The following is a 72,089-nucleotide window of genomic DNA, read 5'->3' as shown; positions in this document are numbered from 1 at the left end:
TATGTTCAATGTGGGTATACGTACAAACATGAATGAGGTTTGTACAGAAAGTAAATAATAAATAGTAAATAGTTATTGCACGTAGTTTTTAAAGGAGTGTCGGTGTTGTATTATAGCTGGTGTTTTCTCTCAGAGTTCAGAGCGCTGATGGGTCTTGGGAAGAAACTGTTTTTCAGTCTTGTAGTCCTTGTTCGAATGCCTTTGTAGCGCCTCCCAGAAGGAAGCAGTTCAAACAGCTGGGAGGCGAAATGCGTGTTGTCTTTGATGATGTTGTGAGCTCTGCTGACGCACCGGGTGTTGTATATGTCCGTCAGGGAGGAGAGAGGGCAGGCGAGGAGCCTTTGCACTGCTTTGACTGTCCTTTGTAGCCTCCCTCACCAACTGATTCCCGAGCGCGGCACCGCTGCTGCTCACTGCTCCCCTCTCCCCCAGGGGATGGATTAAAATCACACGGGGATGGGTTAAATGCAGAAGACAAATTTCACCACACCCAGATGTGTGTGTGACGATCATTGGGACTATAACTTTTTAACTTTTTAACTTTAACTCTATCTGCAGCAGTGCAGCTCCCGTACCAGATGGTGAGGCAGTACGTCAGCAAGCTCTCAATGGAGGAATGGTAGAAGGCGAGCAGAAGCTTCTGATCCATTCTGATCTTCCTGAGGACTCTCAGGAAGTCTAGACGCTGCTGAGCCTTCTTGATGACAGCTGAGGTGTTGCGTATCCAGGAGAGGTCATCAGAGATCTGGACTCCCAGGAATCTGATGTTATGGACCCTCTCCACAATCTCACTGTTGATGCATGGGGGGGGGGGGATCTCTTTTTTTCCTTCTGAAGTCCACGATGATCTTCTTTGTTATCTTGGTGTTCAGAGCCAGGTTATTTGCAGAGCACCAGTTCATGAGCTTCTGGACCTCCTCCCTATAGGCTATCTCATCACCATTCAAGATCAGCCCTACCACTGTGGTGTTATCAGCAAATTTTACAATCATTTTGTTGCCCTGGGCCGGACTGCAGTCATGGGTATAAAGACAGTAGAGGAGAGGACTCGTGTAGAGGAAAGGTGGGGGCCAAGTCTCACCGTCTGGGGCCTGTTGGTCAAGAAGTCTTTGATCTAGGTGCAAGTGAGAGGGGGCAGGCCCAGAGTGTCCAGCTTCGTGACCAGAACGTTTGGGATGATTGTATTGAAAGCCGAGCTGTAGTCCACAAAGAGCATTCTCGCATAGCTCTGCTGCTGTTCCAGGTGTCTCAACACAGCATGCAGAGCTATGGTGAAGGTGTCCTCCATGGATCTGTTCACCCGGTATGCGAACTGATGGGGGTCGAGTATGGGGGGGAGGCAGTCCTTGATGTGTTTGAGAACCAGTCTCTCGAAGCACTTCATTATTACCGGGGTGAGGGCAACAGGGCGGTAGTCGTTGAGGCTGGTTGGGGGTGAATTTTCTGGTAAGGGGATTATTGTGGCTGACTTCAGGCAGGTAGGAATGACTGCTTGTGCCAGCGAGAAGTTAAAGATCCTGCAGAAAATCAGGGACAGCTGGTGGGCGCAGGCTCTGAGCACTTTGCCAGGTAATCCATCTGGAGCAGGAGCCTTCCTGGAGTTTACTGCCTGGAGCACACGCCTCACCTCCTGTTCCTTTACAGTGAGTGGAGAGGTGCCGGGATCTGGTGTGGATGGGGGTGAGGGGAGGGCTACAGCAGGTGAGTGAGGCTGTGGTGATTCAAAGCGGGCAAAGAAGCAGTTGAGCTCCTCTGCCAGCGACTCACTTGGGTCTGACGTCACCTCACAGCCCCTGAAGTTGGTGATGGTCTGGATGCCCTGCCACACCTCTCGTGGTCTGTTGCTGGTGAGGTGGGACTCCATCTTCCTCATGTACTCCGCGATAGCTTTTTTAATCCCTTTCTTCAGTTCAGCCAGAGTTGAGCTGTAAAGGGCTCTGTCGCCTGACCTGAAGGCAGAGTCACGGGCCTTGAGGAATGAGCGGACCTGGCTGGTCATCCAGGGTTTCTGGTTGGGGAAGACCCGAATGGTTTTGTCCACACATAAGGTTCCCATGCACAATTTGATGTAGTCCACGACTGACTCTGTCTTGGTGGTGAAATAGGTCCCAGTCCGTGTTTTGAAGGCAGTCCTGGAGTTGACAGAGTGCATTTCCAGGCCAAGTTGTTACAGTCCTTATGGTGGGCCTGGATCTGCGTCTGAGAGAAGTGTATGCGGGGATGAGTACCAAGGAGAGATAGTCTGACTGTCTGAGGTAGGAGAGGGGCATGGCTCTGTACCCATGCTTGATGTTGGAGTACACATGGTCCAAAGTCCTTTCCCCTCTTGTTGGGCACTTAACGTGCTGGTGAAACTGTGGGAGTACAGTCTTCAGATTGTTCTTATTAAAGTCTCCTGCTATTATGTGAACACCATCAGGGTGGGCCCGCTGCTGTTCATTGATGGTGTTCAGCAGGAGAGAGAGCACCGCGCTAGCGTTACCATTCGGCGAGATGTAAACAGCGGTGATGATCACCACTGTTACCTTTCTCGGTAGAAAAAAAGGGCCAACATCTAACAGACATGTACTCAATATCGGTGGAGTAGTGGCTCGCTATGATGCTGCTGTTGTTGCACCAGTCCTCATGCACATAGATACAGAGCCCCCCCACCTCTTTTTTTGCGGGACACCGCAGTCCGATTCCAGCAGTGTAGCGAACGACCTGCTAGCTGCACGGTAGCATCAGGGATCTTCAGATTCAGCCAGGTCTCTGTGATAATGAGGGCACAGCAGTCATGAAGATAGTGATTTCCCGCAAGCTGTAGTTCCAGATCTTCCATCTTGCGGGTGAGAGATCTGGCGTTGGTGAGATACAGGCTTGAGAGGGGTGGCTTGGGCGGTTGGTTCTTTAGCGTTAGTAGGAGGCCGGACCTGCGGCCTCGCTTCTGCTTCCTCTCCCTCCTCCGCCTGCGGCACTTTCCAGTCCCGACAACAATCCACGGAGAGTCCAGCGGTCTTGCTAGTTCGTCCGGGATGTTTTGGCTGTATTGAAATCCCCTCGAGACTGCGGTCTTATGTCGATAGCCAATGTCTACGAGGTCCTGTCGGCTGTAGTGGTGTGCCGCCGAAGCAAAAACACAAAAAGTCCACAAATAGACACATAGAAAACGCAAAAACAAACACTGAAGGGAAGAGCCGTGAGCCGCAGCGTCTGAGCGTGCCGCCATCTTGGTTCCAATATGAGTTTATTCTGAGTTGATCAGCTGTTTTGAAGATGTAAAGGGAATGCTTCTGCTGCTGATGGCCTATTTTGATGGCTGATGGTGTATTTTGAAGAAAGAGAAGAGGGTGTGTATTGTCTATTGTGGAGGACACCTGTCTGGCTGACAGTGGAAGTCCATGTGTTCGAGCTCCCCATAACTCCTACCATCATTGTCCGCGGTAAGTTAAATTTTGTTGGACTGTTTTTTTTATTTATGTTGAATTAATTTATGGTGCTTATTTTTGTTGTGAAATTAATCCTGTGTTTCCCTTAATTTCTTTAGGGCAATCCTTCTTCAGTTCCACCCAATTCATGCTGAGAGTTGACAGGAACATTGTTCAATGCATGATGTTCGGCAGCTGCTACAACTTCAACATTCACTACTAGCCTTTCAGTTCAGTTCAGGGTGTACCCCGCCTACTGCCCGATGATGGCTGAGATAGGCTCCAGTACGCACGCGACCCCGTGTTGACAAGCGCTATAGATAGATAAATATTATTGACAGGGCTACTATCATACCGGAGTAAGGAGAACCTCATCTCGCGAGGTTCGACAACCGAATTTCGTCCGACATCCGAAGCAAATAAATCTCGAATTTTTTGTTCGAATACCGATTTGTTCGAAAACCGGGACGTTCGAAAAGCGAGTCTCCACTGTATAAGTAAATCATAAATCTACATTCTGGCTTACATAGTTCACGCCAGGAGACCCAACATATTCACTGACTGATCCGTTGATGCACAGAAAGGCAGTTCACTCATTGACTCGTTCGCGAAGGGGAAAGCCAGGATTCGTTCTCTCACTGATCCGTTCTCTTGGTAAACTGGAAATGCGAATCACTCAGTGAGTGGTTCACTCAGTGAGCTATTTGTTCACTCAAAGATTCGTTCGTTGGTGAACGGGAAATGCAATTCACGACTCGTTCGTGAACGGAAAGTTACGTCATTTTCTTCTTCGTTTTGTTTAACGGCAAGGTGGCACCAGCTTCAATGGGCATTACCGACACCTACTGGTTGAAGTTTTATGAACGGAAAAAAAGAACAAATCACTTTAGGAAGTGATTCGTTCACTCTCGTTCACTGTAAAGATTCGTTCCTTTTGAACGAATTGTTCACTGACGAGCCAACACTACTCGGAGGAGCCAACTTCCTGTCAAGCCTCCTCTGAGGATTGCGTAATTACACGGCCGCCTATGTTGACAGGCTATGCAGTTAGAACTGCTCTCTGTCTATGTCCCTGTTTGAGTGTTCAAACATTGTGGCTATACTAACTAATTTCCGTAGTTAAGCTGACGTGTGTAATATATTGTGTTTTTTGTCATCTGTGTAACGTCGTGGTTCTTTCGATGAACAAAACGGCTTTGAAAAGATACCTTAGGGAGGCTACGAAAAAAGGTTCTCCAGTCTTATGGCAGGGGGTGCTAGTGATCCCGGGATGCTTCATGCGCCTACCTGTAGAAAGAGTTAAAAGTTTTGATTCAGACAACGGATGCTTCATGCACCTACCTATAGATCTCCAGTTCAAATTCACAGTGAACTGAGGAGCAGTCGTCCATTTATTTCGTTTTACTTTTTTTTTTTTTTTCGTTTTTACATTTTGTTTTACAATGGAGGATTACATATCCAAACGATTTTCAACTATGGATTTTCGGTCGAAGCAGGAGGTCATCAGTAAAGGAAGAGCAACTCCGGAGTTAAAAGGTTTGATTCGGACAACGGTACTTCGGAACGGAGTGGTACGCACGATCGAAAACAAGTTTTTGATTCCATGTGCTTTGTTGAGTGTTTGTATGCGTTAAGACTGCTGATTCGAGATTTTAATTAAAATAGTTCAAATTAAATAATAAAAAAGCCACACTAGAGCAGTGTTCCTCAACCTTTTTTGTGACACGGTTAGGTGCCGGACAAATTTTACCGGGGGTGACGTGGTGCCTCTCCAGTCATGAACCTCACCGCACGTCACTGCTCTCAACCACTAAACATCCATCTATCCGTTTTCAACACCGCGGGGGGCACTTTTTTCATAATACTTATTGAGGACCATCAACGTTCCTTTTCTATTTTTTCAGGGCAACAAAGAATTCAAGCCATTGATTCATGTGGCTGAGGTTGACATACTGACAGATTCTGAAGAAGACTGTGCTGCTGATGATACTGTCTTAAAGAGGGTTCGTGTTTGATACATCCGTCAGAGCTCCCACGAAGAGTTCCTTCAGACACTATTCACCGTGCTCTCAAAGCACCTTAAAGTCAAAAGTCAAGTCAAAGTCTGCTTTATTGTCAACATCTTCACATGCCGAGACACACAAAGAGATCAAAATTACGTTTTCCCTATCCCACGGTGACAAAACATATTACACGATAGACATACAAGTAAACAACGCAATATAAAAAACAAGAAGGCACAAACAATAAATAAGAGTAACAATAAATAATAAATAAATAGATATCACAACGAATAAAAGCCAGTGTGCATACAGACAGTAAAAGTACAGGACGCTACGCAGAACGGGGAAGCGAGTTCAGGATCCTGACAGCCTGGAGTATGAAGCTGTTTGAGAGTCTGGTGGTGCGGGAGCGCAGGCTTCTGTACCTCTTCCCAGAGGGCAGAAGCTCGAACAAAGAGTGAGCGGGGTGACTCACATCACTCACAATCGTGGTCGCCTTGCGGGTGAGATGGGAGGTGTAAATGTCCTTCAAGGAGGGGAGCGAAGCACCAATAATCTTACCAGCCGTGTTCACTATGCACTGCAGGGCCTTCAAGTTGTAGTCAGTGCAGCCGCCACCCCAAACAGCAATACAGCTGGAGAGGACGCTCTCAATGGTGCCGCGGTAAAATGTAGTCATGACGGCCGGAGGGGCGCTCGCTCGCCTGAGTTTCCGCAGGAAGTACAGGCGGCGCTGGGCTTTCTTAGTCAGGAGTTGGACAGAGCTTGGATGAATTTATATAGCCCTATGGTTGATGAGAGCACTGATGTGGCTTTTAAGGCTACGTTACTAATTTACATTCAGATTGCAAATGAAGCAGGATTGATCAAATCTATCTTGCTGACCGTGGTTTAAAAGGCAGTGATTCAGAATCTATATACTGTTACCTCGTTTTTTGCGGGAGATGTGATATTGATGAGATATTTATATCACGTGCCGTGCCAAAGGACGTCCTGCCAGCAACTTCCCTCCGCCACACCCCTTTCATCACTGTAATGACTGTCACCCGCTCCCTTTTGTTACCTCATGTATTGAAATTCTGCCCGTGTGTTTCTCCCTGTCGGTGTCTACTGTTGCTTCCCGTCTGTGTCTGCGACTGTTGTTCATGTCCTGCTCATCCATTCCCCTCTGGTCTTATGTGGAGCCTCACGGTCATTGATTGATTGATTGATTGATTGCTTGATTGCTTGATTGATTGAAACTTTATCGATCCCGGGGGTGGGGAAATTCAGGCCCCAGCAGTAGTGATGGGTCCATGATGCGTCGTGTGTTGTCCTGACACATCGGCAAACTGTATTGACACTGTGGTGATACTGTGTCGCTGACTGCTGACACCCGCTGGACCTTAAAAATACTACAGGCAACCAAGTTGACAGACACGACTGACACTGATTTGATGACCTAGTATATAGATTAATGAATTTAAGAAATTATATTTTATATTGTAGTGTTTCACATATTCATTTAAATTGAAAATAGCATATTTATTCTAATTATCGCCCAGGGCGATAATTAGAGAAGGTTTATGTCCAACAGGGGGGGTGGGTAATTAATAGAGAACACTTTTTGTCCGGTCGCCAAGGGGCACTGAAATGGGCGATAATATGTATATTTTCCTTATGTAGTATGCAATACCTGCATCTCACTGTGTTAGGGTGGTGCTCACTCTAACTTATTTTGCAAGAACCACACAGGAGTCAAGCAAGTCATTTTAGACACCTGCAGGCGGGGAGTTCACTCGTCGCTGTGCTTACAGCGATGGTCGAATGAAGTCTGACTCAGGCCTCGTCAGGTGCTTATTTATTGAGAGAAACAGAGTGGGGTTGAAAGTGGGGGTGTGGGAACACACAGGATAAGGTAAAGACGGTCCCCTGCTGATCAAAGCATAGCAGGGGACCTTTTACGACATTCTGTAAACAAAGCAACCTTGATTGCTTCCTCTGCAGCTAGTCAATAAGTTGAAAAGATCTTAGCAGTTTGGTCAACTACTTTTGTCTAGACAGGACAAGCTAGTTAAATTATTACAGGTTATATTCCAACATAATCATACGATGAAGATATTCTGCAAACCCTAACATATCCCTTCTGTTTTATCATATGATTATGTCAACCTCGATCAATCAAACATAAGTAAGAAAATACAATGAAAGCAATAACTTCCAGTGAAGATGAGGTTTTTCCTCAATACTCCAGTCCAAATTGTGTGTGTAATTTAAAAACCTGCGGCCAGATTAAATGCAGGAAAAGAGTTACACGGTCCCTCTGCCTTAGGCGACCAGAATGTTATCAATCAAGATAAAAATTGCTCGCGATTGTTCAGTCGTTGGGGGCTTGGCACGCCCACTGGTGGAGGGTGAGCACGATTCTCACCCCCTTCGCGGATCTGCTCCGTCCGGGGAGAACTTGCAAATATCTGCTGTGTGGTCGTTGTCTTCAGTGGCTCAGGGTGGACTACCTGGCCACCAAGGGGGAAGAGGATTATTCTGCCTCTGTATGAACTGGGGCGGGGACTGTCGATGGCTGATCTGGTTCCTTGCAGGAACCCTCCACTGGGGCGCACTGGGACAGATGATACCACGATCCTCCTTTGCCGGCCAGCCGGACGGCATGTGAGATGCGCTCCACCAATTTATAGGGTCCAGTCGACGCAGGCTCCGTCCCCCTCCTTCTTGGGACCTTCAGCCAGAATGTTGGGGTGATCTGGACCTCGGTCTTTGCTTCCGTATCCGCAGTAGTTTGCTGACCAAATCCCGATCTGGATCCGCCACCGAAAGAACAGCAGCACGTCCGGAAAACAGCAAAAAACAGCACCTTTTCTGCAACCTTTGCATTAGTCATTCGAGATGTTTCTTCTGCTCCTTTTATCACTGTTTTGGTTGCCCTGGTTACAGAGGCGTTTCTACACTAAAGGGAGGGAAGATTGTGTCTGTAGCAACGTTGATTAGCTAAGGAATGTAGTGTGGTGTGAACTAGCACTTCATTGCCGGCCCGTGACCCCCGCAGTTTTTGTAAATCTGTTCTTCTCCAGTTGTTGGCCGAGTCGTCCGCGAGTGAGATCAGATAACTTCAATTGCCGCTTTCCTGTGGAACAATGCAACTAGACCTTTGCTAGACTTTATCTACTTAGTAAATTAACACTCAATAACAATAAGTAACTTGTCCTAAACACTAAAACAAATGTTCTGTAAATGTAAGGTAACTGGTATGCAGTTCCTTAAACAAACATTGAGTAAATATAGGATAACTTGTACGCAACTACTTCAAACTGTGTTTAACACTTAACAAAGAAAAACAGTTCTGATCAACAACAATCTATGAACCAAACCTACAGTTAACTAAAAGGAATGAATTTTCTTTCAACCAAATAAGAACATTTCGCCTATGCAAATAAGCTCTGCTCATTGTTAGTGAAGGCCTCTTACAGGAACAAAAACGCACAGATAACATAAGGACAGGAAGGATACATATGGCTGACAGGGATCAAAAGACATCCCTGTCACTAAAGAGAAAGAACCTAGATCAAAAGAAAGCCATAAACTTGTAAATGACAAGGCTTTACTTAAATTATTCCAACATTTCCCTCCTGTTTATCACATATTTGCTCAATTTTTACATCACCAAAAACAACCACTTCTCTCGATTTTCAGTTGTCAGATCACAAGTATGCGCACAAATATTTCCGCCAAAAAGGATAAATGTTGCAACATCATCATTCTGAAACACAGATCTGGGAAAAACCCTGTAAACTCAAGTGCAAAAATTGCATCATCATCATCGTTATCATCAACATGCTGCCGTTCAGACATTAGGCATACCCGGACCATCTCGTCTTCCATGGGCGATATTGCTGTAGTGATGAGACGGTTAAACAGAGCACGGAGACACGGAATACAACAACATCCACACAAGATGAGTATAGCAGTAATTGAGGACACAAGGGCTTTATACTTCCCAAAAGCAGTCATCCACTTGTTGTGCTCTTTCATCCTCGTGTTGAGGGATTGCAAGCTTGCAATCACCTTCGTCAGGCTCCCATCAGGGGCGGTGTCATTTTGGATGAAGGTGCAGCATTGTTCCCTGAACATTGCGCAGACCCTTCCTTTCCCAGACAACAACATAACAAGAGCATTGCGGTTCTGGATTGACATTAGGGAAGGCGTGGCTAGCTGTTCGTGCACTGCCTCAAGTCCCGCTTGTGTTAGTTTGCCCAATTTCTGCATGTTGCAATGGATGTAATTTATCCTGTCAACGTTCTTGTTCATTGTCCACCAGCAGCAAATGGAGGACTCCCATCCCGCTTCAATTTGGTCAATTAATTCTCATTAATCAGGAACTCCTCTGGGGACTTTAATTGCATCAATTTCAGTCAGATCATCGCCGCCTCTCAAATTTAAAGATATTATGTTTTTGTTTTTTCCAGCTTTTTCCCACATCTTGGCATGTCGGTACATATACAATTTTGGTTGACGACATTCTCTAAAAGCAATGGTTTCTTTTCTTTTTCTTCCATTCAACGGATATTATATAGAACACTCTGTCGCACATTTCACAATCAGTAAACAAACTATCCACATTCATTTTCGAGATATTGATTCCATTCTTTAACATCTACAGCAGTTGTTGACAAACTATTATTTCTTTACATAACGTTTTTGCCACTGTCAAGGCATTCAGTGTTTATTTTGAAGCCAATTCAATCCATTTTTAGAATGCATCTATTATGACCAGGCATTATAACCCTGTGGATTGTGTTTAGCACATGTTAAACAAGCTCTACAAATTTTTTTTTATAAACGTTTTGAATATGAATCAAATTCATATGTTGTATAAAGCTGACTGAACTGCCCTTCCATCCCCCCTGTTGAGACAGGTGTCAACGGCACGTGACAACACCATGGCTCAATAGAGCTGCCCATTTGTATCGTTTCCTTTCCTTTCTCAACGTGACAACCCAATCCACCAATCGAAGAAATAAATAAATAAATAAATCAACAAAATAACTGCTGGTAAAGTAATATAATAGTTAACTGTTGTAGTTTCTTAACTTTAACTAACTCAATCGCTCTCGTATTCTCAAATTTTAAATTTAGCTTTGAAATGTTGTTATTTCATAATTGTTCATCATCCAATTCCAGAAAGCAAGTTCCTTCCTTCTCTCAATTTTGTTTAACCAAGGCTAGGCATTAAAGGAGCGTGGACCAGTTTCTGCCCATAAACAAATTGCTTGCTTTTTTATTTTCCCTTCCTATCTTTACAAAATCGTTTTTGTTTTGCGGTGCAAATCAGATAGACTACAAATAAATACGTTCTTTAATGCACCTATATTAGCCATTTTTATCCTTTTAACACATAACACAACACACAGACAACACAAAAACAGCAGAGACACAGCTCACAAACAATACCAACAAACAACGCTGCGCAAACGCCATCATCTTCTTTTGACGTTTTGGTTGTACTTTTTCTTTTTTTTCTTTCCTCAGTGCCTTTTATCCTACGTGCAACTGTCACACCTTCCCTAGGCATCACCCTGCTTCAATATCACTTGCCACCACGCACTCAGCACACCCCCGGAGTGGGTACGACCCCACTCCGCGCGCAGCCACAGCAAGGGAAGCAAGGGGGGGGGGGGGGGGGGCGGCATTTTCATACTGATTTATCCCAGCCTGGCCAGTACTGGGACAATCAATGCCGTCGTCCCCCACCTGCGCCAACCCAGCAAACAGCTACCCGCAGAGTCCAGAGCCCCACACCTACATCAGTCTCCCCCACAATCAAATTACAATATCAATCACCACAGGAGCCGGCTCCTACACCCTTTTCACACCACAAAACCACACTCCCCACTCCACAGTCCAGTCTAAGTGGAGACAATGGAAGGCAAGAAGGCACAGGTGAGACACCGTAGGAGCAAGCTCCAGCAGTCCTCCCACTAACCAATTACAACAAACAACGTAGGAGCAAGCTCCAGCAGTCCTCCCACTAACCAATTACAACAAACAACAAAAGCACAAATCACTTATGTCTGTTTGGGAGGATCACAACAGCCAAACGTTACAAATGACAAACCACAAGACGCAGGTCTTGGAACCACATTGACGACCGCCAAACGCAAATCAAGGACTGTTCTTCGTCTGTTCCTTGCAACTCTTGTCAAAAGCAACCTTTATTTTTCTTTTGCTTGCATTTGTTTCTTTTTTTTTCCTCTCTAGCATCTAACGTACTCAAAATTATTCTTCCTTCAAAGTCGCTCAACTACTTGTCCATAGCAGTCTCCGACAACTTCAACCATTCAACCTGTATTTTCCCTTCAGTCGGGCATTCAGTCATCAATGCTCATTTGCATCTCACACAGCCTCCAAAAAGGAGTCTTTCTATCACATTGGTCCCAATTCATCCAAGCTCTCCACACAACATTCATATACCATTTCCAACTCAAGGTTCCTGATAGAACAATCCACCAATCCAAAAAACTCCACACAAAAAAAAAAACTGCTTGGAAATTAATCAGAATTTTCTCCTTGATTTCAAATTCAAAGAACTCAATCTCTCAGATTCAGCTTGCATATAGAAGTTTGTATAATCTTACAACACAACCAATCAATAATTTCCATTAAATGTAGCATACAATGTCTCTGTATTAGCATGAGCGGTCAAAAAGGGGGGGGGGAAGCTTGACATGTTGAAAATTTGGCTTTTCCTCTGCCTCTTCCTCCACCCTTTGATTGGTATTGTTTTACACGACGACACACTCTCGCCAAGTGGCCCCGTTTCCCACAGTTCCAACAGTCCAAATGTGAGCTGGAGTTTGATTTGAATGGCGGCCTGCGGCCTTGTTGGTCTCTAACTCTTCCTCTGCCCTTTTGGGAACTTCGGAAGAAGACCGTTGTATCTTCATCTAGATCATTACCATCATCTAGATGAAATACATCAGAACATTTGCCTTTCTCAATCGTCACAACGCAAGCAGTGCCTGCTTCCACCAAGTGTTTCCTCACCCAGTTGCCTAAGTCGGGGGGTGAAACAGTGAGGAGCACATTTTTAAGATGTTGCTGATAAGCACTCTCAGCTGCATCATCGAATGGGATGCCACTGTGCACCCAGAATTCTTTTCCAAATCTTAATTGAATGGTGGTCTCATCACTTTTTATCTTTCTATTTTTTGTCTCTTGAATTTGTTCTCTTCTCTCTTGTGAAGCTTTCAACCACATTCTAGCACAATTCAACTCTCTTTCCTTTTCTTTTTCTGTCCCTTTGTCATCCTATCTACACTCTCCTCCAAAACATCAACCACTATCTTCCACACTTCAACTTTCAACTTCCCTTCTACTCCATACTTTTTCTTCCACTTCGGCATGTATTGCATACAATTAAGACATTTACTCGCCATGAACTTCTCATCCTCTTCAAGAGCTAGAGATCTACCGTTCCTATTTCCCATCTTAATTTGGTATTTTAGGTTTATACAATTTATACAATTTTTTACATTCTGTCTTTCTTTTCTTTGAGGATCCTCAATGCAGGTTTAAATTGACCTTTCACCAAATTCTCTCTGCAGTCAATTTATCCTACCAGTCGCACTCTCAACCACACAAACACTAACGGTTTTTATTTTTAGGCCTATCCAAGATGGGTGTAAAACCCTCCAACACAGCTTGGAAGAACGGACAAAAAAAAAGAATCTACGCCCTCCTTCAATTAAGAAAAAGAAGCTCTGTTTTTTCTTAGCCCGTTCCTTCCACTGGGACTTGAACCCAAGCTGTTCTTTGGCCGGAAAAACGTACAAAGAGAAATCTACACTCTTCTTTGACTAACAAAAAAGAAGCTCCGTGTTTCTTAGCACCTTCCTTCCACTGGGACTCTAACCCAAGGCAGATCCCTCAGCTTGGAAAAACAGACAAAGAAGAATCTACAAACTTCTTCGATGAACGAAAAAGAAGCTCTGCTTTTCTTAGCCTGTTCCTTCCTCTGGGACTTGAACCCAAGCTGTCTCCCGTGCACAGTCCTATCCAAGATGGGTGTAAAACCCTCCAACACAGCTTGGAAGAACGGACAAAAAAAAGAATCTACGCTCTCCTTCAATTAAGAAAAAGAAGCTCTGTTTTTTCTTAGCCCGTTCCTTCCACTGGGACTTGAACCCAAGCTGTCTCCCGTGCACCCTTTACGTGTTTCACAACCACACAATTTTTTAACTTACCTGACCCCTGGTCCGTTGCATTGCGGGAACCCGTCAATCCACCTCTGGCAGACGAAGGCAGACCTAAGATGCTGGCCCAGGGAAGAAATTCTCTTCCCAGGACTTTCTTTTCCAGGTCCCCCTAAAGGACGCTGGCTTGTCGACAATGCAGCACGTCCTCCTCCGTCAGCCAGATGGCGGGTATGAGGGTCCCGGGTTTCGGCACCAAAACGTTAACCACACAGGAGTCAAGCAAGTCATTTTAGACACCTGCAGGCGGAGAGTTCACTCGTCGCTGTGCTTACAGCGATGGTCGAATGAAGTCTGACTCAGGCCTCGTCAGGTGCTTATTTATTGAGAGAAACAGAGTGGGGTTGAAAGTGGGGGTGTGGGAACACACAGGATAAGGTGAAGACGGTCCCCTGCTGATCAAAGCATAGCAGGGCACCTTTTACGACGTTCTGTAAACAAAGCAACTTTGATTGCTTCCTCTGCAGCTAGTCAATAAGTTGAAAGGATCTTAGCACTTTGGTCAACTACTTTTGTCTAGACAGGACAAGCTAGTTAAATTATTACAGGTTATATTCTAACATAATCATACGATGAAGATATTCTGCAAACCCTAACACACTGGTGTTCTTAACACTTGGAACAGCGGCTGTTTTGATCTACCTCTAACAACGGGGTGCGTCAATTGACGCTCCATAGATGCGACACGTTACCGTCGCACATCACATGTTGCGCACGTCATGTTATCGTGATCGTCTTGTTCGAGCGCACGCCCCAATAATATAATTGTGTGAGGATATTGTAGCGGAGTGGCGAGTGTAATTGTATCATAGTTTATGGAGAAAACCAATTTAAAAGGGACATTCGACGTGCTGTCAAATCAGTCATATTTAAACTTGCGCAATAACGTCGGCATGCTTTCGCGGAGGAAAACGTAAGTTTTGGGGGGATTTTTTGCAGCATGGGCGATAATTAGAGGTATCAATGTTTTTTATTTATGTCTTCGCTAACACATACTGGGCAATTATTCGAATATGGGGGATAATTAGAATAAATACGGTATATTTTATTTTTTAGTTACAGTCAATCAATAATGTGAACATGTATCGTAACATGAAAATCTAAGTGAACGTGTTGTGAAAGGGGATGCTTGTGCACTGAGATTTGTTTTTTACTCATTTTTATTTAAATAATACGTTTTTCCAGTGTTTTGAAATTGCGCCTGTTGCGCTTTTTGGGCACGATTTCTCCCGCCGTTGAAAACATACACTCACACGGCACACATGGGGCTGGAGTGCAGTGTAGTGGGTCTTTTGATTGTCCCAGTATCTGACTTGGGGCTGCTCCATAATTCTTGATAACTCCGAGGATGAACCGCAAAAGATCAGATATTGTTTTATCAGATCCATCCCGTTGAAAACGGGCTTCCTTTAACAGAGCTAAAGCGCGCTTCCTTGACAGACTACAATGCTCGTTTGGTCACGTGGCTTTTTTAAAGCGATACGCGCACCGACACGGGGCTTCGCTCTATGAGCTGGACACATGCACCAACGCATCGGTGTCGCCGGACCCATCACTACCCAGCAGTATTCATACCACAGAGCGGGTATATAAAAGAAACACAGATGACATGAGTGCGACTCAATATAGGGCTGCCACAGAACGGCGCCACAAAGAAAGCCAGTAAGTGCGAAAGTTAAAACCTAGGGGTGTAAATCGCGGGTTTTGTCACGATACGATATCATATCAATACAAGGAACTACGATAGGATATTTGCCGATATCTTAAAGCCTGCTGCGATTAATTCACGATATATCACAATATAGTGCTCTACGATCGATTTTTTTTTTTTAAATAAAAAATATAGAACAATATCCTGATTTATAACAATTCATACGCAAAATCAACAAGGTACTGCAAACTCTTTATTTAAGAAATTACAAGAGTATTGTAGTATACAAAGTGCTTATTTTAACACTGAACTTTGATGTCGTGTTTTTTCTTTAAATGTGCGGCGAGATTTGTGCTCCCTGAATATTTGATCACCGCATGGCTGGATTTACAAACTGCACGTGTCTTGTCCGTTGAGCCATCTTTTCTTTGGAATCCAAAGTGCTTCCAAACGAATGACTTGAAGCCTAAAGGGGAGCAAATTTCCTCGTCTTTTTGGACACTAGCCATAGCACCAGCCCAGGAGCCGCGTACTAGTTGTCAACTCCCCTTTCACGTGCCTGCTCTGCTCACAACACAACAACGCCGCGCACTGCTCCCGGAAAGAGGAAGCAAGCAACAATGAACTGGATTTCAAAATAAAGTCGCGTCTAATGTCCGAGGTCAAACACGGCGATATAAATCGATGTTTACGTTTAACATCGATGCCAATAAATCGTAGAGCATTATATCGATTAATTGATGTGTATCGATGAATCGTTACACCCCTATTAAAACCTGTTCCCGTATCTGTTCCTTGTCCGAGTGGCCTCTGTCCCGCCTGTGTCTTTGTTCACCCACCTCCCTTCCCTTCAATAAACCCTGGTCCAAGCTGCATTTGGTCGCCCTGCTCCACTCATTCATGACCATTTATGTAATATTAAGGCTTCAGACCCCCCCCATATTTTTTATGCTACATAAACCTTTTCCATTCCCTTAATAGCCATTCCCACACTGTTCTGCGCATGTATAGTACCTTTGCAGTATAAATAAAAGAACAAACACAAACTGTAGTACCGTAATTTTCGGACTATAAGTCGGGTTTCTTTTCATAGTTTGGGTGTGGGGGGGGAAGACTTATAATAGGGAGGGACTTATATGTGAATTTTTTCAAAAACTTTCCAAAAAAAAAAGGGATGAAACCGTGATAAACGAATCGCGATGTAGCAAGGGATTACTGTAATTTGAATTTCAAGTCACGTCAGCGGCGCGGCGTGCGGCGGCGCGGCGTGCGGTGGCGTGGCACGGCGGTTGTTTACAAAAAGGACAAAGATTGATCACGGGATGACAAAGATGACGAAGGCCCCCACGTACTACCGGCATCATTAGCGGCTTTGTTTCTAAGTGACACGGAGGACGAAGAGTTTGAAGGATTTAAGGATTTGGAGTGACACAGAAGGTTTGAAAAACTATTATGGCTTTTACGCACGCCCAGTCCTACTCTACGGAGCTCTCTTTCACTTTCGTGGATAGAAGTCGAGGGCCGACGCTCGGCCGGGTGGCTGTCCGGGGACGGTGGATGGGGCTCGGTCATGGCTTTTACGCACGCCCGCTCCTATTCTATGGATCTCTCTTCCACCTTCGTAGCTGGAAGTCCACGCCGCCACACACGTGGTAGTTTGTTTTGTTAAATAAAGAGCCGTTTACCAAACCCACGTCTTTCCTTGTACTTTGTTAGGGCTACAATATAGTTATATACTCGATCTGTGGAATAACGACGAGGCTGACGTCAGGGCTCACGCGCGGCGTTGTTGACAAAGGACGAGGAATTTGATCGATGGATTTAATTATTTAGAGTGCACAGGTGGTTTGATAATATTATTGCTTGTATAATAGTTTTTTGATTTCTAATTTACTGTATACGTATATCGTTAGCGGCTCGGTGGCGCGCTGGGTAGCACGTCCGCCTCACAGTCAGGAGGGTGCGGGTCGATTCCACCTCCGGCCCTCCCTGTGTGGAGTTTGCATGTTCTCCCCGGGCCCGCGTGGGTTTTCTCCGGGCACTCCGGTTTCCTCCCACATTCCAAAAACATGCTTGGTAGGCCGATTGAAGACTCCAAATTGTCCCTAGGTGTGAGTGCGAGTGCGAATGGTTGTTCGTCTCCGTGTGCCCTGCGATCGACCGGCAACCGGTTCAGGGTGTCCCCCGCCTACTGCCCGATGATGGCTGGGATGGGCTCCAGCACTCCCGCGACCCCCGTGGGGACTAAGCGGTTCAGAAAATGGATGGATGGAGGACGTATATCGTTATATGGGCCTGTGGAATATTTTGAAGTGCAAGCGCCGTCAGCTGCGCACACCCATTGTTGACAAAGGACGATCGATGGATTTAATGATTTGGAGTGACACAGATGGTTTGATAAAATTATTGCTTATATAATAGTTACTTGATATATAATTTATTTATCATTATATGGGCCTGTGGAATGTTTTGAAGTGCAAGCGCCGTCAGCGGCGCGCATGCATTGTTGACAAAGGACGATCGATGGATTTAATGAATTGGCGTGACACAGATGGTTTTATGAACGTGTTATTTATGTAATAGTTTTTTTTAAATAATTGAATGTTACGTCAGGGCCGTTCTCAGCTCTTTTTTTGTCACGTTAGCATACCTATCGTTTAGCCTGTTGTTGCTCGTTCATGACTGTTCTTGGTGTTGGATTTTGTCGAATAAATTGCCCCCCAAAATGCGACTTATACTCCCGGAGCGACTTATATATGTTTTTTTTTCACTTTTTTGGGCATTTTATAGCTGATGCGACTTGTACTCCGGAGCGACTTATAGTCCGAAAATTACGGTACTTGTTTTTAGTTTACGTGCCGAGACAAAAATGGAATGGCAGAGACAAGGCGGGGGTGGGGGAGTTGGCTGGTCCGTCGGTTCAGGAGTAAAAACAGTGGCGTAGCCAGGAATTTTTCCAGTAGGGGCGCGCGCCCACAGGCCCCACAACCAGATGTTTCAATTTAAAAAAAACGTTTGTATATTTTTAACATATAGTTCAAGGGTAATAAATCAACTCAGTAATCAGTAATTGTTAGGGTTTGCAGAATATCTTCATCGTATGATTATGTTGGAATATAACCTGTAATAATTTAATTAGTTTGTCCTGTCTAGACAAAATTAGTTTACCACTGATTGACTAAACGCAGAGGAAGCAATCAAAGTTGCTTTGTTTACAGAAAGTCGTAAAAGGCCCCCTGCTATGCTTTGATCAGCAGGGGACCGTCTTCACCTTATCCTGTGTGTTCCCACACCCCCACTTTCAACCCCACTCTGTTTCTCTCAATAAATAAGCACCTGACGAGGCCTGAGTCAGACTTCATTCGACCATCGCTGTAAGCACAGCGACGAGTGAACTCTCCGCCTGCAGGTGTCTAAAATGACTTGCTTGACTCCAGTGTGGTTCTTTCAAAATAAATTAGAGTGAGCACCACCCTAACAGTAATAACTTGCATGCCGATCAGGAGCAGGATCACCATCAAGAGCAGCAGGAGAACCAGCGGTCTCATCAGCAGCAGTAGCACTAATTGTACCAGTTGGCGTTGCACTGCCACTCGTGCATGCAGAACCATTCTCGATAGTGATTGTGACACTGCTCGACTCTGACTCTGAGCTGCTCCCGAGTCGACTTTCAGGAACTCTACCAATGCTACAGCTAGCGCGAGAAGCATCATCCTGTTCCTGACAAATTTTTGCTTTAGGTACACCAAAGAAATCGGTAATTCGCTTTTTATTCATCTTCATGTAGGAGAAAAAAAATCGAACATCAGCCACGCCGTTCGCTGATCGCTAAAACAACATCCGGGTCCGGGTGGCAAACGGTGAATGGATAACATCGCGCACATAGAATAGCGCAAGCACATTCGCGCAAGACCGAAAGAAAAAAAACGGCATGAAAATGAAGAATCGAAAAAGCTCGCCCCGGCTTGGCTGCGCCACTGAGTCAAAAATTGTAAATGCAAAAAAGTCACAAGTCTCCGGTTCGTATCTCGAAAAGAATTGGCATTCGTAAGAAGTACCGCTGTACTGTCAAGGGATAACAGTGTTGCACACACGCACACGCGCACACACACACGCGCACACACACACACGCGCACACACACTGACTGAAACTAAGACATCTTGTATGGAACATCTGCTTTAAAGTGAAACCCTTTTCATTTTCACCCATTGCTTCTTGATGCGGTTTCAAGATTCTTCATTGAGAAGAACATCAGGGCTACAATTATGTTCAGCAAGACTGCAAAAAGGGCTGTTACTCTGCGTAACAAATCGATTGTGAAGATGGAGGCACCATTAGCAATATGGATCCAAGATTGCAGAAAGAAAAACATTGCTCTGAACTCGAATACGATCAGGGCAAAGGACAGGACTCTACAGCCCAATGGCGTAACAAAGTAACGACCCCCAAGCCCTGGAAGAAGAGATGAAGCCCGACCATCAACTTCAACTTCAACTTACACACTTACTACAAGCCGGATTCGGTTGAAGTTGGGAAATTGTGTAAGATGTAAATAAAAACAAAATACAATGATTTGAAAATCCTTTTCAACCTATATTCAATTGAATACACTACAAAGACAACATATTCAATGCTCAAACTCATAAAGTTTATTTTATTTTTCAAATAATAATTAACTTAGAATTTCATGGCTGCAACACGTGCGATAGAAGTTGGGAAAGGGCATGTTTACCACTTCGTTACATCACCTTTCCTTTTAATAACACTCAATAAACGTTTTGGAAGAGAGGAGAGTAATTCTCTTAGCTTCTCATGTGGAATTCTTTCCCATTATTGCTTGATGAATCGCTTCAGTTGTTCAACAGTCTATCGTATTTTACGCTTCATAATGCGCCACACATTTTTACTGGGAGACAGGTCTGGACTGCAAGCGGGCCAGGGGAGAACCTGGACTCTTTTACTTCGAAGCCACGCTGTTGTAACACGTGCAGAATGTGGCTTGACATCATTTGCTGAAATAAGCAGCGGCGTCCATGAAAAGGACATCACTTGAATGGCAGCATATGTTGCTCCAAAATCTGTATGTACTTTTCAGCATTTATGTTGCCTTCACAAAAATGTAAGTCACCCATGCCATGGGAACTAATGCACCCCCATACCATCACAGATGCTGGCTTTTGAACTTTGCGTTGATAACGGTCCGGATGATCCGCTTCCTCTTTGGTCCGGAGGACATGACGTCCAGCGTTTCCAAAAACAATTTGAAAAGTGGACTCGTTGGCCGACAAAACACTTTTCCATTGTGCATTAGTCTATTTTAAATTAACTCAGGCCCAGAGAACCCGGCGGCGTTTCTGGATGTTGTTCTTAAATGGCTTTTGCTTTGCATGGTAGAGTTTCAACCCGCACTTACTGATGTAGTGACAAACTGTATTTACTGACAGTGGTTTTCTGAAGTTTTCCTGAGCCCATTTGGTGATATCCTTTAAACACATGTCGGTTTTTATGGCAGTGCCGTCTGAGAGATCGAAGGTCAGAGTCATTCAGTCTTGGTTTCCGGCCGTCGCGCTTACGTGCAGTGATTTCACCAGATTCTCTGAACCTTTTGATATTATGGACCGTAGATGTTGAAATCCCTATATTACTTGCAATTTTGCTTTGAGAAATGTTGTTCTTAAACTGTTCAACTACCGTTTATTTCCATGTATAATGCGCAAAATTTAACTAATTTATTGTCCTAAAATCTGGGGTGCGCATTATACATGGGTACAATGTTTTTTTATTTTTTTATTTTTTGAAGAAAATCATGGTACAACAATTTTTGAAGAAACTCTTGTCACGAATGGAGTGTGGAAAGGAGCAGGGCGACCAAGTGCAGCTTGGACCAGGGTTCATTGGAGGAACTCAAAACACACTTAACATAAACTAACATAACTCTCTAACAAAACCAACAAATGGACTGACCGACAAAGACGTGGAACAAAAAGACAGGGTGACATTACCAAAGACAGGAACAGAAACCTGTGTTATTGTCAAATATTGTTTGTTTTTTAATCTCCATCGCGGACTGGACGGAGGCAGTATCACTGCGCATGCGCACTATGGATCCGATGTGAATAGTCCTCTTCTCTTCTTGGCTGACAATGAATATGATAGTTTAATACAATCAGCAAATAATTTATTTATAATTTATTTATTTATTTTTTTTACACGTCAGCTATATAAAGAGCGAGAGTTCAGTTCTCTACCTAAATGCGTATTACAGGTAATGTAACACTTTGTGTTGTTCCTTTCGACTCTGCTGTTCACTTCAAACACGCTCCATACGAACGCAATGCTCTCGTATCAGACGCTTGCTCGATCACCTGCTCGTTTGCTGTCACAATGTACCCTACACAAATCCGAAACAATTGTTGCGGCTCCGAGTCACGACGAGGGGCAAGTTTTGGTTTCCAAGGGGGGTTTTATTCCTCTTCAACTTCTCTCCCATATAGAGCCGCCTTTTTTACATGTCCGCAAGTCACTTTCCTCTCTTTTCATTTTAACTTAGGGGTGTCCAAACCTTTTGCAAGGAGGGCCATGCTAATGGGACGTCGAACACTGCGCGCTCACTTCTCTTCCAAGGGGGGGGTGCTAATGGGACGTCGAACGCTTCGCTTGATTTCATTTGTGTGGCGGGCAACATCTAGTGTTGAAACTGAGAAGTGCAACAGAGTTGAGCTCAAGCTTCTTGTGCGGGCCATATTCAATTATGTTTTCAGAATTTGCTGCGGGCCAATAAAAACTGGACCGCGGGCCAACTGCGGCCCGCGGTCCGTAGTTTGGACACCGCTGTTTTAACCGAACTGATTGCGGTGGTGCCTTTATGGGCAGTCGGGGAAATCAACGTCAACAAAAAAAATGCATCCAGCCTAGTTAAGACCATACCAAAGACTATAAAAATGGGACCCATTGCCTCCCTGCTTGGCACTCAGCATTAAGGGTTGTAATTGGGGGGTTAGATCACCAAATGATTCCCGAGCGCGGCGCCGCTGCTGCTCACTGCTGCTCACTGCTCCCCTCTTCCCCAGGGGATGTATCAAAATCACACGGGGATGGGTCAAATGCAGAGGACAGATTTCACCACACCCAGATGCGTGTGTGACGATCATTGGGACTTAAAAAAAATAAAAATAATAAAATAAAATAAAAATTGGGTGCGTATTATACATGGGTACAGGCTTTTTTCCAGCATCGACATGCCATACATGGGGGCGCATTATACATGGAAAAAAACTGTATTTTCTCATGCAGTTGTGGACAAAGTGGTAAACCTAGCCCCCATCCATGCTTGTGAACGACTGAGCATGTTTGGGAGGGTCCTTTTATACCCAATGATGGTACGCACCTGTTCCCAATTAGCCTGATCACATGTGGGATGTTCCAAATAGGTGTTTGATGAGCTTTTCTCAGCTTTCTCAGTATTTTCTGCCACCTTTCCCAACTTATACTGGACATGTTGCAGCCATGAAATTCGAAGTTAATAATTATTTGGCAAAAAACAATTAAGTTTATCAGTTTGAACATTAAATATGTTGTTTTTGTAGTGTATTCAATTGAATATGGGTTGAGCAAGATTTTCAAATCGTTGTATTTTGTTTTTATTTACATTTTACACAAACTTCAACCGAATCCGGTTTGGACATCATGAGTGAGGATGTTTTAAGGCTCAAAACGTTTGTGTGACAATGTGTGGCAATGCTGCTGGATTTATGATCCAGCCGGGGTTTATAAGTACAAGAATCCCAGAGAACAAGAAAGCGTTGCTTGTGCATTGGAAGCATAACCCAAAGGTGTGGATCGCAAGAAACCTAACAACAGACTGATTCCATCTCCTGGAGGTCAAGGATTATCTATGAGACAAGGGCCTCAAATTTAAACTGCTTTTGTTGCTGCACAATGCTGGCGACCATGGCGCAGGTATCACGCACGATGGAGACCAGATTGAACTCTTGCCACCAAACACGACTTTGTTGATTCAGCCGATGGACCAAGGTGTTATTTGTGCCTTTAAGGCCCTGTACAGAAGCAATTCGTTAGAGGCCCTCATGGACTAATGGATGCAAAGGAGGACAACTTCTTGCTTAAGGCGTACTGGTGTGAGTACACGATTGCATCGTGTCTAAAGAAAATTCAAAATGCCCTGTGAAGTGAAGAATTTATTTTCAAATGCTCTGCCTGAAATTTTTGCCACGACCTCAGATTTCCTGGCCCCGCCTCGCCATTCCGGTGGATCACGCTTGTCACCCTGGGATTGCCTGCACCAGATTCCTTGTGGAACAACAGTTCAGGTGGGCAAAGTTGAGGGAGGACGTCCATGATTACGTCTGGAGTCGCTGCAAGACGCCCAATTGCCCTCCAGCCGGCCTGCTTCAACCTCCGCCTGTGCCGCACTGACCGTGGTCCCACCTCGCCATTGACTTTGTCACGGGCCTTCCCCTGACCGAGGGAAACAATGTAGTCGACCGCTTCAGGAAAACTCCCCAAGTTATCCACCGCAAAACAAACTGCTCAGATCATGCTAAAGGAGGTGTTCCGCCACCATGGCCTCCCGCGAGACATCGTCTCCGACCGCGGCCCACAGTTCGCCTCAGTGTTTTGGGGCGAGTTCTGCCGTCTTCTGGGAGCCTCCACCAGCCTCACCTCAGGCTCCTACCCTCAGTCCAACAGACAGGCCAAGTGTCTGAACCAGGAGCTGGCTAAGTCCCTCTGCAGCATGTCTTCCGGGAATCACCGTGGATGGGTTCAGCAGCTCCTGTTGGTAAAGTACGCCCACAACTCCCTTCCAAGCTACCACAGGTTTGTCGCCGTTTCACTGCGTGTTCGGTTACCAGCTACCACTCTTCACTAGCCAGGAAAGTGGAGCCACTCGTATACATATACATATCCATATGCCGTCCCCCCATATATAAAGAAAAATTGTCAACGGATTTACACGAATCACGAAAATACTTTCGACGGAAAAAAACACGGAAATCCGCGGAAAATTCTCATCCCTGTGTTAAACATACATATTTATGTACTGAAATTATCTTGGTTAACAGCCTGAAGGGCAACTTACATTCCTCATAATTGTTGTATGTTTATGCCAAACCAGCTTCTTATTCTAATTCTGGTGACTTCCCGTGACTGTTTAGAAACAAAATAGAATTAAATTGGTTCAATTTTCAGCTTTAAGCTCCTATCCTGCTGAGCGGAGAACAATTTTTACTATTTTCATAAGCAGCAAGTGTTACCTTCATGTTTCTTCAAGGAAATTTTGACCGTGTTCAAAATTCGCTTGCTACAAGAAAAGTACAGGGGACCATCTGTTGAGCGTCTGCCAATCGTTTGGCAAACATTTAATGAACTCTGACGTAACATTTGCTGCCTTCAAAAACGCTCACAATTATTTGCCACAAAAACCGCCAAACTTCAAAACTGGGCTGCAGACATGCCAAACATACATACTAAACAGCGTGTTCTGCAACAAAGTCCTTACGTTTAAGATTGTATTCAGATCAGAAAAGCCCTTTAGTCCGCTTTTTTGGTCCGAGCCAAAAGAGGACTTGATTTTTTTTATTTGGTGCGGTACCCATTCAAATATAAAGTGAAGTATATTTTGTAAACACGTCCACGCTTGTGACGATCTGTGTTCCTATTGAACATCAAATACCATGGCGGCACAGAGAGCACAGACCCGGAAATGAAGGAAACATGCGAGTCCTGCGTGGTGCATTCCTGCTCTGCATATTTGTGCTGTTTATTAGAGTTGCAAAATAATTTTCATTGTCAAGAGCAGCTCATTCAAAGCAAGTTTCGCGACGCTCTGTTTAAAATTTGGCAACAGCGTTGGCGAATACACGCAGTAATCCAAAGATGATGATGTGCTCTGCGTGCCCTGACCCAAAACACGTTGGCAGCAGCACGGCTAAACAGAAGACGCAGGATGAGGTATTTCCGCTATATGTATTCACACCTGACGCGAACCGCACCACAGTCCGTTTGGAAGCGAACCGAGACCACTTTAAAAAGTGGGTCTCGGTCCAGTTGTTCAATCTGCACCAGGATTCGTTTTCATGTATTCACACCTGCTTAAAAGGTCCAGACCAGCGTTGGAATCGAACCCTGGTCCTTTTAAAGTGGAGCAAAAAGTCGGGTCTGAATACACCACCCATACTCAGTGTTGTACTTTAAAATGAGTAGTAGGCTACATATCATGAGTCAAGGCCATCCTATCTACAACCACAAAGTGAATTTTATCACTCACATATTTAGTTTGTGGTCAGTAAAAGCGAGTCAGTGCCCAAGCAAATCCAAATCACGTCAGTGTCACCTGAAATAAAACACACCCTCGATATCTTGAAAATTAGAGCGTTATGAATTATGGTGTTATCCAAAGTAAATTAAAATAAAATAATTTATGTTAAGTGATGTGATTTAAGTTTAAAGTATTGCAAGGTTGGTTTGTACCAAGTAATTAATGAGTAATCAATGGAGGTTTTAATTTTAAAGACCCATCGTCCTGGGGGCAGTGAGTCTGCATTATTTTCCATGCTATCAACAGGCAGAAAATGCAGGGCTGCAGTGAGAAAACTGATATCCTTTCCTAGATCCCACACTCTACTTGGTTTACTCATCAAACTGTCATTAATTCATGGTGGATTACAGTCTGGAGAACGGAGCAAAACTGAGATTGCAGGATGGGTCTGGGGTATGTGCTGTTCTTTCTACCACTCGAGTTGTGTTGATGCAATATTGAATGGAATTTAATCCGTGTGCAGGTGTTTGGGTTTGTTGATGATCATTATTATGGCTGCATTCAAAGCTTTGAATTAATAGTAATCTGACCGGACAACAGGAATCCTAAAATGCAGGTAATATAGTACCAAGCAAGATAATAAAAGCGCAAAAAGCAGGTGTTTCTTCGTCACAGCAATTTCATCATTGTCCTTCACAGTTACACAACAAACAGCTTATGATTTGGCAACAACCTCCAGTAAGCTCAGAGGAATCTGAAGCAAGCCAACGTGCTTGAAGGGAAAAAAAGTGTCATCAGTATAAATTGGAAACTCAATCCCCCTTGTGTCATTTTGTCTCGTGTCAGTTTGCTGAATAATTCTACAGCAGTGAGAAAAGTGTTCTTAGTTTAAAAATATGTTCAGTGACATTTAATGCCACTATGAGTAAAAACATTTAAAAAAAAGACCTTTTTAATGTAATTTGAAGTTTATATAATTTAGGGCAGCTGTGCCATAGCCCTAACACTGGGTGGCAGTCTAAAGATGCAATAAATTAATTGCATTGGTTTTGGGTCTGTAATCAATAAACTAGTACCTGTATGAAGAAGCTATGGAACTGCAATGAAATTTAAATGTAACTTAATTCCTCACATTTTTAATACATACGTTATAAATTAATGTAACATAGAATTACTGTTATTTACTTGTACCAGAAAGTTAAAAAAATAGTAGCTGAATGCAATGCTTTATTCTTTTTCGGACCCTTAATAGAAGTGCAGTAAGCTGGCCGAAATTTGGCTATAAAAAGCAAAATGTGTTTTAAATTCCTCATTCCTGTTTAACACTGAAATTGAAAGAGTATGACTGGCCATGTGGGGTTGAGATTCATAGAAATGTAGTTTCTTAAAGTGGCATATTTAATCATCAACCTTTTAATATTGCGGAAAATTGGAATATTTCTCTTGAAGAAATAAATATAAAACCTGGATATGAATGTCATTAACATTTTTATGAATGTTTCAACAGTTCAGAAAATTCATAAGGAAAGTATGTCTTGTCTTACCACATTCCTACACTCTGAAGTGATGATTTAACAGGAGTTGTGGTATTTTCTTATTGGGCAATTACTTATGTTTGGTTCATTTTTTAAAAACGATCTTCTGTAAACAACATCATGTACAAACTAGCACAGTGAACCACAACATGAAGAAAATGTATTTTCCCCATACAGTATAAGTTAACTCAGTACAAACATTTGGTTGGTTGCTCGGTACATTTACATGGACAGGATTCTAAAACATAGATTTCTGAACTCCTGAACTTTAAATTGATTACGTAAACAGTTGACTGTTTCAAGTCCCTTTAAGAACCCGATGTGAGGATTTTTACAAAACAGACTTAAAAAGTTTAGCAAATCAAGTCCACTTCTGTTTTAAATAAAGGGTTGGAAATCCACAGAGGACGTTTTATGTTGGCCTTTTTAAGGCAGCTTTCCCCAGATTTGGTGGGAATTCTGAATACAAACTATTAAGTCTACATGGAGGAGTGTATTCTTTTCTTTTGAAGAAACATGGTGTGAAGAGTCAATATGGCAGGACTGAGTGAGGCAAAGGGTTTTGTGGAACATTCAACTAAACACAAAGAGTATGTCTAATGCCTGAAACATTGAGTACTGCTCAGCCAGACTACGAGTCAGTTAGTGCACAAACAACCTTTAACCAGGTTATTATCTGTCTGTAAAGCTACTGATGTCTATAACGGGCGGTAATGATGTTTTCCGTGGTCTGGACATATAAGAGAACGTGGAACCTAATTTTCTTATAGCAGTGATGATTGTTTTATCATGCCAAGCTACAGACAAGCAGTGGTGTGTCCCTCATATGCACAAAGAACTATGGAGGCTGTCAGTTCAAACAAGTTCTGTTTTGGGTTAGTTTCTTATTAAAAAATAATAAATAGGAAATTATACAAAAATGTTTTGTAGAATTCCCCTAACACTGTTGACATTCATGCCTCAATCCAGCCCACAGCATAATGAACTCCAGTTAGTAATTTTCCGTCTTCAAGAGTCCAGTCTCCCAATAAGCTACCACACAGTGGCTTCGTTCATTTCCATGGGTGGATGTGACAAATGGTTGTTGTATCCGCTGCTATTCAGAGACAGTGAGGTAAATGGTGGGCTCGGGCCAAACACCTCAGTGGAGATATTATGGAGAGTTCCCGGGATACCGGGCTCTGGGCTTGGAGAGTCCCCAGGATGGTGGGTCATAATATCAGAGAAGCGCTGCACTTCACTGGATGGATGGTGCCCTAGTAGGGGGTGGTCCATACCACCGAGGGGTGTGCCTGTGGGGCCTGAAGAGGGCACAAAGGGGAGATCAACTGGGGTCTGGGCCTGTGATGAAGGTGGCCCCTGAGAAAAGAAGTCATAGTTTCCTCCTGGACCATAATATTCACTTTGATAATCTGCAGAATGAAAAAGACATTAGGTTCAGAAAAAAATGTTGCAGGAATAATACATCAGACATTACATTTTACATTTAAAAGACATTCCCGACTGTCTTGGAAGTTTGAATTTGTCCCAAAATAAGCTCCTATGTAGGCATATTAAAACTGCCGAGTAAATATCAGGAAGTCAGCAAGCCAGGCTTTGGTCTATCTATAATAGACAGGTCCTGAGGAAGGCTAATGATTTTCTGAATTGTCCTAATCATTTGAGCTTTTGCCCAGAGGCTGTTGGTTTCATTTATTCCAAGTGCAATGTACGTATTTACTTAATGGCAAATAGCCCTTAAGATGTTCCTGTTATCTGCACCTATTATATGTACCTATATTGTTTTATACCTGTTGTACATTGACTATAAAGGCATTCTATTTTATTTTATTTTACTCTATTCTATTCTATTCTCCATCCATCCATCCATCCATCCATCCATCCATCCATCCATCCATCCATCCATCCATCAATCCATCCATCCATCCATCCATCCATCCATCCATCCATCCATCCATCCATCCATCCATCCATCCATCTATCCATCCATCATTGTTCTTCCGCTTATCCAGGGTCGGGTCGCGTGGGCAGCAGCTTTAGGAGGGACTCCCAGACTTTCTTCTCCCCAGCCACTTCATCCAGCTCATCCCGGGGGGATCCCAAGGCATTCCCAGGCCAGCTGAGAGACATAGTCTCTCCAGCGCGTCCTGGGTCGTCCACAGGGTCTTATACCGATGGGACATGCCCGGAACACCTCCCCAGGGTGACGTCCAGGAGGCATCCTGATGAGATCTCCGAGCCACCTCATCTGGCTCCTCTCAATGTGGAGGAGCAGCGCCTCCACTCCGAGTATCTCCCGGATGACTGAGCTTCTCACCCTATCTCTAAGGAAGAACCCGGACACCCTGCGGAGGAAACTCATTTCGGCCGCTTGTATCCGGAATCTTGTTGTTTCGGTCACAACCCATAGCTCGTGACCATAGGTGACAGTAGGAGCATAGTTTATTGTTCAGCACATATTATCATATCAATAACTGTGCAAGGAGGGAGACGAAGCCTAGGGCTTGTAAGAGCATAGATCGACCGGTAAATTGAGAGCTTTGCCTTTTGGCTCAGCTCTCTCTTCACCATGACGGACCGGTACAGAGTCCGCATTACTGCTGACGCTGCACCGATCCACCTGTTGATCTCACGCTCCATCTTGCCCTCACTCGTGAACAAGACCCCAAGATACTTAAACTCCACTTGGGGCAGGATCTCATCCCCGATCCGGAGAGGGCATTCCACTCTTTTCTGACTGAGGACCATGGACTCGGATTTGAAGGTGGTGACCCTCATCCCGACAGCTTCACACTTGGCTGAAAACCGCTCCAGTGAGAGCTGGAGATCACAGCTTGAAGAAGCTAACAGCACCACGTCGTCTGCAAAAAGCAGAGACGCAATGCTGAAGTCTCCAAACCAGACACCTTCAACGCCTCGGCTGCGTTCTAGAAATTCTGTCCATAAAATTTATGAACAGGATCGTTGACGAAGGGCAGCCATGGCAGAGTCCAACCCTCACTGGGAATGAATCAGACTTACTGCCGGAAATGCGGACCAAACTCTGGCATCGATGATAAAGGGACCGAACCGCCCTTATCAGTTGGCTCGGCATCCCTTACTCCCAAAGCACCCTCCACAGAACTTCCCGAGGGACACCGTAGAACGCCTTCTCCAAGTCCACAAAACACATGTGGACTGGTTGGGCGAACTCCCATGCCCCCTCGAGGAAGCTGCCGAGGGTATAGAGCTGGTCCACTGTTCCACGGCCAGGACGAAAACCACACTGCTCCTCTTGAAGACGAGATTCGACCTCCCGACGGACACTCCTCTCCAGCACCCCTGAATTGACCTTACCAGGGAGGCTGAGGAGTGTAATTCCCCTGTAATTGGAACACATTCCAAGAGCCAGCTTCTTCAGCTGGGGATCGAACCGGCAAGGTCTCCGCCTTTGGCCGCCGCCCAGCTCGCTTTGCACCGGACCCCTTTGGCCCCTCCTACAGGTGGTGAGCCCATGGGAAGGGGACCCACATTTTCTTTTCAGGCTGTGCCCGGCCAGGCCCCATGGGCGAAGGCCTGGCCACCAGACGCTCGCCTTCGAGCTCCACCTCCAAGCCTGGTTCCAGAGGGGGGCCCCGGTGACCTGCGTCCAGGCAAGGGAAAACTAGGTCCATATATTTTATTCATTATAAGAGGTCTTCCGAGCTGTGCTTTGTCTGGCCCCTCACCTAGGACCCTTTTGCCATGGGTGACCCTACCAGGGGCATCATCATCATCGGTTTAAAGTCCGCTTTCCAGGCGCCGCTGGGTTGGACTGGATTCTTGATATGGCCTTCTTCCACCGGGAACAGTCCATGGCCATCTCGTGGTTGATGCCGAGTGCCTCCATGTCGGCTGCCACGGTCACCTGCCAGGTCTTTTTAGGTCGGCCACTGGGTCTTGTTCCCTCTACGTTATACGACATAACTTTCTTCACCCAGTCGTTCTCGTCCTTCCTCACTACATGTCCGTACCATCGCAGTCTGCCTCTCCTCACCACATCCACTATGGCCTCCACTCCCATCTTCTGTCTCAGCTCTGCACTGCTCTTTTCTTCCCTCATTGAAACACCACACATCCATCTGATCATTCTCATTTCTGCTCTGTTTAGTTTGTCTTCGTGTTCTGTTTTCAGGGGCCATGCCTCACTTCCGTACGTCATACTACCTCTAACACAGGCTGAGTACACTTGAAGCCCCAAACAACATGGCTCCTAGGATCATAGGGGGACGCAAAACCCTACACCACGATAAGGTGATGACTCATGGAGGGGACACACTATGGATCTGATGCGCAGAACGGATGCGCAAGACACGTCAGCTATATAAAGAGTGAGAGTTGTTTTCTTCCTCTTAGTTTCAATTCACAGTTTAATTAGCAGTTTCAATCAGCAAATAACAAAATGCGTATTACAGGTAATATTTTATTTCACAACACTTTGCCTTCTTCCTTTCGTCTCTGCTGTTCACTTCAAACACGCTCCATACGACCGCAATGCTCTCGTATCAGACGCTTGCTCGATCACCTGCTCGTTTGCTGTCACAATGTACCCTACACAAATCCGAAACATTTGTTGCGGCTCCGACTCACGACGAGGGGCAAGTTTTGGTTTCCAAGGGACTTTTTACTCCTCTTCAACGTCTCTCCCATACAGAGCCGCCTTTTTCACGTCCGCACGCCTTTTTCACATGTGCGCACTGAGCGCGGTGGTGCCTTTGCGGGCAGTCGGAGAAATCAACGCCAACAAAAAAAATTACATCCAGCCTAGTTAAGACCATACCAAAGACTATAAAAATGGGACCCATTGCCTCCCTGCGTGTGTGACGATCATTGGGACTTAATTTTTTTTTAAAAAATATTTTTTTAAAAATTAAAAAAATTTGGGTGCGTATTATACATGGGTCCAGGCTTTTTTCAAGGATCAACATGCCATTTTTAGGGTGCGTATTATACATGGGGGCGCATTATACACGGAAAAAAACGGTAATTAGAGTTGAAAATGAAATTTTGGAGAATTTGTCATATATTTTAATATAACAATAGTTATAGAAGTCTTCACCTTCACACTAATAATAAAGGACATGAATAACAATAGTGTGAAGGTCTTCACCTTCACACTAATAAAGGACAGGAATAACAATAGTGTGAAGGTCTTCACCTTCACACTAATAATAATAGAGAATGGTGTAGAGTCAAAGTCAAAGTCTGCTTTATTGTCAACATCTTCACATGCCGAGACACACAAAGACATCGAAATTACGTTTTCCCTATCCTACGGTGACAAGACATATTACACGATAGACATACAAGTAAACGACCCAATATAAAAAACAAGAAGGCACAAACAATAAATAATAAGAGTAACAATAAATAATAAATAAATAGATAACACAACGAATAAAAGCCAGTGTGCATACAGACAGTAAAAGTACAGGACGCTACGCAGAACGGGGAAGCGAGTTCAGGATCCTGACAGCCTGGAGTATGAAGCTGTTTGAGAGTCTGGTGGTGCGGGAGCGCAGGCTTCTGTACCTCTTCCCAGAGGGCAGAAGCTCGAACAAAGAGTGAGCGGGGTGACTCACATTACTCACAATCGTGGTCGCCTTGCGGGTGAGATGGGAGGTGTAAATGTCCTTCAAGAAGGGGAGCGAAGCACCAATAATCTTACCACCCGTGTTCACTATGCGCTGCAGGGCCTTCAAGTTGTAGTCAGTGCAGCCGCCACCCCAAACAGCAATACAGCGGGAGAGGACGCTCTCAATGGTGCCGCGGTAAAATGTAGTCATGACGGCCGGAGGGGCGCTCGCTCGCCTGAGTTTCCGCAGGAAGTACAGGCGACGCTGGGCTTTCTTTGTCAGTGATGCGGTGTTGGTGGACCAGGAGAGATCCTCACTGATGTGCACCCCCAGGAACTTGGCGCTGCTCACTCTCTCCACCACAGCACCGTCGATGGTCAGCGGCAGGTGTTGGGTGTGACCCTTCCGGAAGTCCACAACAACCTCCTTGGTCTTGTCGACGTTCAGCAGGAGGTTGTTGTCCCTGCACCACGTGGTCAGAAGGTCAACCTCCAGCCTGTATTGAGTCTCGTCTCCCTTGGTGATGAGACCCACCAGAGTCGTGTCGTCAGCAAACTTCACTATACGGTTGTCGCTGTAGGTTGCAGTGCAGTCATGCGTCAGGAGGGTGAAGAGCAGCGGAATGAGCACACAGCCTTGGGGGGCCCCCGTGCTCAGCGTGATGCTGGCGGAGATTTTGTCGCCAACACGTACTACCTGTGGCCTCTGACAGAGGAAGTCCAGTAGCCAGTTGCAGAGGTAGGTACTGAGGCCCAGCGTGTCAAGTTTGCTGATGAGACGTTGTGGCACAATGGTGTTGAAGGCAGAACTGAAGTCCACAAACAGCAATCTCACATACGAGTCCCTTCTCTCCAGGTGGGTGAGGGCCGAGTGGAGGGCAGAGCAGATGGCATCCTCAGAGGACCGTTTGGCTCGATGTTTACGTTTAGCATCGATGCCAATAAATCGTAGAGCATTATATCGATTAATCGATGTGTATCGATGAATCATTACACCTCTAGTAGTTATTGTCCCGTTATTAGATAAATATGGATTGTTGACTGCTATACTGTAGTGTACTGGTTCGGAGTTGATCTACATAATGGAAGATCAGCTTGAACTGTTTCTTGCTTTAGTTATGCAAATATTCTTCCGCAAACACACAAAATTCCTTCATTGCTCTGTAATGCCACAAAGTTAAATTGCATCTTTGTATATTACTTTGCATCATGATAGTGCTGGTGTTCCGAGGTAGATTATGTGGTCCTAAACTTTTTGCCACGGACCGGTTCATTCTAGTACATGCTTTTCTCGCACTGGCAAGCATTCGCTCAACGGGGGTGGGTTGGGGTGTAAAATATTTTTTTTAAAATGCCAGGGTTTCCTGAAGTACTGTGTATTCCTCATTGTGGGATCACTTCTAAGGGGAGATGTCATGTGTTCCTCTCTGGAAGTTAATCAATGACAGGGGCGTGGAAATTTATGCTATCTGCTAATCACATGAACACTATAGTAACATGTTTTGCTGTACGTTTGTAAAGGCCTAGTTACCGCATTTTTCGGACTAAAAGTCGCTCCGGAATATAGGTCGCATTAGCCATAAAATGCACAATAACGTGAAAAAAAACATATATAGTAAGTTGCTTCGGAGTACAAGTCGCATTTTGGGGGAAATTTATTTGATAAAATCCAACACCAAGAACAGACATGAACGAGCAACAACAGGGTATGCTAACGTGACATAAACACAAACGAAGAGCTGAGAACGAGCAAATAACTATTATATAAGCAATAATATTATCAAACCATCTGTGTCACTCCAAATCATTAAATCCATTGATCAAATTCCTCGTCCTTTGTCAAGAACGCCGCACGTGCCCCCTGACGTCAGCCTCATCGTTATTCCACAGATCTAGTACCGTTTTTTTCCGTGTATAGTGCGCCCCCATGTATAGTACGCACCCTAAGAATGGCATGCTGATGCTGGAAAAAAGCTTGTACCCATGTATAATACGCACCCAATTTTTAAGAATCTTTAAAAAAAAATTTTTTAATTTTTTTTTTTTTTTTTAAGTCCCAATGATCGTCACACACGCAGGGAGGCAATGGGTCCCATTTTTATAGTCTTTGGTATGGTCTTAACTAGGCTGGATGTAATTTTTTTTGTTGGCGTTGATTTCTCCGACTGCCCATAAACGCACCACCGCGCTCCGTGCGCGCACGGGAAAGAGGCGGCTCTGTATGGGAGAGACGTTGAAGAGGAATAAAAACACCCTTGGAAACCAAAACTTGCCCCTCGTCGTGACTCGGAGCCGCAACAAATGTTTCGGATTTGTGTAGGGTACATTGTGACAGACAGCAAACTAGCAGGTGATCGAGCGAGCGTCTGATACAAGAGCATTGCGGTCGTATGGAGCGTGTTTGAAATGAACAGCAGAGACGAAACGAACAAGGCAAAGTGTTGTGAAATAAAATATTACCTGTAATACGCATTTTGTTATTTGCTGATTGAAACTGCTAATTAAACTGTGAATTGAAACTAATAGGAAGAAAACATATCTCGCTCTTAATATAGCTGACGTGTCTTGCGCATACGTTCTGCGCATCTGTAATGGCGGCCTCCGTATGACGTCCGGTCCGCGATGGAGATTAAAACCAAACAATATTTGACAATAACACACCATCAAGGATTGCACCATCGCATCAAACGATGTGTCGTCAATTATGGATTTTTTTGACTAAGTGTGTTGGGCACGATGGCTGAATGCGATGCGCGATTGACAACAAACAAGAAGAAAGGTGAGTTTTATTTCGGGGGAGATTTGTCATGTCTCGTCCCCAGTTTTGCTATGTGTCTAGGTTGCCATAGTTTCTGTTCGCGTCGCCCCTCTGTTCCTGTGTCACCTCAATCGATGTAACGTGTTTTGTATTTAAGTCCTGTCTGCCCCTCGCTCACCGTTGGATCATTGCATGTGTTACTGTCATTCTGTTCCTGTCTTTGGTACTGTCACCCTGTCTTTTTGTTCCACGACTTTGTCGGTCAGTCCTGTTGTTGGTTTTGTTGTACCATGACTTTCTTTAAAAAAAAATAAAAATAAAATAAAATTAAAAAAAAAAATAAAAATGTTTTTTTGTACCCATGTATAATACGCACCCCAGATTTTAGGACAATAAATTAGTTAAATTTTGCGCACTATACACGGAAAAAAACGGTATATAACTATATTGTAGCGTTAACAAAGTACAAAGAAAGACATGGGTTTGGTAAACGGCACTTTATTTAACAAAACAAGAGTTCAACGAGCCAACTACTGAACTGTAACGATAAAAACATATACAAGTTGCTACACGAAATAAAAGATATCAAATAACGGTAACATAAATAGTTAACCGCCACACGGGTCCAAGCACCGGCGTCGACTTCCAGGCGTGTGGCGGCGTGGACTTCCATCCCCGGAGGTGGCACTTATAACCACTGAGGTGGAAGAGAGCTCCATAGAATAGCACCGGACGTGCGTAAAAGCGATGTCGGAGCCCCATCCACCGTCCCCGGACAGCCACCCGGCCGAGCGCCGGCCCCCGACTTCCATCCACGGAGGTGAAAGAGAGCTCCGTAGAGTAGGACCGGGCGTGCGTAAAAGCCATAATACTTTTTCAAACCTTCTGTGTCACTCCAAATCATTAAATCCTTCAAACTCCTCATCCTCCGTGTCACTTACAAACAAAGCCGCTAATGATGCCGGTAGTACGTGGGGCCCTTCGTCATCTTCGTGATCGAATCTTTGTCCTTTATGTAAACAACCGCCGCGCCACACTGCTGACGTCACTTGAAATTCAAATTAGAGTAATCCCTTGCTACATCGCGGTTTCACTTTTTATTTTTTTTTTATTTTGAAAATTTATGAAAAAATTCACATATAATTCGCTCCTCAGTATAAGTCGCCCCCCCACCCAAACTATGAAAAAAACGCGACTTATAGTCCGAAAAATACGGTATACTCGCGCAGGTGACAACTTCAGTGTTGTATCATGTTACCAGTGCATTAGGTCGTGCAGCACCTCTACGACCACTCTGCAACACATGACACGCACACGGAAATTGTAGCTGCACGCCTAATATCTTAGTTGAACAAATATGCTTTTTTTGATAGTGAATATTTTGGAGGTAGGCTACAAGGGTTCACCTGACAACACCATGTCTGTTGATTTGTGCATGTACGTATTTGTGCTTTGATATTACTGTACTTTGATAACCGTATTCCGCCAATAAAATGTTTAATTTGAAACCTAATAGGGTTTAATTCTTAATAGCAAAATATTTAATATATACACCATGAATGTTTGGACAATTTCAATTGTAGTACACTAGAAAAAAAATAAATATAATGAAGTCATCTGTCCGTAAACAGTAGCTACTAGGGGTGTAAATCGCGGGTTTTGTCACGATACAATATAATATCGATACAAAGAACTACGATACGATATTTGCCGATATCTTAAAGCCTGCTGCAATTCATTCACGATATATCGCGATATAGTGCTCTACGATCGATTTTTTTTTTTTAATAAAAAATATAGAACAATATCCTGATTTATAACAATTCATACGCAAAATCAACAAGGTACTGCAAACTCTTTATTTAGGAAATTACAAGAGTATTGCAGTATACAAAGTGCTTATTTTAACACTGAACTTTGATGTCGTGTTTTTTCTTTAAATATGCGGCGAGATTTGTGCTTCCTGAATATTTGATCACCGCATGGCAGGATTTACAAACTGCACGTGTCTTGTCCGTTGAGCCATATTTTCTTTGGAATCCAAAGTGCTTCCAAACGAATGACTTGAAGCCTAAAGGGGAGCAAATTTCTTCGTCTTTTTGGACACTAGCCATAGCACCAGCCCAGGAGCCGCGTACTAGTTGTCGACTCCCCTTTCACGTGCGTGCTCTGCTCCCAACACAACACGCGCAGTGCGCTCCCGGAAAGAGGAAGCAAGCAACAATGAACTGGATTTCAAAATAAAGTTGCGTCTAATGTCCGAGGTCAAACACGGCGATATAAATCGATGTTTACGTTTAGCATCGATGCCAATAAATCGTAGAGCATTATATCGATTAATCGATGTGTATCGATGTATCGTTACACCCCTCGTAGCTACATAGACCATAAAACAAAAGGGTAATTAATAGGGGTGTAAATCGCGGGTTTTGTCACGATACGATATCATATCGATACAAAGTATCACAATACGATATTTGCCCATATCTTAAAGCCTGCTGTGATTCATTCACGATACATCACGATATAGTGCTCTACGATCGCTATACATAGAACAATATCCTGATTTATAACAATTCATACGCAAAATCAACAAGGTACTGCAAACTCTTTATTTAGGAAATTACAAGAGTATTGTAGTATACAAAGTGCTTAGTTTTACACTGAACTTTATCAAATTCCTATAATTTTCTCATATAAGTAAGTAAAGAAAAATGAATATTCTTTCTTTTTTTGTAATACCATTAACTTTAAAGTGCATTACTGAACTATTTAATTACAAAACAAAAATAAGTTCTTTATAACAGTGGTCCCCAACCACCGGGCCACGGACCGGTACCGGTCCGTGGGTCACTTGGTACCGGGCCGCCAAGCCGCACAGAAAAAAAAAAAATTATCGACGATCAATTAATTCAGGTCAAGACACTCGTCCCGGTCACGTGACATGTTTCCCCAGTCGAGCCCGCAAAGCTAATATGTGGCGACAGGCTAACTAACCAGGCAATGAAGCATTCAAAACTGCTTCAACACATGGAGACCAAGCATCCTGCAATAAAAGACAAACCTTAATCACTTCGGGTGTGATTGTCTCCGATTACGTCTAGAAAGGACCGGCTCGTTTCTGAGAAACAAACTCAGTGTAATTCAGTGCTTCTCATTTATTTTCTGTTATGCCCCCCCCTAGCAAGAAGAAAACTATTCGCGCCCCCCCTCCCCACCGTGACTATCCTAACTTGTCTTGTAAGTCGTAAAATGTTGCACTGTCGCAAACGTGACAGAAGTAACAATGAGAGCGCCACTGCCCCCTGCTGTAGTAAACGCGCAATTACACTTTATTCTAGTACTGCCAAAAAAAAAGCCTGTTCCCCAGGGTCACACGCGCCCCCCCAGGAATAGCACTGCGCCCCCCAAGGGGGGCGCGCCCCACTATTTGAGAAGCACTGGTGTAATTCAACGTAATGGTGAGTTTTATTTTTGTCATTTGTACTTGGTTTTATGTCGTATCATTTTATTTCATTGTATTTATATATTTATTATAAATGTATTATTTCTTTATTTATATAAATGTATTATTTATTTATATAAATGCCGGTCCGCGAAAATATTTCTGACATGTAACCGGTCCGTAGCGCAAAAAAGGTTGGGGACCACTGTTTTATAATGAATGTAGTAAACATTACACCTTGACCATATGTTCTAATCCAAATGCAAAAAAAAACCCATTCTCTTGCAATACCAGAGAACTATACACTAACTTCTTGGACACTAGCCATAGCACCAGCCCAGGAGCCGCGTAGTTGTCGCCTCCCCTTTTGCGTGCCTGCTCTGCTCACAACACAACATGCCCCGCACTGCTCCCGGAAAGAGGAAGCAAGCAACAATGAACCGGATTTCAAAATAAAGTCGCGTCTAATGTCCGAGGTCAAAAACGGGCGATATAGATCCATGTTTACGTTTAGCATCGATGCCAACAAATCGTAGAGCATTATATCGATTAATCAATGTGTATCGATGAATCGTTACACCCCTAGTAATTAATAGGGCAGTGTGAAAAACAATTAAATATCTTGGATTTGCAAAAATAGGAGGGAATTCCACTTAGAGTGAAAGTCAAACACACCTCCATAATAAGAGAAAGGTCCATTCGGGATGAGCTCTCCTGGTTCCAGGCGGTCAACCAGCGTTCTCATCCGCCTTGGACTCCTGAAAAACGCATGCCTGCGGGCTCCCAGTGCGCTCAACTGCTTCATACGCCTCTCTTTGGAACGGCGATTCTGGAACCAGACCTGCATGTACATTAACACACAATCAGTATGTGCAGTCGGCAATTTGATGAACATTTCAATGGCACACACACACACAGACAGACAGAGAGAGAGAGACAGAGAGAGACAGAGAGAGAGAGAGAGAGAGAGAGAGAGAGAGAGAGAGAGAGAGAGAGAGAGAGAGAGAGAGAGAGAGAGAGAGAGAGAGAGAGAAGATGAGTCAAGTAAATGTTGACATTCTTAAAACTGCTGCCGCAAAAACAACTCAATTTCAGTTAAAAATTGTACCGATCCAGAAAGTAGTCAAAGTTGGGTCAATTTGACCCAAACTACTTGGGTTGGTACAATTCTTAACCCAGCAGTTTTAGGGATAAAAGATTGTTGTCATCAATTGTAATCTGTAGCCTACTACCTAACTTTTTTAAAGAAGCATTGTGGCCATTTGTTATTTAGTCGTATTTGCCTGTGTGTTACGCCAAGCAAACATAGTAAGTTCACTCATCAAATGCAAAAAGACCACACCAACAATTGTCACAGTTTGGCATTTCTAGTTGATTTGCAACTTCACAATTTCCTCGTGTGATTTTGTAAACTGCGATACAGTGGTTGACCACCAATAATCTACTCTAAACTGTGTTCAACCCTATCTCATCTAATCAGCTCTCGTGAAAATTATTATTGTAAACAAATTACAATAGTTAGCTCGATAAAATACACTATTCAGCCTTTATGAGCCTTATGCCACTATGAGATTAATCAAACAAAAGTACTAAAAGTCTATGAAATGAAATATATCATGAAATGTGTGGGTGTTTTGTTTTGTTCCTTCATCCAGTATAATTGGAAAAACACGTAATCACAGAAAACTACAATTACATAAATGTTGTACCCTACAGAATGCCACTCAAAAGTGAACATGAAATACTTCTTTAAAAATGAAGGCATGTTGTCATTGAGTCTGGGTCTTATTTCGCCACGGGGTGAGTGTGGCGTTACATGAAGTGGTAACATTAAATCAAATCATAATAAGAAATTAGCTGTAAAATTACCAATATTACAGGAACCCAATAAAAAATAGTAGCATTCCATATCGAGCATTTGTTGCTATAGTTTACATAAAATTTGATGAGGAAGCTAATAAAAAAATAGTAGCATTCTAAATCGATCATTTGTTGCTATAGTTTCTATTAAATGTTATTAACTGTGCAAGAGTAAATATTAGTTTACAAGAAAACAACAACAACTCACAAGCTTACAGCTTGGCTAACGTCAGATCAGCTGTGCTATGCCAAATACGTATGTCAGCGATTGCAGCAGCCCAACGACTATGCCCTCCCGTCCATGTACATGCGGAATTGAAAAAATTGACAGATTTCCCATTTTGTGATCAAGTTCACTAAGCCATCACTCTTTGCTTTAGTGAATTCCACGTGACGTGTGAAGTTTGATGGAATAAGCAGTTTGTTAAAAGGCGGAAAGGAGATGCAATAAGGAGGAGGCGTGAGGATGTTTGGGTGGTTGGGGGCTGAGTTTGACTCATAGGACGACCTACGTAACTGCATGAATAACACCTATGAATGAGTGCATAACATGCAAGCCCACTCATCAAAGTACCAGTGCTTGAAGAATTTTATATATATATATATATATATATATATATATATATATATATATATATATATATATATATATTAGGGGTGTAACGATACATCGATACACATCGATTAATCTATATAATGCTCTACTATTTATTGGCATCGATGTTAAACGTAAACATCGATTTATATCGCCGTGTTTGACCTTGGACATTAGACGCGACTTTATTTTGAAATCCAGTTCAATGTTGCTTGCTTCCTCTTTCCGGGAGCAGTGCGCCCGGCGTTGTTGTGTTGTGAGCAGAGCAGGCACGTGAAAGGGGAGTCGACAACTAGTACGCGGCTCCTGGGCTGGTGCTATGGCTAGTGTCTAAAAAGACGAGGAAATTTGCTCCCCTTTAGGCTTCAAGTCATTCGTTTGGAAGCACTTTGGATTCCAAAGAAAAGATGGCTCAACGGACAAGACACGTGCAGTTTGTAAATCCTGCCATGCGGTGATCAAATATTCAGGGAGCACAAATCTCGCCGCACATTTAAAGAAAAAACACGACATCAAAGTTCAGTGTTAAAATAAGAACTTTGTATATTACAATACTCTTGTAATTTCCTAAATAAAGAGTTTGCAGTACCTTGTTGATTTTGCGTATGAATTGTTATAAATCAGGATATTGTTCTATATTTTTTATTAAAAAAATATATATATCGATCGTAGAGCACTATATCGCGATATATCGTGAATGAATCGCAGCAGGCTTTAAGATATCGGCAAATATCGTATCGTAGTTCTTTGTATCGGTATTATATCGTATCGTGACAACCCGCGATTTACACCCCTAATATATATATATATATATATATATATATGCATGTGTGTGTGTGTGCATGCATGCGTGTGTGCGTGCACACGTACGCGTGTATTTTATTTATTTATTTATTTATTTTATATTGGGCGGCTCGTTGGAGCATGGGTAGCACGTCCGCCTCACAGTTAGGAGAGTGCAGGTTCAATTCCACCTCCGGCCCTCCCTGTATGGAGTTTGCATGTTCTCCCCGGGCCCGCGTGGGTTTTCTCCGGGCACTCCGGTTTCCTCCCACATTCCAAAAACATGCTTGGTAGGCCGATTGAAGACTCCAAATTGTCCTTAGGTGTGAGTGCGAGTGCAAATGGTTGTTTGTCTCTGTGTGCCCTGTGATTGGCTGGCAACCGGTTCAGGGTGTCCCCCGCCTACTGCCCGATGACAGCTGGGATAGGCTCCGGCACACCCGCGACCCCCGTGGGGCCTAAGCGGTTCAGAAAATGGATGGATGAATGGATTATATTATATTTATTTATTCAGTTATTTTTCACTTCTGCTGAACCATTCTAGGTTATGTCAATAAAATGAAAAACAAATTTTCCATCTTGTAATTGAATCGTGAACGTTTGAGGTGAATAAACAAATACTATATTATTATTCATTACCTGTGGTATGATGCCTGGTGAGAAATTTCTGTGATAAATACATTTGACTTGATTTGTTTCCTTTTACCTGAATAACCCTCATGTTGAGGCCAGTCTCCTGTGCCAGTTGCTCCCTGATGTGTCTGGTGGGTTTGGGTGTCGCAGCAAAAGCTGCCTTCAGCGTCTCCAGCTGTTTAGCCTTTATTGTTGTCCGTGGGCCCCGTCTCTTGCCACCCAGATTCTGGTCGTCGTTCTCGTTGTTTACAGTTTCCTTATCCGAGAGGGCAGCAATCTCTGTTTCCTTAAGAACCACGTCGTCCTGGTGGGGGTCTTGTGAGTCCGGGGATAAACTCGGGTCGCTGCACACCGTTACTATGACATAAAATCAAAATGAGAACTAAAGTGGGACAAAAAGGTGCGCGCACATGTCGGTGTGAGCATGTGTCAAATTATTTCATACGTGTAAATGTATATTGTAGCATCTCATTTCAAATTAGTTTAAAAACCCGTGTGAGAGATTCCGGTCGTAGTTGTATTTGACTGTGTCAGAAACAAGAAAAGTGATCTTAGTATCCATTTTAAGGAGCAAATCGTGTAATAAACAATTATATCAATTTTAGATTCATATATTATTTGTTTAACAAAATCTCCACCACTCTGGTTAGGCCCATCACATCATCATCATTAAATTATTATTTTTGTCATTATTTTATATTTATCATCAATGTTAATTTGTTTTTTTACATAATTCACACATAGCTGAGAAAAATGTGCATAAATGCATGCACCGAGAGCTCCTTACCTGAAAGGAGGTTTGTGTCTTTTACAATGCCGTTGCTCATGTAATCGTCTTTGCAAACGAATTTGCTTTCATCTATGATGTAGAGCTCTTCTCCAGTCGAGAGCTGCTTATTGCACATCATGCATGTGAAGCAGTTGAGATGGAACACGTTGTTTTGAGCCCTCCGGACCAAGTCATTTGGAGAGATGCCCTGCGAACAGCCTCCACACTTGGTGCCGAACCGCCTGCACGAGGAAAATATGTATGCTTGTGTTACTGTTGATATAGGCTAATTTTTAATGGAATTTGAATTGTGACACCATTCAAAATGGAACCGAACCAATTAAATAGCAACATAGTGAATGATTGTCTTGTGAAAATATTTTAGCATATACAAATCACTACAAAAAATGCATCGCAGGCTCATCTGATTTGCCCAACTTTCCGGATAAAATATAGATTGTGAATATTGTTAGAGAAAGGTCTCATTTGTTGAACATCATCTTAGCTGTGAACAAATGTTGGTGTTATTTTTTAACATTAACAACCTTAATATTTATATTGTGTAAATAAATTTGTGGGTTGAATTTAATATGACTTTATTTTTTTCAATACTCAGTTGTACTACACTTTTAAAATGTGAAAGATTTATTGAAACCCGAAGAATATAAAGAGAAGTACAATTGACACTAGTAATTACTTAAGTGTTAAACTATATGTGTATTGAGGGGCACTGCTTAACTGCCGTCTACAATTGCATTGTTTGTGGGCGTGATCTTTTTCAAACAGTTTGCTATTCAAATCCACTGACGTCGCGGCGAACTGAGCAAACACGGAGCTGCGTCTCTTGTGGCCCGGGTTTGATCCTTCACATAGCTTGTTTAAGTGCAATTTCCTCAATCTCCCATCAAGCCTCCCTGCTGAGTCAACGTACACGCGTTTAATGGTTCTGATGTTTTGCATAAGAATCCAAATTAGGAAGATTTTAATTACTTCAGCCTACTCAAAGCTTATTGTCTTAATGTCCTTAGTTTAGTTTTCACGCACCCGCTGTCCATTTATAGTTCATTCAAAAAACATGATATGATAACAGGACTACATCGTGTGCTGTTTAGATAAAGCCATAGATATATTTCAGTTGAAAATGGAATTTCCCCGTGTGGGGAAAAATTAATGAATATCTTATCTTTACCAAAAATGTGTTTGCATATTAATATATTGTTAATGCAATTTTAAAATCACCGGTGAATTGTTGTCATCCTGTGAAGCGCTTACCCAAAGAAGTCATCTTTGCAGTACAGTCTCCCATCTCGAGAAAAACATTTCTCCGTCAAATTGCATTTGCACTCGCAGCACTGGACGCACTTGACGTGCCAGGCTCGGTCCAGCACATTGAGCAAAAAGCGGTCCAAGATAGGCCTTTCGCACCCGGCGCAGTGTACCATCGCTTTGGCTGGGTTAAAACTCCGTTAAAGGTGCTCACACACAACAATTCAGCAATACAGGCCAAGCAATGGCCGACTTATTACCCTTGTCATTCGCCTGGGGCTCCTTTCGGTCAATGTGCGTGGAGACGCTTGTCAATTCCGTGTCACCAAAGGATTTCTTTGCATGCGCAATGAAGGTTTACCGTACAAAACGCAGAAAAGAATAAATACTGGCTGCGTTATGTCACTGGTGGAGAAAGAAACACTCCCTTGTTGGATCCGGAGAAAACAGTGGCGTAAAAAAAAGAGGAGATTTCAGCACCTGGCTCCGAAAAGAGGTAACCTATAGCCGGGTGCACTTAGACCTGGTTTGGCTTTTCTGCAGAAACAAACTTGAAGCGGGTAGTGCTGGACACGGCAACTAGTTGATGAAAATGTCTCAAAATGCAGATATGTCACACAACCAAACGAGCGCTTGAAAATGATGCAAATTACGCTGGCATCGTAGCGTATCCACTGTCAACGCGTCTTTGTTTTCTGCTGGCCAAGATGCGCTGGTGTCTCCAGTCAATCTGTGTAAGCAGGGATCCGTGCCCTCGTCGCCTCCGTTCGCATATGATGTGATGCGATGGGTCGAAAGTACAATGCCTATCTCCGGAAACTCTGAACCTACCATATTTCTAGCCCTCTAGCGTCATTCATCGACTGGACCAATCAGCGCTGCTGCGTCATATTCATAAGCATCCAGCAGCCCCACCTTAACTCACCGCGCCTGGCTGCTATTCAAGCCTCCTATCGCCAAGTTTCTCCAAAAACTCATTATATGTTCATAAAATTGTATGAAGGGACCAGTGGTGGCTCATGGCGAGCTGCCATGGGAGAAGAGGTGCCTTTTTTTGGCTGTTGAACAAATTGTCCTCTTTGCGGGAGGGGACTTGGAGGAACATGAGCAGGTAGCGTCTCCACAGAACCCGTGAGCCGGAGGTGCATGTTGCATGCTCGACCCACAAATGGACATTTGAAATTTGCACTAACTAAATTTGTTTTAAGAATGTTGTCAGTAGAAATGATTCGATACAGACGTTATTGAGGGAATTCGTGATTCTCTCTCTCGAAGCGGCAATTTTATTCCAGCGCTTAACGATTATTGGCTGAGTTTTGGGGGATGCTGCTTCTTTTAGGCAAACGTGTTTGTGCAGTGAAGTCGAGGTTGGAGACAAAACATACTCTCAAATGGACAGCTATGGTCAGTGGTCCGCGCCCCACTTTGGCCATTTATTAGAGAAGGACCAAGGCACTTGAAGACCAAGTTAACCGTTTTTTCGTATTCTATATTCACCTCATTGGTCTTTTTAATTCGAGATTTATAATGCAACGAATTATAAAATCTAAATTCTTTACTGTTGAGGTGTTTTTAATCATCTTTGCATAGCGACACAATTAAAGTTGATAATGATTGAATCGAATATCTAAGTATATCTAAGCAAGGTCCATGCATGCATTTCAACATTGAAAAGGAGACATTGAGCCGCATTTATTCGCCCTGCAGCATCCCCTTACTTCCCATGCAAACCTCCCTCACAATCCAGCTGCCTCCCGGCGCTGGAAGAGCCTCATTTTTAAAAGATGGAAAAGAAGGCCGGTAGGGCTTAAAACATTAACTATTCGTGTCGGCGCTCAATGACGACCAAGCAGGGAGAACTAGTATTGTCCTGTGTTTTTGGAATATACGCTCCTATGCCACCCCATTACAGCAGTGGGTCCTACGCCATCATCAACTCGAAAAATAAACAACCAAATCCGTGGGCCTACTTTAATACGCCTTTGTCATTCAGTGGAGCTCCCTGACTGATTTATTACCAAACCATCACGAGCATATCCGCAAGCAGAACCAAATAATAATAATAATAATAATAATAATAATAATAATAATAATAATAATAATAATAATAATAATAATAATAATAATAATAATAATAATAATACGATTTGCTGGCCACCATTTCAGGGTGCACTCCGCCTACCGCCCAAAAACTGATGGGATAGGCTCGCCGGCAACGCTTGTGAGGATAAAGCGTTTCAGAAAATGAATGATGGATGGGTAATAATAATAATAATAATAATAATAATAATAATAATAATAATAATAATAATAATAATAATAATAATAATAATAATAATAATAATAATAAACATAACAATAACAATAACAATAATAACGGAAAAGGAAGACGATTCCTCTCCCCAACACAATGTTAATTTTTTATTATATTGCAAAATTTAGAGAGATTTGCATTGCAAATCTTGTAGGCTATACTTTTATGCTGGGGGAAACAGATAAATAAAACCGATCTGAGGTTGTTACCATGGTAGATCCTGTTCCAATCTATAAGTAGATTTCGAGTTTTGATTATTTTTTCTATTTTACTGGTTACAATAATGTTACAAAATTGAATTTAATATTTATCTATACTCGAGCCACATCGTTGTAAAGCAGCCCAGGAGATTTAGGGTTTATGAAGTGCAGACAAGTGAAATGGCACACGGCAAAATAATTAATCTGAGATAATGAATGAGACGGTGAAGATGCATGCAATCACTAATTCTAAACGTTTGTCTCTCTCCCGCAGGCTCACTTACGTGACTCAAGATCACGACCACGATAGAGCAACGCGCCAATGAGGGTGCTTTGTGTGGTATCCGTTTAGCAAATATTTGAGACCTAAAATTTAGTTAATTTATCTACTTTTGCAGAGCGCGTTGAGAAACCCATGTCTCCGTGACCACTTAATTGAACTGAGACCGACGATTGTCACACGCATGATAGAAATACGTGGTACCATTAAACAGTGAAGTGCGTGGTGGGGTACAAGTGAGGAAGCTAAATGCCGCTGTCTTAAAAAAAAACAATAAAATGAAAAAACACAAACCAAATAAACAAAACATTATTTGCATTTCATTTAATATCAAATAATTGACAAAACAGCTCAAATAATATCAAATCAAATAAATCAATAAATATCTAAATATTCAGCTAACCTGAAAAATGTTAACAATTTATCTTTGTTCCATAAACATTTAGAATTAATTCAAAGGTCTAAGTCTTGAATGCAACCGACGAAAAAATATATATACATATATATATATATATATATATATATATATATATATATATATATATATATATATATATATATATATATATATATATATATATATATATATATATATATATATATATATATATATATTAGGGGTGTAACGATACATCGATACACATCGATTAATCGATATAAGGCTCTACGATTTATTGGTATCGATGCTAAAGGTAAACATCGATTTATATCGCCGTGTTTGACCTCGGACATTAGACGCGACTTTATTTTGAAATCCAGTTCATTGTTGCTTGCTTCCTCTTTCCGGCGTTGTTGTGTTGTGAGCAGAGCACGCGCGTGAAAGGGGAGGGGACAACTAGTCCGCGGCTCCTGGGCTGGTGCTATGGCTAGTGTCCAAAAAGACGAGGAAATTTGCTCCCCTTTAGGCTTCAAGTCATTCGTTTGGAAGCACTTTGGATTCCAAAGAAAAGATGGCTCAACGGACAAGACACGTGCAGTTTGTAAATCCTGCCATGCGGTGATCAAATATTCAGGGAGCACAAATCTCGCCGCACATTTAAAGAAAAAACACGACATCAAAGTTCAGTGTTAAAGTAAGCAATTTGTATACTACAATACTCTTGTAATTTCCTAAATAAAGAGTTTGCAGTACCTTGTTGATTTTGCGTATGAATTGTTGTAAATCAGGATATTGTTCTATATTTTTTATTAAAAAAAAAAAAGATCGATCGTAGAGCACTATATCGCGATATATCGTGAATGAATCGCAGCAGGCTTTAAGATATTGGCAAATATCGTATCGTAGTTCTTTATATCGATATTATATCGTATCGTGACAAAACCCGCGATTTACACCCCTAATATATATATATATATACACACGCACACACGCACACACGCACACACACACACAAACACACACACAAACATATACATACCGTAATTTCCGGACTATAAACTGCAACTTTTTTCTTAAATTTTGAACGCTGCGGCTTATAGTCCGGTGCGGTTTATATAAGATTTTTTTCGTGATTTTTGTGATGACTTGATCACTTTTATACACTCGTAAAAAGGCTGCGGACCGCTGTTGTGCGGTATCTTAAAGAAAAAAACAACAACAAAAATACTATTTTGAAACACTACTATGACTGCTGCTTATTCTGGCTGTGTTGCTTGTGAATATTATGAGCTTTAGTAGGAATGCACGCTAGGTGACCTGCGTCAAAGGACTCTAAACCCTTTCTCTTACTCTGCCATGTGACTCAGAGATTACACAAAGCAGTGGCACTGTTTGGACTATCTGCATTGTATTAAAACCCAATCAATCAGCATTTAAATTCAATTCTTCTGACATTTTGCTCACCAAAAACAAGTTGTAATGAATGTGAACTTTTAATGCATTTTATTCAGAAGGTTACTTTGAACCCTGAAGCTTAAATGGCGGCGCGGCGTAGTTATGGATTTTTACGGCCTCCAGGGGGCGCTCTAGCAGGAAGCAAGAGCGAGACAAACAAAGAAGAGATAATGCGCCGAAGAAGACGTGCTAGTTTGATTGTGTTTTGAACATTTCGCGCATCACGCACACACCCTCATCATGGAAAACACACGAAGAAATGCATTTGATGCAGCTTTTAAGTTAAAAGCAATCAATTTGGCTGTCAAAGAGGGAAATAGAGCTGCGGCACGTAAGCTTGGCATCAATGAATCGATGGTGAGACGTTGGAGACGGCAGCGTAAAGAACTGACACAATGCAAAAAGACGACAAAAGCTTTCAGAGGTAATAAAAGCAGATGGCCCGAAGTTGAAAACATTCTTGAAGACTGGGTGAACACACAGAGAGCAGACGGCCAAGGTGTTTCCACCGTGGAAATCCGACTGAAAGCCAAAACAATCGCACCGAAAAGAAGATTGAAGATTTTACAGGTGGACCATCGTGGTGTCTCAGATTTATGAGACGAAAGGGCCTGTCAATCAGGCAGTCCTGACGATCAGAATTGGAGGGACGAACAGTCACACACACACTTGAACCCATATTCAAAGGCGCTCCAGACGATCAGAATGGGAGGCTTTGGTCCCAATCATTAGCATCAAATTGCTGCACGGTGTCCCTCTCCCCTCTAGAGGGTGAATACAATCAAAATAAACAAAATGAGAAAAAACACAAGCCATTAAGCCTCCTTTTCACAAGTGGGGGAGGACAACATATACCATATGTTTAGGTCTGCACTTCAAAACTACAATTTAAAAAAAAAGTGCTCAAGATCAAGATGGCAGCCCATGCACACGCAGCGACCTCTCTCTGTCCCGCCCGTACGGCGTTTTGTTCGTTTAATGAGTGTTTGTCCGACAGTTTTATGTGTTCGTCTCGTCGTACTAAGTCGTGCTACATGTAATGCAGGCAGGTTCTGCTCAACATCGGCGAAAGTGAGTTTTGTGGCGTTTTAGACTTTGATTCAAGATCCAAGAGTTTTCGCCATGTTTGAGCGTGCCAAACAAGGAATTTGACTTCGGTAAATCACACCCTCTGTTCAACATTTAGGAGACATTAAAGGAGCTCGGACTGCTCCGTCCTGAAACGTCGCCGGACTCGCCTGTTATTCCTCCCCCGGATGGAAAGCGTTGGAAGCGGTGTGCGAGGAGGCAGAAGAGGGGCAAGCGTGGAGGCGTCCGGGCCAGGCTGGCGGCCAACCCAGCTCCCCCGGCCATGCCTTCCATTCTTCTGGCGAATGTTCGATCGCTGGACAACAAAATGGATTACATTCGCCTGCTGAGATCTACGAACTGGACAGTGCGTAACTGCTGTGTGCTCGTGTCCACTGAGACTTGGTTGACTGTCAACATTCCGGACTCTGCTGTGCTTCTGGAGAGGCTAGCAAAACCTGCCACCCGAAGCCTCCCCTCATCCAATTCACACCTTTTCCACGTTCCTAAAACCAAGCTGCGCACCATGGGCGACCGGGCCTTCTGCCATACAGCCCCTACACTGTGGAACTCCCTCCCCGACCAGCTAAGAGCACCCCAATCCACTGACTCTTTCAAAACTGGACTTAAAACTTACCTCTTTATCTTAGCATTTCAGTAATTTCTCTCATATCTTGGTTGTCGTCCAGTTGTTTTAAACTTGTCCTTGTTTTGTTTTCTTGTTTTTTTATCTGCTATGTAGCACTTTGAGATTCCCCCGAATGTAAAGTGCGTTATAAATATTGTTAGGGTTTGCAGAATATCTTCATCGTATGATTAATATAATCTATTATTATTATTATTATTATTATTAGCGTGTTATCGGGCGGACCGTGCCATTGTAAGAGGGGGAAGATCGCGAGGAGGTGGAATATGCGTCTTCATCCGTGACGAATGGTGCCGGGACTCTGTAGTGGTATGCAAGCACTGCTCGCCACTGGCGGAGTTTGTGATCATTAAGTGCCGTCCTTTTTACCTGCCGACGGAATTTACTGCGATTCTGCTAGTCGCGGTATACGTACATCCCGCCTTCCAACATCGAAGGCGACAGGATCGCGGCTCTTACTGAACTGTACCAGGCTGTCAGTGAACAACAGACGGCACACCCTGACGGTTTCACCATCTTCGCTGGGGACTTTAATCGTGCTAACCTGAAGTCTGTTTTTCCGAGGCTTCACCAGCATGTTAATTTTCCAACACGCGGTGACAGCTGGACCTGGTCTACTCTACACATTAAGGAGCTTTCAAAGCACCTCCCCCATCTTGGACTTTCTGACCATCTCACTGTTATGCTTTTGCCCGCATACAGACAAATGCTGAAAGCATCCAGACCGGTTCGCAAGCGGGTGCGGGTGTGGTCTGAGGGTGCCTCTGATGCGCTTCGTGAATGCTTTGGCACTACTGACTAGGACATAATTAAGCGGGCGGCCACTTGCAACGATCTGACAGACATAGAGGAGTATACTGACTCTGTTTCCTCTTACATCACGAAGTGCATTGATGATGTGACTCTCGAAATCCATTGTCACTCGAGCTAACTGGAAGCCATGGCTGACAGCGAGGGCCGACCTGTCCCGTGGCGTCAAGGAAGCGAAAAGGGCGTTTTCTTGCAAGATTACCGCCCACTTCAAGGACAACAGGGACGCACGGAGCCTTTGCCAGGGCATTCAGACCATCACGGACTACAAGCCCGCGCCGCAGAGCTGTGAGGGCAACGTCCATCTGCTCAACGATCTTAACCGCTTCTTTGCTCGCTTCGACGCTCAGAACAGCACTTGCCCGCTGAGACCACTCCCCCTCCACACAAGCAGCCCCTGTGCCTCTCTGCCGACAGCGTGAGGAGGGCGCTTGCCGCTATCAACACCCGTAAGGCGGCGGGCCCTGACAACATCCCAGGTCGAGCACTGAAGGACCGCGCTGGGGAGCTGATGGGTGTCTTCATGGACATCTTTACCATTTCCCTGCAGCAGGCCATCGTCCCTTCATGTTTCAAGGCTGCTACCATCGTACCTTTGCCGAAGAAACCTGCTCTGGCCTGCTTTAATAACTACCGCCCCGTGGCACTGACGCCCATCATCATGAAGTGCTTTGACGGCTTGTCATGAAGCACATCAGATCCGTTCTCCCCCCCACCATAGACCCCTTCCAGTTTGCGTACCAAGCCAAACGGTCCTCTGAGAATGCCATCTGCTCTGCCCTCCACTCGGCCCTCACCCACCTGGAGAGAAGGGACTCGTACGTGAGATTGCTGTTTGTGGACTTCAGTTCTGCCTTCAACACCATTGTGCCACAACGACTCATCTGCGAACTCGACAAGCTGGGCCTCAGTACCTACCTCTGCAACTGGCTACTGGACTTCCTCTGTCAGAATATGAGAGTAGAAACCTGAGAGAGTACTATGAGGATACTTTAAGTTTGCATTTTATGTTAGTCCCTTGTTAAATTTTCAGTTTTGCATCAGCCCAGAGCAAAAAGGCGTTTCCAAAAATTGATAACGATTCTTCACCCGGATGTTCAATATTTTACTCTTTCCTTTCCTGCTTCTTCCTTCTACTCTTTCTTTCTCTTGCTCTCTTTCTCTCTCTCATTTCGGGTTAAGTTGTTTTTCTGTAAAGTGTAAAGCGCATAATTTTTAAAACCAGCTTTATCAACCGTAACCGATAACCGTAAGGCGGTGGGCCCTGACAACATCCCGGGTCGAGCGCTGAAGGACTGCGCTGGTGAGCTGACGGATGTCTTCACAGACATCTTTAACACTTCCCTGCAGCAGGCCATCGTCCAGTCATGTTTCAAAACTGCCACCATCGTACCTGTGCCGAAGAAACCCGCTCCGTCCTGCTTCAATGACTACCGCCCCATAGCACTTACGCCTATCATCATGAAGTGCTTTGAGCGGCTTGTCATGGAGCACATCCGATCCGTTCTCCCCCCCACCATTGACCCTTTCCAGTTTGCGTACCGAGCCAAACGGTCCTCTGAGGATGCCATCTGCTCTGCCCTCCACTCGGCCCTCACCCACCTGGAGAGAAGGGACTCGTATGTGAGATTGCTGTTTGTGGACTTCAGTTCTGCCTTCAACACCAATGTGCCACAACGCCTCATCAGCAAACTTGACACGCTGGGCCTCAGTACCTACCTCTGCAACTGGCTACTGGACTTCCTCTGTCAGAGGCCACAGGTAGTACGTGTTGGCGACAAAATCTCCGCCAGCATCACGCTGAGCACGGGGGCCCCCCAAGGCTGTGTGCTCAGTCCGCTGCTCTTCACCCTCCTGACGCATGACTGCACTGCAACCTACAGCGATAACCGTATAGTGAAGTTTGCTGACGACACGACTCTGGTGGGTCTCATCACCAAGGGAGACGAGACTCAATACAGGCTGGAGATTGACCTTCTGACCACGTGGTGCAGGGACAACAACCTCCTGCTGAACACCTGCCGCTGACCATCGACGGTACTGTGGTGGAGAGAGTGAGCAGCACCAGATTCCTTGGGGTGCACATCAGTGAGGACCTCTCCTGGTCCGCCAACACCGCATCACTGGCAAAGAAAGATCAGCGCCGCCTGTACTTCCTGCGGAAACTCAGGCGAGCAAGTGCTCCTCTGGCCGTCATGGCTACATTCTACCGTGGCACCATTGAGAGCGTCCTTTCCAGTTGTATCGCTGTCTGGGGTGGTAGCTGCACTGAATACAACATGAAGGCCCTGCAGCGCACAGTGAACACGGCTGGTAAGATTATTGGTGCTTCACTCCCCTCCCTGAAGGACATTTACGCCTCCCATCTCACCCGCAAGGCGACCACGATTGTGAGTGATGTGAGTCACCCCGCTCACTCTTTGTTTGATCTTCTGCCCTCTGGGAAGAGGTACAGGAGCCTGCGGTCCCGCACCACCAGACTCACCAAGAGCTTCATTCTCCAGGCTGTTATGCTCCTGAACTCTCTCCCCCCTTCTGCGTAGCGTCCTGGACTTTTGCGCTATATTCTGACTGTCGGCTGTATGCACACTTGCTCCATTTTTGCTCCTCTTATTTATTGTGTTATTTGTTTATTTATTATTTATTCATTACTTTTATCTATTCATTGTTTGTGCCTTCTTGTTTTTATTTTTTTTGTGTTGTTTACTTGTATGTGTTTTGTGTAGTATGTCTTGTCGCCGTGGGATAGTGGGAACGTTATTTCGATTTCTTTGTGTGTCTTGGCATGTGAAGAAATTGACAATAAAGCAGACTTTGACTTTAAGATGTTGTAGGCCAAGATAGATGGATAGACAGACAGACAGACAGGTAGGTAGGTAGGTAGGTAGGTAGGTAGGTAGGTAGGTAGGTAGGTAGGTAGGTAGGTAGGTAGGTAGGTAGGTAGGTAGGTAGGTTTTTCAGAAAGCCCTATAGCACCCGTTATTTTACATAGTACCTTGGAGTTTGTTGGAATAATTTAAGTAAAGCCTTGTCATTTATGAGTTTATGGCTTTCCTTTCATCTAGGTTCTTTCTCTTTAGTGACAGGGATTTCTTTTGATCCCTGTGGATTGTATCCTTCCTGTCCTCATGTTAGCTGTGTGTTTTTGTTCCTGTAAGAGGCCTTCACTAGCAATGAGCAGAGCTTATTTGCATAGGCGAAATGTTCTTATTTGGTTGAAAGAAACTCCATTCCTTTTACCGTTTTTTCCCGTGTATAGTGCGCAATATTTTACTAATTTATTTTCCTAAAATCTGGGGTGCGTATTATACATGGGTACAAAGAAAAAAATTTTTAATTTTTTTTTTTTTTTTTTTAAATAAAGTCATGGTACAACAAAACCAACAACAGGACTGACCGACAAAGTCGTGGAACAAAAAGACAGGGTGACATTACCAAAGACAGGAACAGAATGACAGTAACACATGCAATGATCCAACGGTGAGCGAGGGGCAGACAGGACTTAAATACAAAACACGTTACATCGATTGAGGTGACACAGGAAGAGCGGGGTGACACGAACAGAAACTATGGCAACCTAGACACATAGCAAAACTGGGGACGAGACATGACAAATCTCCCCCGAAATAAAACTCACCTTTCTTCTTGTTTGTTGTCAATCGCGCATCGCATTCAGCCATCCTGCCCAACACACTTAGTAAAATTCATAATTGACGACACATCGTTTGATGCGATGGTGCAATCCTCGATGGTGTGTTATTGTCAAATATTGTTTGTTTTTTAATCTCCATCGCGGACCGGACGTCATACGGAGGCCGCCATTACAGATGCGCAGAACGGTTGTGCAAGACACGTCAGCTATATAAAGAGCGAGAGTTCAGTTCTCCACCTATTAGTTTCAATTCACAGTTTAATTAGCAGTTTCAATCAGCAAATAACAAAATGCGTATTACAGGTAATATTTTATTTCACAACACTTTGCCTTGTTCCTTTCGTCTCTGCTGTTCATTTCAAGCACGCTCCATACGACCGCAATGCTCTTGTATCAGACGCTCGCTCGATCACCTGCTAGTTTGCCGTCTGTCACAATGTACCCTACACAAATCCAAAACATTTCTTGCGGCTCCGAGTCACGACGAGGGGCAAGTTTTGGTTTCCAAGGTTGTTTTTATTCCTCTTCAACGTATCTCCCATACAGAGCCGCCTCATTCCCCTGCGCACGGAGCGCGGTGGTGCGTTTAGGGGCAGTCGGAGAAATCAACGCCAACAAAAAAAATGACATCCAGCCTAGTTAAGACCATACCAAAGACTTTAAAAATGGGACCCATTGCCTCCCTGCGTGTGTGACGATCTTTGGGACTTAAAAAAAAAAAAAAAAAAAAAAATTTAAATTTTTTTTAAAAAAATTCATAAAAATTGGGTGCGTATTATACATGGGTACAAGCTTTTTTCCAGCATCAGCATGCCATTGTTAGGGGTGCGTACTATACATGGGGGCGCACTATACACGGAAAAAAACGGTAGTTAACTGTAGGTTTGGTTCATAGATTGTTGTTGATCAGAACTGTTTTTCTTTGTTAAGTGTTAAACACAGTTTGAAGTGGTTGCGTACAAGTTATCCCATATTTACTCAAGTCTTGTTCAAGTGTTTAGGACAAGTCACTCTGGTTATTGCGTGTTAATTTACTAAGTAGATAAAGTCTAGCCAAGGTTTAGTTGCATTGTTCCACAGGAAAAGCGGCAATTCAAGTTATCTGATCACACTCGAGGACGACTCAGCCAACAACTAGAGAAGAACAGATGGACAAACTCTGCGGGGGTCACGGGCCGACAATGAAGTGCTAATTCACACCACACTACATTCCTTAGCTAATCAACGTTGCTACAGACACAATCTTCCCTCCCTTTAGTGTAGCAACGCCTCTGTAACCAGGGCAACCAAAACATTAAATAGAGGAGCACGTGGAGGGAGAACTCAGAATTGATGGAGATTGTAACCGAGTTTCCTCTCTCTATCGTTCTCCTCGCGAGAAAAGACTTAATATTCTGTCTCACTTGTGGTTTGTTTGCTGTTGCTCTTCTCTTAATAGTTATTCAGTCATTGAAATAAACCTGACAGAGTTCTTTAGAAAGTGAACCTTAGCCTAAGCCAAGACCATTTGGCGCTCATTTGGTGCTATAGACCCTTTGAATAAGGCACGGTTGGTTATAAAACCACTATGAATGGGTGCTTAACAGTATACTCAAAAGTGGTTCTGAATGGGTGCTTAATAGTGTACTCAAAATCTTTTCCCTCAGCCAAAAAATGTATTTGGGCATATGGAATAGGAACCTTTATCATTATTATTATCCATCAACTTCCCGAACCGCTCTTCCTCATGGGCACTATCAGAGGCGTAGCCAGGAATTTTTCCAGTAGGGGCGCACGCCCACAGGAAAAAAAATCTAACATCACCCAGGCCGTTCGCTGATCGCTAAAACAACATCCGGGTCCGGGAGGCAAACGGTGAATGGATAACATCGCGCACATAGAATAGCGCAAGCACATTCGCGCAAGACCGAAAGAGAAAAACGGCATGAAAATGAAGAATCGAAAAAGCTCGATTTTTTTCAACTCGCCCTAGCTTGGCTACGACTCTGGGCACTATCACGTCTCCGTTCTTCGGTTGCGCCGATCGCCCCGCGAATGGGCGTATTTGTCACCCACTGTCACCTGCTAGTCCCGTGTATGTGGCATTCCGTGTTTTGTTGTCTGTTGGTTGTCATGGTATCCGATCACGTCTCTGTCCCGGGTCTTCGCTCTTGCCTCACCCTCCCTGTTTCTCCGTGTCGCGCAATTAGCACAATCACTGTCACCCGTTCCTCTTGTTGACACTGTTTATCTAAACCAGGGGTGCCCAAACTTTTTCAGCTTGCAAGTTACTTTTGAAATGACCAAGTCACAAAGATCTACCCACTAAAAAAATATATAATTTTATATATATATAAAAAATTCCCCTCTCACCCTCCGCGGGTGGTCTCCCACTCCAAGCTCGGGTCCTCTACCAGAGGCCTGGGAGCTTGAGGGTTCTGCGCAGTATTTTGGCTGTTTCTAGCACTGCACTCTTGTGGACTGAGATGTCTGATGTTGTTCCTGGAATCTGTTGTAGCCACTCCTCCAGTTTGGGGGTCACTGCCCCAAGTGCCCCAATGACCACGGGCACCACCGAGGCCTTCACTTTCCAGGCCTTCTCAAGCTCTTCTTTGAGGCCCTGGTATTTCTCTAGCGTCTCAAGTTCTTTTTTCCTGACGTTGCCATCGCTTGGTATTGCTATATCCACTACAACGGCCTTCTTCTGCTGTTTGTCCACCACCACAATGTCCGGTTGGTTCGCCATCACCATCTTGTCAGTCTGGATCTGGAAGTCCCACAGGATCTTGGCTTGCCCGTTCTCTGCCACCTTAGGGGGTGCTTCCCACTTTGAACTTGGGGCTTCCAGTCCATACTCTGCACAGATGTTCCTGTACACTATGCCAGCCACTTGGTTATGACGTTCCATGTATGCTTTCCCTGCTAGCATCTTACACCCTGCTGTTATGTGCTGGACTGTCTCAGGGGCCTCTTTGCACAGCCTACACCTTGGGTCTTGTCTGGTGTGGTAGATCTTGGCCTCTATTGCTCTGGTGTTCAGAGCCTGTTCCTGTGCAGCCATGATGAGTGCCTCTGTGCTGTCCTTCAGTCCAGCTTTTTCCAGCCATTGGTAGGATTTCTTGATGTCAGCCACTTCACTTATCTGCCGATGGTACATCCCATGTAGGGGTTTGTCCTCCCATGATGGTGTCTCTAGCCACTCTTCCTCTGTTTGCCATTGTCTGAGACATTCACTGAGCACGTCATCCGTTCGGGCCTTTTCCTTGATGTACTCATGGATCTTGGCTGTTTCATCCCGAACAGTGGCTCTCACACTCAGTAGTCCTCGGCCTCCTTCTTTACGGCTAGTGTACAGTCTCAGGGTGCTGGACTTAGGGTGGAACCCTCCGTGCATGGTTAGGAGCTTCCGTGTCTTGACATCTGTGGTCTGCGTCTCTTCCTTTGGCCAGCTTATTATTCCTGCAGGGTATCTGATGACTGGGAGGGCGTAGCTGTTTATTGCCCGGATCTTGTTCTTGCCATTTAGCTGACTTCTGAGGACTTGCCTTACTTCCTCCCCCGGTTGGGAAGCGTCGTAAGCGGTGTGCGAGGAGGCTGAAGAGGGGCAAACGCGGGGGCGTCCGGGCCAGGCTGGCGGCCAGCCCTGCTCGCCCGGCCGTGCCTTCCATTCTTCTGGCGAATGTTCGATCGCTGGACAACAAAATGGATTACATTCGCCTGCTGCAATCTACAAACCGGACGGTGCGGGACTGCTGTGTGCTCGTGTTCACTGAGACTTGGTTGACTGTCAACATTCCGGACTCTGCCGTACATCTGGAGCGGCTAGCGTGCTATCGGGCGGACCGGGCCATTGTACAAGGGGGGAAATCTCGTGGAGGTGGAATATGCGTCTACATCCGTGACGAATGGTGCCGGGACTCTGTAGTGGTATGCAAGCACTGCTCGCCACTGGCGGAGTTCATGATCATTAAGTGCTGTCCTTTTTACCTGCCAAGGGAATTTACCGCGATTCTGCTAGTCGCGGTTTACATCCCGCCTTCCAACATCGAAGGCGACAGGGTCGCGGCTCTTAGTGAACTGTACCAGGCTGTCAGTGAACAAGAGACAGCGCACCCTGACGGTTTCACCATCTTCGCTGGGGATTTTAATCATGCTAACCTGAAGTCTGTTTTTCCGAGGCTTCACCAGCATGTTAATTTTCCTACGCGTGGCGACAGCTTCCTGGACCGGGTCTACTCTTCGCATAAAGGAGCTTTCAAAGCCGCCCCCCTCCCCCATCTTGGACTTTCTGACCATATCACTGTTATGCTTTTGCCCGCATACAGACAAATGGTGAGAGCGTCCAGGCCGGTTCGCAAGCAGGTACGGGTGTGGCCTGAGGGTGCCTCTGATGCACTGCGTGACTGCTTTGGCTCGACTGACTGGGACATGTTTAGGAGGGCTGCCACTTGCGACGATCGGACAGACATTGAGGAGTATACTGACTCTGTTTCCTCCTCCATCAGGAAGTGTATTGATGATGTGACTCTCTCAAAATCCATCGTCACTCGGGCTAACCGGAAGCCATGGCTGACAGGGGCTGTCTTCAGGCTGCTGAGGGCCAGGGACAAAGCCTTTAGAGCAGGGGATGAGGCTGGCTTGAGGACTGCGAGGGCCGACCTGTCCCGGGGCATCAAAGAAGCAAAGAGGGCGTTCTCGTGCAAAATTACCGCCCACTTCAAGGACAGCAGGGACGCACGGAGCCTTTGGCAGGGCATTCAGACCATCACGGATTACAAGCCCGCGCCGCAGAGCTGTGAAGGCGACGTCCGTCTGCTCAATGACCTCAACCGCTTCTTTGCTCGCTTCGACGCTCAGAACAGCACTTGCCCGCTGAAGGCCACTCCCCCTTCACACGAGCTGCCCCTGTGCCTCTCCGCCGACAGCGTGAGGAGGGCGCTTGCCGCCATCAACATCCGTAAGGCGGCGGGCCCTGACAACATCCCGGGTCGGGCGCTGAAGGACTGCGCTGGTGAGCTGACGGATGTCTTCACGGACATCTTTAACACTTCCCTGCAGCAGGCCATCGTCCCGTCGTGTTTCAAAGCTGCCACCATCGTACCTGTGCCGAAGAAACCCGCTCCGACCTGCTTCAATGACTACCGCCCCGTGGCACTTACGCCCATCATCATGAAGTGCTTTGAGCGGCTTGTCATGGAGCACATCCGATCCGTTCTCCCCCCCACCACTGACCCCTTCCAGTTCGCGTACCGAGCCAAGCGGTCTTCTGAGGATGCCATCTGCTCTGCCCTCCACTCGGCCCTCACCCACCTGGAGAGGAGGGACTCGTATGTGAGATTGCTGTTTGTGGACTTCAGTTCTGCCTTCAACACCATTGTGCCACAACGCCTCATCAGCAAACTTGACGCGCTGGGCCTCAGTACCTACCTCTGCAACTGGCTACTGGACTTCCTCTGTCAGAGGCCACAGGTAGTACGTGTTGGCGACAAATTCTCCGCCAGCATCACGCTGAGCACGGGGGCCCCCCAAGGCTGCGTGCTCAGTCCGCTGCTCTTCACCCTCCTGACGCATGACTGCACTTCAACCTACAGCGACAACCGTATCGTGAAGTTTGCTGACGACACGACTCTGGTGGGTCTCATCACCAAGGGAGACGAGACTCAATACAGGCTGGAGGTTGACCTTCTGACCACGTGGTGCAGGGACAACAACCTCCTGCTGAACGTCGACAAGACCAAGGAGATTGTTGTGGACTTCCGGAAGGGTCACACCCAACACCTGCCGCTGACCATCGACGGTGCTGTGGTGGAGCGAGTGAGCAGCGCCAAGTTCCTGGGGGTGCACATCAGTGAGGATCTCTCCTGGTCCACCAACACCGCATCACTGGCAAAGAAAGCCCAGCGCCAGCGCCGCCTGTACTTCCTGCGGAAACTCAGGCGAGCGAGCGCTCCTCCGGCCGTCATGACTGCATTTTACCGCGGCACCATTGAGAGCGTCCTCTCCAGCTGTATTGCTGTTTGGGGTGGCGGCTGCACTGACTACAACTTGAAGGCCCTGCAGCGCATAGTGAACACTGCTGGTAAGATTGCTGGTGCTTCGCTCCCCTCCTTGAAGGACATTTACACCTCCCATCTCACCCGCAAGGCGACCACGATTGTGAGTGATGCGAGTCACCCCGCTCACTCTTTGTTCGAGCTTCTGCCCTCTGGGAAGAGGTACAGAAGCCTGCGCTCCTGCACCTCCAGACTCTCAAACAGCTGCATGCTCCAGGCTGTTAGGATCCTGAACTCGCTCCCCCGTTCTGCGTAGCGTCCTGTACTTTTACTGTCTGAACTGTCTGAATGCACACTGGCTCTTATTATTTATTATTTGTTATTACTCTTATTTATTGTTTGTGCCTTTTTGTTTATGATGTTTTTTACTTTTGCGCTATGCTTGCTGGCTCCGTTATTTATTGTGTTATCTGTTTATTTATTATTTATTCATCACTCTTACTATTGATTGTTTGAATTTTTGCCTTCTTGTTTTTATATTGTGTCGCGTACATGTATGTCTAGCGTGTTATGTGTCTCGTCACCGTGGGATAGAGAAAAACGTAATTTCGGTCTCTTTGTGTGTTGTGACATGTGGAGAGATTGACAATAAAGCTGACTTTGACTTTGACTTTGACTTACTCGTTGTAGGTATTTGGCTGTGGCTCCTCTCCTTGTGGCTTCATCAAGGTTGCCATTTGCTTGTTGGATACCAAGGTACTTGTAGCTGTCCTCAATGTCTGTTATTGTTCCTTCTGAGAGTGAGACCCCTTCTGTATGGACTACCTTCCCTCTCTTTGTCACCATGCGACCGCACTTCTCTAGTCCGAATGACATTCCAATGTCTGTGCTGTAGATCCTGGTTGTGTGGATCAGTGAATCGATGTCTCGCTCGCTCTTGGCATACAACTTTATGTCATCCATGTATAGGAGGTGACTGATGGTGGCCCCATTTTTGAGTCGGTATCCGTAGCCAGTCTTGTTGATTATTTGGCTGAGGGGGTTCAGACCTATGCAGAACAGCAGTGGGGACAGAGCATCTCCTTGGTATATGCCACATTTGATGGAGACTTGTGCAATTGGCTTGTAATTGGCCTCAAGGGTTGTTTTCCACAGTCCCATCGAGTTTGCAATGAAGGCTCTCAGGTTCCTGTTGATGTTGTACAGTTCCAAGCATTCAGTGATCCATGAGTGTGGCATGGAGTCGTAGGCTTTCTTGTAATCAATCCAGGCAGTGCACAGGTTGGTGTGTCGAGTCTTGCAGTCTCGGGCGACTGTTCCGTCAACCAGCAGCTGGTGTTTGGCTCCTCTGGTATTGTTGCCTATGCCTTTCTGTGTTGTGCTCATGTATTGAGCCATGTGTACACATCTTAGCCGCTATGATGCCTGACATGATCTTCCATGTTGTAGGGAGACAGGTTATTGGCCGATAATTGGATGGGACTGTACCCTTTGTGGGATCCTTCAGGATCAGGACTGTGCGTCCTTCAGTTAACCATTCGGGGTGAGTTCCAACTTTTAGTAGCTGGTTCATTTGTTCTGCTAGGCGCTCATGGAGTGCAGTGAGCTTCTTAATCCAGTAGGCATGGATCATATCTGGCCCGGGTGCTGTCCAGTTCTTCATACCTGAGACTCTCTCTTGGATGTCTGCCACAGTGATGGTAACTGGGTTCTGCTCAGGGTGGTTGCTGTGGTCTTCTCTTAGAGAGACTAGCCATTGTGCCTCACTGTTGTGTGATGTGTCCTTCTCCCATATGCCCTTCCAGTATTGCTCAGTCTCCAGCCTTGGTGGGTCTGTTCTGCTGTTGTTACCCTGCCATTGAGAGTACACTTTTCCTGGTTGGGTTGTGAAGAGCCTGTTTATTCGCCTGGCTTCACTTTCTCGCCTCTTTAGGCGACTGGACAGGGCTAGGAGCTTCTGTTTGGCAGTCTCCAGTGCTTCAGGTACGTTCATCTGGCTGTACTTCTTGGGTGCTGGTTTCTTCATTGCACCTTTCTGGATCTCTGATAGTTGGCTCACGTCTCTCCGCACTGTCTTGATCTTAGCCTCCAACCTTCTTTTCCATGGTGGGTCTCATGCTTGATATTGCTCTTGTAACCAAGCATCTCCAGGATCACTGTTGCTGAAGTGTATATCAACTCATTGGTTTCAGTGATGGTAGTTGTAGGGATTGCTCTCAGTGCTGCATTCAGATCTTCAACCAGGCTTTCTGGTGGTGCTTCACTTAGCCTTTGTAGTTGGCGTCGGGGTTGGCCGCTGTTCATTCGAGTCATGATTTTATCTTTCAGGTCAGTTGCTGTCTTGTTCAGGCTTGCATATCCTCTTGGGGCTGTGTACCCAATTTCTTGGGCAGTTGATGTTGACTCCCCTCTGACCTGGAATTCGGGTTCCCGTTTGACTTGGCATACGTGTTGTACCTCGTCAATCTCAAGTTGTGATATCAATTGCCGTTTCTGGATATTGGAGCACTGAGTCACTAGTTGTTTAGTGGTTAGTGTTGAGTGTGGATATCGTACTTTCCATTGCTCCCACATTCTCTTCATGTATCCTCTCTGACTTGGTTTACTGGAGTAGTAGCACTCCAACAGTGTTAGGTTCTCACATCTTGCCCATTTCCGCCTTGTTCCAGTAGCCCACTTTTCATCTAGGCGTTCTGGTCCCCCAACGCCTGACGCAGACCTTGTTTGACCGGGCGACGTCTGAGCCGGCATCTCATTTGATTCTTTATCTCTCACCATGTTTATGAGGTAGGCGATATCGTCAAGGGTCTTGCCCACAGACCCACACTGGATGATGGTATGGCTCCGCCCCGACCAGGTCTCGAACCCGGGTCCCGCTGGTTGATAGTCTGGCGACTATCCTACTGAGCTATCCAGCCGATATGTATATATATACGGAAAAAAACGGTATATATATATATATATATATATATATATACCGTTTTTTTCCGTGTATAGTGCACCCCCATGTATAATACGCACCCTAAAAATGGCATGCTGATGCTGGAAAAAAGCCTGTACCCATGTATAATACGCACCCAATTTTTATGATTTTTTTTTATTTATTTATTTTTTTTTAAGTCCCAATGATCGTCACACACGCAGGGAGGCAATGGGTCCCATTTTTATAGTCTTTGGTATGGTCTTAACTAGGCTGGATGTAATTTTTTTTTGTTGGCGTTGATTTCTCCGACTGCCCGTAAACGCACCACCGCGCTCCGTGCGCGCACGGGACAGCAAACGAGCAGGTGATCGAGCAAGCGTCTGATACGAGAGCATTGCGGTCGCATGGAGCGTGTTTGAAGTGAACAGCTGAGACGAAAGGAACAAGGCAAAGTGTTGTGAAATAAAATATTACCTGTAATACGGATTTAGGTAGAGAACTGAACTCTCGCTCTTTATATAGCTGACGTGTCTTGCGCATCCGTTCTGCGCATCTGTAATGGCGGCCTCCGTATAATATCCGGTTTGCGTGTGTGCGCGTGTGCGTGTGTGCGCGTGTGTGCGAGAGCGAGAGAGAGCGAGAGAGAGAGAGTGCGAGAGAGAACGCTCAACCGTAGCGCGCCGCCGACCGCCCAACTGCACCGCGCTGGTCGATTATTGTGACAGAGCCGTCGCTGAAATTTAGAAGATATTTTTAAAGTCCTGATGTACTTTCTAAAATTTAAGTGGACCTCAGTGCGCACTGCGCAGGGAGCTTAATTTTGTGCGGTCGCGCAACCGCAGCGCGCCGGGCGCTCACTGTCGCATTGCTTAAAGAGCGCCTTTGTGTTTTAGGATGAACAGCAGAGACCAAAGGAACAAGGCAAAGTGTTGTGAAATACGTAAAATATTACCTGTAATACGCATTTTGTTATTTGCTGATTGAAACTGCTAATTAAACTGTGAATTGAAACTAATAGGAAGAAAACAACTCTCGCTCTTTATATAGCTGACGTGTCTTGCGCATCCGTTCTGTGCATTTTATTTCACAACACTTTGCCTTGTTCCTTTCTTCTCTGCTGTTCACTTCAAACACGCTCCATGCGACCGCAATGCTCTCGTATCAGACGCTTGCTCGATCATCTGCTCGTTTGCTGTCTGTCACAATGTACCCTACACAAATCCGAAACATTTGTTGCGGCTCCGAGTCACGACGAGGGGCAAGTTTTGGTTTCCAAGGGTGTTTTTATTCCTCTTCGTCTCTCCCATACAGAGCCGCCTCTTTCCCGTGCGCGCACGGAGCGCGGTGGTGCGTTTACGGGCAGTCGGAGAAATCAACGCCAACAAAAAAAATTACATCCAGCCTAGTTAAGACCATACCAAAGACTATAAAAATGTGACCCATTGCCTCCCTGCGTGTGTGACGATCATTGGGACTTAAAATAAATAAATAAATAAATAAATTAAAAAAATAAAAAATTTAAACTTTTTTTGTACCCATGTATAATGCGCACCCCAGATTTTAGGACAATAAATTAGTTAAATTTTGCGCACTATACACGGAAAAAAACGGTATATACGTATATATATATATATGTGCGCCCATGTATAATACGCACCCTAAAAATGGCATGTTGATGCTGGATAAAAGCCTGTACAGCCTGAGCAGTGAGCAGCAGCGGCGCCGCGCTCGGGAATAATTTGGTGATCTAACCCCCCAAGCAGGAAGGCAATGGGTCCCATTTTTATAGTCTTTGGTATGACCCGGCCGGGTTACATAAATCCGTAAACGTAAAATTACATTTTTTTCCATGTATAATGCGCAGAATTTAACAAATTTATTGTCCTAAAATCTGGGGTGCGCATAATACATGGGTACAACCGTTTTTTATTTATTTTTTTTTTTTTTGTAAGAAAATCATGGTACAACAATTTTTGAAGAAAATCTTGTCACGGATGGAGTGTGGAAAGGAGCAGGGCGACCAAGTGCAGCTTGGACCAGGGTTCATTGGAGGAACTCAAAACACAGACTTGGTAAACTAACATAACTCTCTAACAAAACCAACAACAGGACTGACCGACAAAGACGTGGGTGACATTACCAAAGACAGGAACAGAAACCTGTGTTATTGTCAAATATTGTTTGTTTTTTAATCTCCATCGCGGACTGGACGTCATACGGAGGCAGTATCACTGCGCATGCGCACTATGGATCCGATGCGAATAGTCCTCTTCTCTTCTTGACTGACAATGAATGTGATAGTTTAATACAATCAGCAAATAACAAAATGCGTATTACAGGTAATATTTTATTTCACAATACTTTGCCTTGTTCATTTCGTCTCTGCTGTTCACTTCAAACACGCTCCATACGAACGCAATGCTCTCGTATCAGACGCTTGCTCTATCAGCTGCTCGTTTGCTGTCACAATGTACCCTACACATATCTGAAACATTTGTTGCGGCTCCGAGTCACGACGAGGGGTAAGTTTTGGTTTCCAAGGGTGTTTTTACTCCTCTTCAACGTCTCTCCCATACAGAGCCGCCTCTTTCACATGTCCGCACGCCTTTTTCACATGTCCGCACTGATCGCGGTGGTGCCTTTACGGGCAGTTGGAGAAATCAACGCCAACAAAAAAACCTACATCCAGCCTAGTTAAGACCATACCAAAGACTATAAAATTGGGACCCATTGCCTCCCTGCGTGTGTGACGATCATTGGGACTTAAAAAAATAAAATAAAATAAATATAATAATAATTGGGTGCGTATTATACATGGGTACAGGCTTTTTCCCAGCATCAACATGCCATTTTTAGGGTGCGTATTATACATGGGGGCACATTATACACGGAAAAAAACGGTAAATTTTGCACATTATACATGGAAAAAAACGGTATATGTCATCGTGAAAAAAAAGTCCTACTCCCATTCCCTATGAAAGTGATACTTCTTACTATGGCCAGCTGCCCCACTCATTTTTATACCCTTTCTTAAGTTTAAGAGAAAAAAAACAGGGTTCTGACAATTGGAGGGAACTCGCAAGCTAGCGTGTTTGTGTTGTGTTGTTAGCGCCGTTGTTTGTACACGCGTCAAGTGCGAAAAAACAATAACATTTTAATATCACGCGATCGACCAATAGTGGCTTGGCGATCGACCGGTCGATCGAGATCGACGTATTGGGAACCCCTGATCTAAACCATGCCCTCTTGTCACTCCCTGCCAGTTAATACTGTTCTGTACTGTCATGCTCCTGTTTACGCTTGTTTAAGCTCGTGTTTACGCTCCTGGCCTTCCCGTGTCGCCTGATCTCCCTGTGTCTCCTGATATTCCCGCTCGTGCTCACGATCACGGCAATAGTGCTTATTTACCCGTGTGCCTGATTACGTTGTCCATGAAGACATTCTGTTCTGGTCCAAGTGGACTTCTGTTCCCTGTCCGAGAGGACTTCTGATCCTTGCCTGCTATCGGTGTGAACCCCTGTCTTGCCTGTGATCCTGCTCTCCATTTCCCTTTTCCAATTTAATAAACACTGGTCCAAGCTGCATTTGGTCGCCCCGCCCCTCTCCGATCTGTCACACTTATTATGAAGGGATTGTATGCAATGTTTATTTAATGTTACTATGGGTACAAGGGTTTAATCAATCATTTTCATTATTCACTGTCTTTTACACAAATTTTGGCAGATTGATTGCCTGATTGATATACGTATTGAAGGATGTTTCCTATTTTTTTTGGAACTTTGGGTGAGAGGACGCTGGCGTCTCGCTTGTTCGCCGCTTCTCCTTCCTTAGTTTTAGTTTCTATGCGACTTAGTATCTTTTTTTGTTTGTTTTGTTTTGTTTTATACTAAGTGTGTATTAAGTGTGTAGCTTTCTACTTGTCAACTTTTACCCACTTCGTCACCTGGCATCAGCTTGGATTACTTTATGACAGATGACAGATGTTTCACTCACCCGCTGCTCCACTGATTCTCCTGGCTACCATTGCCCAGCAACAACCTGCCGCTACGAGCTGTTTCCCGGACTTTTATCCCGGATCGCACCGCGGATAGCCCTCCTGACTACCCGCCGACTGTCTGGTTAGCTGGCGGCTTCAGGGCTAGCCGGCAACCAGCAACATCAGTACAGTTCCCCGCGACCAGTGGGCCGCGTAACTGGACGCCCCCGGCTTTCTGTGCCATTCTCTGCCACTGTGTGAGGTACCTCCGGACAGCCCTCCAGCTGTCGGTGCGATTAGTCCTTGTTGACTGGGATCGCTGCCTCCACAGTTAGCTCCCTGCTAACTAGCCGCCGCTCCGCGGCTGGTGGCTAACAGCTAGCCACAGTTAGCTCCCTGCTAACTAGCCGCCGCTCCGCAGCTGGTGGCTAACAGCTAGCCACAGTTAGCTCCCTGCTAACTCCCGCAAATCACGGACCGCTGTCCCTCCACCAACTCCTCTCTCCTCTCCTCTGTCATGCTGTGGATCGTCGCGCTGTGCCTGTCTCTCCATCTCTGGCCAACAAGTGTGAAGCCGTCGGCCAACGATCCCAGGCTAACATCCACCACTGCCAGCATGCTACTCAAATACTCCGCTCCGCAACTCCTCAAACTCAACAACCACACCACCATACCTCCAGACATCACAGCAACCATCAAAACACACGGACTGTTTCGCCGACCCAGATACATCCACAGAAGCTCCCGCAGAAAGTTTATTTACTCCCGGACTGAACAACACTGCATCCCATCACTCTGGTCACGCAACCGACCCACCCCCAGTGACGTCACACGTCATCACAATAACAAACCACACGTGCGCTCTGCCTATCTACAACCGTTAACCAAAGCTCCCCCACCCATCCAACTTCACCCATCCCTCAAATTCGCTCTGCTCAATACCCGCTCACTCAATAAAAAAGGACCAATACTCAGTGAATTCATAACTGACAACAACATAGACTTTTTCAGCATAACCGAAACCTGGCAAAAACCACTGGAATACATTCACCTCAACAGAGCTACACCCCCAGGATACACCTACATGGATAAACCACGTGACGGTCGTGGTGGCGGTATAGCCACAATATACCGCCAACACTTGAAACCCACTGCTGTAACCATCACCACCCCCTCCTCCTTTGAGCACCAGTCATTCAAGCTGCCTGGCCCCAAACCCCTGGTCACTGCAATCATCTACCGCCCCCCCAAACCCAACCCTGCATTCCTTTCCGATCTCTCTGAATTTCTCACCCAACTCTGTGCCATTTCACCTTCAGTCATCCTACTGGGAGATTTCAACATTCATGTCGATTCCACCACCTGCAAAACTGCCACTGAATTTCTGGACATTCTCAACTCATTTAATATCACTCAACACGTTGACTTCCCCACCCACAAAAAAGGACACACCCTGGACTTAATTTGCACCACTGGACTCTCCATCAGCAACCTCACCAGCTTCAACCTCACAGACATCCTCTCAGACCACCTGGCCCTCACCCTGGACATAGGCATCCCCACCCCCTTTATCAAGCAGCAACGCTCCATATCATACCGGAACATGAAATCAATCCACCCCCCTCTCTTTCCGCCCTACTGACTAACACCACCTCCGATCACACCCTCACTTTGAACGCCTCCCCCACTGAACTGGTTAACAGCTACAACAGCGCACTCTCCTCCTGTCTCAATCAACTCGCCCCCATAAAAACCAAAACTGTCTCCTACACCCACACCGCCCCCTGGTACACTGACCACCTCCGTCACCTTAAAGCCAAGGGCCGGCAGCTTGAACGGCTCTCAAAGAAAACCGGTCTCACTGTTCACCTGGACATCTACACACTACACCAACAGGAATACAGAGATGCCCTCAACAATGCACGCACTTCCCACTACTCCTCCGTCATACAATCTGGTAGCAACAACCCCAAGATACTCTTCTCTACCGTAACCCAACTCCTCAAACCCATGGACACCACCACCACCTCATTCACCACCAGCAAATGTGAAGAATTTTTATCATTTTTTCAATCAAAAATCAACACCATCCACACTGAACTGGCCGCCTCCTCTCCCACCTCCTCCCCTACCCCCGATCATGCCCTCCCTTTACTCTCCAACCACCCACTCAACTTCTTCTCCGAAATCACCACAGCTGACCTATCCTCCATAACTTCTGGTATGAAAGCCTCCACCTGCATCCTCGACCCAATCCCATCCACTTTAGTCATAGCCTGCCTCCCCTCACTCTCACCTCTCATCACCACTATAATTAACTCCTCCCTATCTACTGGCTTTGTCCCTCCTGCCCTCAAGCTGGCTGCCATCACCCCCATTCTCAAGAAACCCGGCCTCGACCCCAACTCCCCCAACAACTACAGGCCCATCTCCAACCTCCCCTTCCTCTCTAAAATTCTCGAACGTGCAGTTGCCTCCCAAATTAAATCCCACCTTCACCACAACAACCTATACGAAACGTTCCAATCCGGCTTCCGCTCACTCCACAGCACAGAAACTGCCCTCCTCAAGGTCACCAACGACATCCTCCTCTCCGCCGACTCTGGTTCCCTCTCCATCCTCATCCTCCTCGACCTCAGTGCTGCCTTCGACACCATCAACCACTCCATCCTCCTATCACGCCTCCACTCCTCCCTTGGTTTATCCGGCACTGCCCTCTCCTGGATGAAATCCTACCTCTCTGACCGTCAGCAATTCATTTCAATCAACAACTGCACCTCCTCCACTGCCCCAGTCACCCACGGTGTCCCCCAGGGCTCAGTACTTGGCCCCTTACTCTTCACCATCTACCTCCTACCCCTCGGTCAGATCCTCCGCCACCACGGCCTTCAATTTCACTGCTATGCCGACGACACACAACTATACCTTTCCACCACGACCATCACCACAGCCACCCACTCCACCCTCACCAACTGCCTCACAGACATAAAAACCTGGATGCAAAATAACTTTCTAAAACTCAATTGCAAAAAATCTGAAATAATCATCATTGGCCCCGACTCCCTCACTCGCTCCACTCAGGACTTTTCACTAAACATCGACGGCTCCCTTGTCACTACCTCCACCCACATCCGCAATCTAGGTGTAATTTTCGACCCTACCCTCTCATTCCTCCCCCACGTAAACCACATCACCAAAACTGCATTCTTCCACCTCAGAAACATTGCCCGTCTCCGGCCCTCCCTCACATCCTCTGCTGCCGAAACCCTCATCCACGCCTTCATCTCATCCCGACTTGACTACTGCAACAGCATCCTCTACGGCATCACCTCCAAAACCCTCAACAAACTGCAATATGTCCAGAACTCTGCTGCCCGCCTGCTCACCGGAACCCGCTCCAGAGAGCACATCACACCTGTCCTTCATGACCTCCACTGGCTGCCTGTCAAATATAGAATCACCTTTAAAATACTCCTCACCACCTACAAGGCACTCCATAACCTGGCTCCACCCTACCTCTCTGACCTCCTCCAGCCACACGTCCCATCCCGTTCCCTCAGGTCGAGTGATGCCGGCCTCCTGGAGGTCCC

The 72,089-nt window shown here is 45.0% G+C and overlaps 1 protein-coding gene across 1 annotated transcript; it reads right to left on the bottom strand.

Moving 5' to 3' along the window:
* Positions 1–39,302: 39,302 nt before the first annotated feature.
* Positions 39,303–45,611, bottom strand: LOC133155742 (LIM/homeobox protein Lhx1-like). The gene is made up of 4 exons (XM_061281268.1): positions 44,831–45,611; positions 43,577–43,800; positions 42,863–43,146; positions 39,303–39,759 (listed from the first exon to the last, which is right to left on the bottom strand). The coding sequence occupies exons 1-4, from the start codon at positions 44,998–45,000 to the stop codon at positions 39,532–39,534; spliced, it is 906 nt and encodes a 301-aa protein (XP_061137252.1). The 5' UTR covers positions 45,001–45,611; the 3' UTR covers positions 39,303–39,531.
* Between the last annotated feature and the right edge of the window lie 26,478 nt (positions 45,612–72,089).

Source organism: Syngnathus typhle, linkage group LG6 (assembly GCF_033458585.1).
Source record: "Syngnathus typhle isolate RoL2023-S1 ecotype Sweden linkage group LG6, RoL_Styp_1.0, whole genome shotgun sequence".
In the NCBI taxonomy this organism is placed as follows: Eukaryota; Metazoa; Chordata; class Actinopteri; order Syngnathiformes; family Syngnathidae; genus Syngnathus; species Syngnathus typhle.
This window is presented reverse-complemented; position numbering and strand designations above follow the sequence as displayed.

Excerpts from the sequence above, each read along its gene's own strand:
- LOC133155742 (XM_061281268.1), bottom strand. The coding sequence starts at position 45,000 with ATGGTACACTGCGCCGGGTGCGAAAGGCCTATCTTGGACCGCTTTTTG. Across the intron at positions 43,801-44,830 it reads TGCAAAGATGACTTCTTTGG|GCGGTTCGGCACCAAGTGTG; the intron begins GTAAGCGCTTCA and ends TTCCTCGTGCAG. Across the intron at positions 39,760-42,862 it reads TCAACATGAGGGTTATTCAG|GTCTGGTTCCAGAATCGCCG; the intron begins GTAAAAGGAAAC and ends ATGTACATGCAG.